General features: G+C 32.7%; 1 pseudogene; it reads right to left on the reverse strand.

Annotated features, from left to right (window-relative positions):
• Positions 1 to 6,665: 6,665 nt before the first annotated feature.
• LOC139902560 (rho GDP-dissociation inhibitor 1-like) lies at positions 6,666 to 10,031 on the reverse strand (annotated as a pseudogene).
• Between the last annotated feature and the right edge of the window lie 62,058 nt (positions 10,032 to 72,089).

Below are 72,089 nucleotides of genomic sequence, written 5' to 3' on the forward strand. Positions count from 1 at the left end.
TCGTAATTTACGAAGGAAATTTAGGAAAAGTGTTAGACAAAGTCTATTGGGATAGATATGATAAGATATGATTTGTCTATACTCCATTTATGCAATAATTGCAGTATGACGTGTCTAGATTAAAAATGATAAGTATGTAATCAGATAATGATTAAAGACTTTCAATTCGTAATGGCCTATTCAGGTCTAGGGCTTAAGCTATAGGATCCTTTAAATTGGTAATCCAAACCCTTCCATTCTAGAGTTTCGTAGACGCCATCCGTCAAGAAAATTCAATGATCAAAAATAACGAGAAAACAAAGATTTAAAAGTAATGAATATGAGTAGTGATGATATTATAATATCTTTGAGATTCTCGATAACTCAATGACATTTTTCGGTTTGCAAACCGATGCATAAAGGTATAAAGTATATAGGTACGTGATATAACAAGGAGGATATATACGTTCGAGTATGAATAGTAATAAATATAGGAGTTTCAAAAATCATGGATAATATTTCATGTAATACATATGTAATACACAAAACCATGATAGATGACATAGGAATGTCGAGAACGGTGTCGCATTTAAATGTGGTGGCGGAATTGAATAGTACTTAGGAGAATGAGCAGAGTTCTTAGATTGGCTCGGCATTCTAAGATAAGTAAAGTTTCTAAAGTATAGTGTAGCATTTAACAGTTAAAGGCAATAATTAAAGGCACTATAGTCAAAGGAAGTTGTAGTCCTATATTGCTAAGGCACCTAATTGTATAAGGCACACTTAAAATACAATCCTGGTTCTCTACAACAGCCTGCTCTGATACCAATCTGTCACACCTCCCAAAATGGACCAGGGGTAATTGTGACCAATCATATCATAACACAGTTGTATAAACGAGAACGACTCTATATGAGACTTTTTAAATAAAACCTTTGTTAATAAAACAGCAGAAGCAGTAATAAATGTTTACATTATTATTAAAACGTAAAATAAATGTTTATGAACTAAAATATAATATGCGATGTGGACTCCATGCAAGCATCAAATCTATCATCACAAAGTTGTAAACAGCTAGCTCAATCATCACCTGAGACAAAATATGCTTAAAATGTCAACCAAAAAGGTTGAGTGAAATTCACAGGTTTATAAATAATATCCAAAGTTTTAGACCACAAGATTTAGTTTAAAGTTGATTGATATAGAAATATCAATCTAAAAGTGTTGCTGCATTTTGTAATATCGCTACTAAACAAGTTTACCCTATGACACCTTGTACTGTCAGTGTCGTGGAATCATTATTATGTAACCAAAGACCAACGGTCGAATGGTTAGAGACGTTACTCTCAATAGGCCTACTCACAATAATTAAGTTTGCATTTAAACGTAGCAATTGACGATATTACGGTAGGGATTTAGCATGAATCAAAGCATGACAACATAGTTAACAATTTAGTACTTGTGTCTAAGTGTAAAACAGTTATAAAGCAAGCATGTGTCTCACCCCAAAAGTTGTAAAACAGTTATGAAACAGTAAAAAGTGGGGCTATGAAGTTCACCTTAGTAGCACAAAAGAGTATTCCACGAAAGAATTGAACGGAAGGACGTGACCGAGATCTCAACCTAGAGATAGAACGTATGATCAGACATTGCCTAACAGACAATAGTATATAGTACTATATTGATAGTAATGGTTCACTAAAGAATTTCCATTTTCGAAAAGTTACTATTTATGGAAAGTTTCCACTTATGGTAATTTTCCAATTTTAGAAAGTTCGGGTTAATCTTTAGCAAGACGTTGTATAACTTTACTCAAACTTTGTTGCTATCAAATAAGTCAGGAATGACCAGATGTAACCGGGGGCCCAGGACTCTTGACCAGAATCTAAGTCATGGCATTCGAGACCCACAAGCTTACCCATAAATGGCAACCTAGACATCATTCACTTATGACCGTGAGTAGCGATGAAGTTCACATGAATTGTACATTATCTTTGATTAACCTTCACTTTAGGTTTATATGTTATTATATATGTTATATTATATTTATTAATGTATTAACAATTTGATTATCTTATATTATATACTATAAGTTATTATTATTAAATTAGTATAGTTATAAAATAAGTGTTTATTAATAATGTATTGTTATTAACTTTCATTATAAGCATTATACTTTATTATATAGTATACTTAGTTATTAACCGTAAGTTATAATAATAATATTAATTTAGTATATGTAATATACTTATGTTAATCGAAAATCATACTAATATATGTTAATTCGAATATTAATTCATTAAATATTATATTTATAATTTTTATAAACTTAGTTAATTATACAATTCAGTAGGATATTTTATAAAAATAATTTTATCAAGTTTTTGTATTTATTTCCCACTTTTCTTTATATATATACTCGGTTTATATTAATCAAATTTAATTAGATAATAAATATTAAATCGACCTAAATAAATAATTTTATATTTTTTATAGGTTCTATATTATGTAAAAATGTTATAAAAATTATTAAATCAAATTTTATATCAAAATATTATTTATTTAATGTTTTCTAATTATTTAACCATTGTAATCGGCCTATAATTAAATAAATAGGAAAAATAATTTAAAATTAATTTTTATGTTTTTAAAGTATCTAGTGATGCTACTAATCATATAAAAATTTTATAAAAATATTTAATACACATTTGTATTTTCTTTATTATTTCTCTCGGTTTAGAATAATGCAAAAGTAAATTCTTTTTAAATACTAATCGTCCCATTTATTTAATTTTTATAATTTTCGCTTGTTTATAAAAGTATAATAATCTCAAAAAAAAAATTATAATTATTTTTATTACTATTTAATATTTTATTACGAATTTTATATTTTTTTATGTTTAAATACTACATAATTCATATTTAATTATAAATAATATTTCATAAATTATCAAAATTATTTTTATACATCATAATACTTATAATACTAATTATAACATGTAAAAATAATTTATATATATTAAATTCAAATTTTTAAAGAATATACAAAAAATAAAAGCAATTCGATAAAAAATATAGAAAATACCTCAAGTACTTTCCCAAGTTTGTGACAGAGTTTTTCCAAAGATTTGATATAAGTTTTTATGAAATGGAAGTGGGTATTTATAGGAAAAAAATGGTTGGTGAAAAGAAAAAATATAAATAAAATAAAGGTGCCAATTTTGACAAAAAATAAAAACATGTTAAAAATGTTTTTAATAAGTTTTTGTTTATGAAAATATTTAGTCAAAATTCATGGGCTCATTATTTAATTTATAAAAAAAATCTCTTTTTTTATAAGCTAAAAATATATATATAATGATTAAAATAACTTATCATTTAATTAATAATTATGTTTCATATAGTTTTAAATATAATACGCATTAATATTAATATTAACTAAAGTTATTTTATATAATTAGTGTAAACTTTAGTTAACAAAAAGTGTCGACTAAAAATAAATATTTGATCAATGTCAAATTTAATTATATATTACGTATGGATAATAACCCTATAGTCAAATTAGTCAATTCAGGTATGGAAATATGAGGGTTGTTATATTTGTTGTTGTTGTTGTTGTTGTTGTTGTTGTTGTTGTTGTTGTTGTTGTTGTTGTTGTTGTTGTTGTTGTTGTTGTTGCTGTTGTTGTTGTTGCTGTTGCTGTTGTTGTTGTTGTTGTTGTTGTTGTTGTCGTTGTCAGTTTATAAACACTCAATATTAACAATTAACCAAAGAAAAAGTAATGTCATGAGATTCAGAAATGGACAATACTAGTCAGCTAGTCCGGACCGGCCCGCGCGTTACGGCGGGGGCATTCGGCCTGCGTATTCATATTTAACGTAGCGTTTTGTATTTACAGATGGGAACACGGCCCATGTGTTAAGCGCCGTTTTGAATGTCGTTGTGTTAATCGTTTTTTAAAAAGTATCTGTTTCGAACGTAGTTAGTTTTGTTTTGTTCAATAAATTTTTTCAAGTGTAACGGTGCTGTCGGAAAAATTTAACTCGCGGCGAACAGAAAGATACATGCTGTCGTTGTGTTTAGCATTTTTTAAAAAGTGTCTGTTTCGCGTATAGTTAGTACCATTGGGTTCGTAAGATTTTTTCGAGTTGGACGGTGGTCTAGGAAAAATTTAACTCGCACCGAGCGAGAAGATAGGGCCTGTTATAAATTCGGGTGGAATTATTTTATTTTATTTTAATAAAATTATATATTTACACTTTTTACCCCTGAAAAAGTGTAAACTTCATGGGCCGTTGTGTAAATATAGCCGAAGTTGAGAGACCGTTTGTAATGTGAATACAAACTCAAAACGATAATTCGATATAACTGAAACGACGGAAACCGCAACCACTTTTAGTGTATAAGTATTAAATTAATATTAATTTCATTATGTAAAACAGATAAAGAGCTTCATTGCATGAAATTAAGTAGGGTGTTGGCGGCCCACTAATCATGGAATTATTCGGATAAACTTGTTGGCTTGATTTAAGCCTATTTTGATTACTACCCTTCACATAGGCCCATTTCTAATCTGCGACTACTTTTTTTTTCTTAACCTTTTTTATTTTTTCTTTTATGTGATATATAAATATAAATATAAATATAAATATAATATATGGATTTTTAACAAGAGCCACTAGAACCGTTGTTAAGGTGGTTAAAAATTTTGTTCAAGTCAATAACCACATTATACATATAATCAAGGTGAGAAGCTTTGGATAAAAGCTTGGATGTGATGTGGCATGCTCGGATTGGTTCCATAGCTCTGTTAACGTCAAACGTAAACTTTTATGTATAAATCTTTTATGCACCTTAGAACTGTCCTAAAAATTATAGTTAAAAAATTTATACATCATATATATATATATATATATATATATATATATATATATATATATATATATATATATATATATATATATATATATATATATATATATATATATATATTGGACCAATACATGGATAAGCACTAAATGGGGTACAAACGGGATAAGTAAAATTTCAAATTTTTTTTTTTTAAAAAACGATCCTTTAATATGCAAATAGAAGAAAACGAAAAAATTTTAAAAAGTTTTTTAACAAAATCGTTCGAAAATCGATGATGAATGGTAAACATCGATGATGAATGGTAAAAATTGATGATGAATGGTAAAATTAACCATTCATCTGGTTAATTTATCATTCATTTTGTTCGCGATAAATGATAAAATTAATCAATGCTAAAAAAAAGCAGATGAATGGTTAATTTAACCATTCATCTGTTTATAATGAATGATAAAAAAACAGATGAATGGTTAATTTAACCATTCATCTGGTTTTTTTTTTAACATTGATTAATTTTATCATTCATCGTAAACAAGATGAATGATAAATTAACCCGATGAATGGTTAATTTTACCATTCATCATCGATTTTTGAAAGATTTTGAACTTTTTTTTTTATGAAAAAAATTGATTCGAGGTGCATTTTAATGCAGATTTATGAATGTAAAAAAAAATTCAAAAATTTTTGATTTTTATTTTGCTTATCCCGTTTGTACTCCTTTTAAGCTTATCCATGGATCATGCACATATATATATATATATATATATATATATATATATATATATATATATATATACACACACACTAGTGAAGTGACCCGTGAATTCACGGGTTTGGTTAAAAACGATTGTGATAGATTGTTATGTTGGTACAAAAATATTAAGGTGAAATCACAGGTTTTGTAGAAAGATGATAGAAATAAAAGACTATAATTTCATTCAAACATGTGATCGAACATTTTTGCGTATATAAATACAGCCTCACATATGCATACACAAATTATAGAATAAAAAAGAAAAAATGTAACATAACTTTTCTTTCAAAACCGAAATCAAAGGTAGCCCTCAAATCATCTGCATCCAAAACTCAAGCCAAAATTATTCATGAATCAAAGCCAAATTTTAACTGTACATAACTCTTTGAAAAGCCAAAGGTAATTCCAAAAAAAAGTGTTACTTAAATTTTACCCGTACACACCAATAAACTCATTAAATCACCCGTCAATTCACAAGCTTGATTCCAGTGACTCCTGAAATGAGTTTCGTAAAGAATCAATTGGGGGCGTAAACCATTCCTACAAAACATGGATTATAATTGCAGAAATTGGCTCAAAAAATATGTTCCCTTTTTCTGCAAATAACAAACATGGATTATAATTGCATAAACAAAACTAAAAAATGAGATTAGATTAAAATAAAAAAAGAGTATAAGTGAAGTAATGACATTATTCTTCTTATAACCATAGCCATTAATAGAATATATTTAAGGCTTACATTACTACTCAACCAATATCAAAGTTTTGACCCAAAATTATATTTCACATAACATACAATCATTCATCACTAAATGTTATCATTAATAACAATAATTATAGATGTGTGTATAAACTATTGCAACATTATTATGAACCTGCAAATTTTTTTACTTCCAAATATGTAGTGCTTGTTTATATAAACCCTGCACAAATCATATAAATAAAAAATAGTGTAATTTGAAAGTGAAATCCTAAAATGCACAATAGGAAATATAAGTTTAATAGCTGTTGAAAAACAACAAATGTATCTACAAATCATAAAGTTTCAATAAATAGCATCGAATCACCAAATTTTTATGTATAAAAACTTAATTGATCTAGATTGTACCTGTGTATATTAGATATACTAATACAAATTCTTGTTTCTTTGATTCATTGTCTTAACATAGATCAAATGCATCCTCGTCATTTCTTTGAGCATATGGTGTGCAGCAGCAAAACTTACTCATTATCTCATTCAAGCCTTCAATACCATGAGCAGATAAACAACACCAGGACCACAATTAGCAAAAATATCTCTGCATATATAAAAAAATACATGAAAAACTTATAAGAGTGAGACTTTTAAGCATATGCGGACCGAAAGTGATCTGTTCTTGGATTAAGATTAACTATGCTTACTAACTAAATATAAGATCATTGATTGAAATCATTTCGATGGCACTGTCCATTATGGGTATGAGTTTTGTTCTTCTATATAATTAAACCACATGAAAAAGTAAGTATAAACTGAAATTGTAAGCATAAAGAATGTTTTCTTACTTGAATGTGTAATCGAATAGCAAAAATATTCTGTTCTACTTCCTTTAGTTTTACCATCAAGCCTTTTTGAATCATCTTCTTCGACTACACCATCATCCTCCCTGCATAACCAAAATAGTACTAAAATTCAACATAGCCTAATATTATATATTTCTCCATAGAAGTTGTCATATTCATGCTCTTGCATAATCACCATTAAACTTGCCAAACATGCATCAAATCACCATCTAACTTGCTAAACCTGAATCCAATCCAACTCTAAGACTTTATCCAATTAGTGTTAAAAATATTCTAAGAAACAAAATACTTGAGATTAAAGCCAAACCCAACTTTATTAATTGCTTTCAAATCAGTCACTTTATTCTTATTTGGAAATAATGTTTCTTCCATGGCTAACCACGATGAATCTGAAATCAACATACAGAGCACAATCATTCCATTTAAGCATTTTAATGTTTCTTCCATTCCATTTAAGCATAATTGTACAGATAGTGGTCAAAACTTATTCGTAAAAATTTATTAGATTACTGTAAAACTAAAAATTTATAACCTAAAATTCGTTATAAAGTTGTTCACCGAATTTGACGACGTCATCGTTCTAGCTTCCTTTTTGAACCGATGATGGTGGTGCTGAATCCAAACCCTAGAAAAAAAACCATTTCTAATAAAAGCATAAATAAAAAAGATTGATCGATTGATATATGTAAAAGAAAAAGAACCTGGGAGGTGGCGATGGTGGCGATGGCGGTGTGCGATGGTTGTGGTGTTGAATCCAAACCCTAGAAATAGCATATTAGTAATCATATAGCTTAATCCATGTTCATTGCATCGATATATCTCTAATATATTGATTAACTTGAACTTGTATTTGAATAAAGGGAAACAAAATATTACCACATGAATCAATAGTAATTTTTAATCCATTATTAGAACCATGACTTTACTCCTCTTCGATCCTGATTGAACCATTGTGACCACTGGTCTTAGTGTTTACATCATATGTTGCAGCATCATGCCACCTACAACAAAATAAGTAACATGACAAAATACATAGAAAAGACCACTTGAAATGCAATCAGACCATTGTATCTCCTAGTCATATAACTTATTTAATACACACATATGCTATTTACAAATTTGATGCATACATTGTGGACACTGATCTAAATTCCTTGATACCGATGTTTAGAAATGATGAGAGAAACACTATTTAACAGTAGGCATGTTTCTAAGAGATTTGAAGTTTCTTCTTCAGGTGGTCAATTACTCCTCCTTGGTGTGTACTTCATGATCTACATTTCTTTCTCATAGTCACTTACCTAAAGTACAAAAAATATGCAACATCAAACTTGATTAGTTCATGTCAACGTTTCCGTTTCAAATGTAACTATTTTTCTTGCGGACATTTCATCGAACACCTTCGATGCACTTGAATAACTATTTAATTAATTGACAATTGCATACCTACATCAAAAACTTTTATAAGGTTAGAAACTCATAAACGATTAGAAATTACCAAAATCATATTGCCAATAAATACAACTTTCTAACAAAGATGGCATCCCTCATATAACACAACAGTACGAAACGCATAAATCTGTTAAAAAACCTAATGTTGGAACAAAGAGTAACTTACCATATAAATCAAGATTCTTGTTGACCAAACGTGGCTAAAAATTGAAATTCGCTTGATTCAAGATGATTGCCAGTCTTTCCTGATATCAAAGGTGTAGTTCAACTCCAAGTAACACTTGTGATCATCATCAACAAACTGCAAAAGATGGAGATAACCAAACGGGATTTTATCAAAGTATTCTTAAAAAACACTAACCGTGCTAAATTATATGAGAACACTTAAAGTTCATAGTCAGAAACTAACCTTAGTTCTGGCTGAATATGATCCTCTAGCAAGTATCCCAGATGGGGTAGTTTCTTCTGGCAATTCATGGGTATAAACCTCTTGTTGAGGACTAAAAGTGCCAATCATTTCTTTCATTTTGTCAACTATAATAAAAATAATGTATATCAGTATATCACTTATTGGTGTATTTATGTGTATGCATTAAACATACATATTTTTTATTTGATTAGCGAGATGTATATATATATATATATATATATATATATATATATATATATATATATATATATATATATATATATATATATATATATATCATACCTTTAATACCAGTTTTCCAGACTGTGTTGTTGTATTTGAGACCGGACATAATGTTGTTACAAACTTGAAAAGTAAATTTGATGTTGTGACGACTTCCTTCTTTTAGCGTAAACCACGTCCCTTTGATCTTTTTGCTATCAGGAATCGGAAGAACCAAATCTTGTCTATCAGGAGATAAAGATCTTGACTTCCGGATCTAATGCTTCTGTAACAATTAATATAACAAAACATCAATTAACATTATAAAGATCTTGCATTAACGTCTCGTTACATTGAAGTGTATTTGAAAATTATTACTGAAAATGTACCTGCAACAGCATTAATATCCACAGATCCTAGAAATTGTTCTTTACATGTCATTAAGCTCTCATCATCCTAAACAGTAGTTATAAAAATTTTGATTACTAATTATATGAGGATTAAAACATAAATGTGTTAGAAATTGATGTTCAATGTGACAGCATATTAAAAAAAAAATAATAGTAAAACGGATCTGAAAAAAAAAAACAACGAACTGACCTCAATCGATTTATGTAATCCGGATCTGAAAAAAAAACAACGAACTGACCTCAATCGATATGTGCTGCAAACCCTAAAGCTTCTGATGTGAAGAAAAAAAACCCCTAAAGTTTGGTAAAGCTCGAGTGATTTGGGAGATTTTTTGGGAGAAGAAAGTGTATGGAAGAAGATAAACAAGCCAGTGATTTTTTTTTGTCAGGCAAGCATGCACGCGTGTGATGTTTTATCCGTATCTTAATATTTGTTTTTTATTTCTGTATCTTATTTATTTATTTTTATTAAATTTCTCAAATGATTAAATAAAATTGTAAAATAAAACTCTTTATAACATCAGCATCATGGCCACTCCTTTTTTTTTTTAATTTTTTTTTAAACAAGGGGAAGACTTTTTTATGACATCACACTTTTAGCCAAATATTAGAGTAGAATATATATATATATATATATATATATATATATATATATATATATATATATATATATATATATATATATATATAGTGGTAGGATCAAGAGTGAAGTAACCATTCGGGGGAAGCGGGGGGAAGCAAAAACTTTTTTTTTTCGTTTTTTGAAAAAACTTTGTTCACGAACATTATAGATGAGATGAAAATATGAACATTTAGTAGAGACACTTTGTGATAAATGTTTTTATTTTGGCGAAAAAACGCTCGAAGAAGTAATATATAACAATTATCGTGTTTTTCGAGCGTATTTTGAGGTTTTAGCTATTGGGGTTTAGATATTAGGGTTTAGATATTAGGGTTTATAGGGTTTAGATATTAGGGTTTAGAAATTTAGGGTTTATGGTTTAGATTTAGGGTTTAGATTTAGGATTTAGATTGAGTTTTTAACACGAACGGTTTAGAGTTTAGGGTTTAGGGTTTGGTGTTTTGGGTTTATGGAATAAACCCAAAACACCAAACCCTAAACCCTAAACCCTAAACTCTAAATTGGGCTAAATTTTACTTCACAAAACATGAAGAAAAAAAAAACGTTCATATTCTTCACGAACAATATTATCTTGAATGTTATTTTTGTCGATCGTTTTCCCGCCTAAATAATAACATTCATCACGAAGTGTCTCTTCTAAATGTTCATATTTTCGTGTGATCTTGATGCCGGAAAAAAAAAATTCAAAAAAACCGAAAAAAAAAAAATTTGCTTCCCCCCGCTTCCCCCCGATTGGTTACTTCCCCATTGATCCTGCCCCTATATATATATATATATATATATATATATATATATATATATATATATATATATATATATATATATATATATATATATATATATATATATATATATATATATATATATATATATATATATATATATATGAAAAAGTTAAGGGATAAGCACTAATTTTGAGATAGGGATAAGTGATTTTGTTTTTTTATATCTTTAGTTCTAGAGCTTTAATTCAAAAATAATAAAAAATTTTGAGAATAGCATTCATTGTGTAGATTCTGAAAATTTTTTTTTTTTTTTTTTTTTTTTTTTTAATTTTGACCGCAGCTTAACATAAACTCTAAACCCTAACCCCTAAACCCTAAACTCTAAATTGTTCGTATTAAAAACTCATTCTAAACCTCAAACCCTAATTTCTAAACCCTAATGTCTAAACCCTAATTACTAAACCCTAAACACCATTTTTCATTAATCAAAAGTCATTTTCTCTCTCTTTTTTTGTTAACATACATCTGGTGCATGAACAGCAGCTAACATGCAACAGATGTATGTTAACGAGCTTTTTTTCAAAAAAAAAAAATTATTTTTTTCTGAATGTACACAATGAAAATAGATACCATCAATTTTTTTTAAATCAAAGCTGTAGAACTAAAGATATAAATATCACAAAATCACTTATCTCCTTATCCCAAAAATGTTGCTTAGCTCTGAATCCTTTCCATATATATATATATATATATATATATATATATATATATATATATATATATATATATATATATATATATATATATATATAGGGGCAGGATCAATGGGGAAGTAACCAATCGGGGGGAAGCGGGGGGAAGCAAAAAAAAATTTTCGTTTTTTTTGATTTTTTTTTCCGGCATCAAGATCACACGAAAATATGAACATTTAGAAGAGACACTTCGTGATGAATGTTATTATTTAGGCGGAAAAACGATCGACAAAAATAACATTCAAGATAATATTGTTCGTCAAGAATATGAACGTTTTTTTTCTTCATGTTTTGTAAAGTAAAATTTAGCCCGATTTAGAGTTTAGGGTTTAGGGTTTGGTGTTTTGGGTTTATTCCATAAACCCAAAACACCAAACCCTAAACCCTAAACCCTAAACTCTAAACCGTTCGTGTTAAAAACTCAATCTAAATCCTAAATCTAAACCCTAAATCTAAACCCTAAACCCTAAATTTCTAAACCCTAATATCTAAACCCTATAAATCCTAATATCTAAACCCTAATATCTAAACCCCAATAGCTAAAACCTCAAAATACGCTCGAATAACACGATAATTGTTATATATTACTTCTTCGAGCGTTTTCCCGCCAAAATAAAAACATTTATCATAAAGTGTCTCTACTAAATGTTCATATTTTCATCTCATCTATAATGTTCGTGAACAAAGTTTTTTCAAAAAATGAAAAAAAAAGTTTTTGCTTCCCCCCGTTTCCCCCCGAATGGTTACTTCCCTCTTGATCCTACCACTATATATATATATATATATATATATATGGGCAAGTTCAAACGAAAACCATAAAAAGGGCGAGAACTGCGAGAACTTTTTAATTTCATAGTTTTTATGCATTTAAATGCAACAAATTACATGCAAATGTTAATTAATGCGCATATCACTAACAAACATATGTTCATTACCACTAATTACATGTTAAATTGTTAATTATATGAAGTGTTCATATGTTACACAAACAAATATGCACTTGTGAACGGAAAACTAAATATTTAATTATATATGTAAAATATAAGTTTTTTTCAAACTATTTGATGTTCATTCTTACTCTCCATCAACATTTATGGGTGATCGAATCTACTCGCATGTTAAAATGTTCGTAAATTATAAGTTCTCGTAGTTCTCGCCCTTTTTGTGGTTCTCGTTTGAACTTTTGACTATATATATATATATATATATATATATATATATATATATATATATATATATATATATATATATATATATATATATATATATATATATATATATATATATATATATATATATAGTTGATATCGGCTAAAAAGTCACATTTTTACCCCCGATATTAGCCCCGTTTATGATCAAGTAATTGACTTTATCATTCAAATAAGAATTTATTTGCTTCATTTGGTAGGTTATGTCATTACGAATGCTATGTTTCAAGAATCACTTAAAACGGATGAAAAACGAGGAAAAACGAGCAAAACCGGTTAAGACGATTAACTCGCGTTTAAATAACTTATTTTATAATTTTTGAAAAATTTTATTTACTTAATCTCATGTTTTAGGATATTTAATTACGAACGCGTGGGCACAAGAATCGCCAGAATCGGAGCTAAAACGAAGATTCTAGAGCGAAAACGGTGAAAGACCAGAAATCAAGTTAGGATCCAATGAATTCAGCAAACCAGGGCAGACCAAACAGCTTGCCAAACGGCCTCTAGTGATCTATAGGAGATTAGCTCTCTCTCTACTTTCTCTTTCTAGATTCTAGAGAGAGAAAAGTACAGAGATTAGGAAATGTAATTATCTCTCTATTGTCACTCTCTAGTGATCAATAGGAGATTAGTATGTAGTTAGTAGTAGAAGCTATCAAGCAATGTAACGCTATGGATATTATGAAGAAATACAAGTGTTAACGATATTATTCGGTAATATCTATCTTTTCTTTTATTAATTTATTATAATATTCTTGTTTGATGTTGTGATTTATTAATATTAGAAATGCTTATTGCCATGATGTGTGAGTAATTGCTTGATTGTTTGCCATGATTTAATAATGTTAGTTAAGGATGGTTATCGTTTCGTATTCGTTTTCTGTCTATGATATTAAACCTCGTTATTATCGTCCTTCCACCAATAAACGTGATTAAAACCTTTTATAAAGTCGACATTATAAAGGTAATTAATTATCTGGTTTATACATTGGTCAATGTATGAACCCATCGAAAATACTATAAAGTACATGGGGAATTACCATATGACCAGATCAAGACATTGATCAAGAGTATAAGACTCGAGGAAATATTGTTGCAACAGTAGAGTACAGTGTTGATGTACTATAGGACCACTTGAGCATGGTCAAGGTTAGAAGCTATGGAACCACTATAAGTCTAGTACATGGTGGATAACTAAGGAATTTATTGGGTAGATTTAAGGACTGGTTTAAATTATAAAAGGGAAATTAACGCACTACAATACAAACTATGCTTATAAATCTTTAAGGATGACGGAGAACCATCAGAGGTTCTAATTTGTCTACAAACCCTTTGATTTTACAAAACCATTGACAGAAAGGAATTCGAAACACAATCATAACCACTTACTTGGGTGATACACTAAGGTATTAAGAAAGGTTGGATATTATATGTATATGGCTATGCTACTTTATTCATGTGCCCAAGGTATGCATTGCATCCAAGATGGGCTGCTTATATCCATAAACCGGATAAAGCGTCGGGAGTTGAGCATTTTCCATCCGATCAGAATCTTCAAAGCCCTAGTTCCTCGTGACATGCTAATCGGGAAACCGCTTATTAGGGAATCTAGTGTTCACACCAAGGTATAGCTATCCAAGGGGTGTCTCATAATCATCCCGACACTATGTTATCTTAAATCATGGTGAACCACGTTGTGATGCCCCGTACAAAATTAACCTGTACGGATCATCAACAACAGGTCCATTACAAGGTTATAACACTATATGCTGTTTTAAAACAAGTTTGCATTCATGGAAAGATAATGTTTTACAGAAGATAGCGTGCTTCTACGAATAGAAAGCATTAATATAAGTACGTGACACGAAGGTCATTACAAAGCCACTGTTCAAATATAGCATAAGTTATGAATGCAAAGTAAAAGTTTCGTAACTGAGACATCTCTAAGCAATGCAGCGAAAGTCTAACACCGAGAGTCTAATACAGCGAAACCAACATACGTCTAAGCACCTGAGAAATAACATGCTTAAAAAGTCAACACGAATGTTGGTGAGCTATAGTTTGATTGTAACAATAATGTAACGTAGGCCACGAGATTTCGTATTCAAAACAGTATGAAAAGTATATGCTTAACCGTGGGCACTTGGTAACTAACTTAACGTATATATCACCCCCTAAAAGTACATTTGGCGAGTGCATAAGTTTACGAAGTATTAAACACCCGTTAAATGCTAGCGCGACTAGCCCGAGTGGGGATGTCAAACCCTATGGATCCATATCTAAGATTCGCGTTCATCGGTTCAAAAACCAATGACTAAACGTTACCGAGCTAAGGGGAAATTTTATGCCGTTATATCTGCCACACATATATAAAGTTTAAGTACTCGTGCCTAGTAAGTAAAACATAAAAAGCGCATGTATTCTCAGTCCCAAAAATAGTTAGGTAAAAAAGGAGCTATAACTCACAGTGAAAGTGCGGTAAAAGTCGATACGAGATAAGTAAGCAAGTAATTCGGTCCGAAAGGTCCTCAGCCTAAGTTAAAAGTTACTAAGTCAGTAAGTTGTCCCAAAAGGGTTTAAATGTACGTAAGTTAAGTCTTAAGTGTCATCATCATCAACATCATACGTAAAAAGTAAAGTAAGTTTTCAATCAAGAATAGAGATCGAAACAAAGGCTGACTTCGTTCAGCTGCTACGACCTCTATACAAACTGAAATGATGTGAGACCAGTGGCCAAGGCTCCGTATGTGAGTCCTCTAAGCGCTGACCAATTTTCAGAACCTAACTCGTCTTCTTTGACCATGGTGATGGTTTAAGTGCGAGTATGTCAGAATTTTTTCAGCACAACGTTACAAAGGCGTAGTAACTTTCGGAAGGCTACAAATCCTAAAACGTAAATCGGATTAAGACGAGTCTTAAACGAAAAGTCATCTACTCGAATCGAAATATCTGGAAATCAACTTTTCCAGAAGCCCAGGAGCCTGGTCAGACCCTGAAAAACAGAAAGTAAGCGCTCTGGTGGGTTTCTTGGTGTTTGATGCTCATCATTGTTCTCATCCTTGATGCGTATGAGCCTCAAGTATAAAACTCTTGATGTTTTAGCATTACTTTAACCAAGGTTTAACCGTCAACACACAAAGTTAGGACTAAGAAATAAAATACAACTCTTGTGAGAGTTTGAGCAAGGTGATGAACTAAAGTTACATCAATTTCTTAGTTCCAACACAAATACAAGTCCTATTAAGCTATAAACTTTAAATCCAACTAAATAAGAAAGACCTTAAGCTATAGAACTTAGATCTTAGCTAAGTATTAAAGACCTTAGACTAGAAAGTCTAGATCTCATGTTCTTGGTGAAACCCTAAGTCATAATACTTAGACTTTCAACTTTTACACAACCATGAGTTACAAAACTTAGATCTTGTAAAGTAAAGTGAACACAAGTTAATGAATTCTTGTTTTGACAAGCTAGAGGACCATAAGTTACTTAACTTAGGTCAACTTTAAATGAGTGAAAGTTATAAGCTAGGAAGCTTAAACTTTCTTGTTCTTGAACCTTCAAAGTTAGACTTTGGTTACAAGATTTATGAGATCAAAGTTAACAAGTAAATCTTTGACCAAGGAGCTTACATAAATCGAATTTCTCAAACATAAATGATAAATTTAAAATTAAAACTAAACAAGTTCAAGGTTGGATCCTTTATATAATGAGATGTCAAGTTACAAGCTTGAATCTTCATAAAATGAACTTTAAAGTTCCAATACTTGAACTTAAAGAGGATCTTAAAGTATTTGATCCTTTGATTATCACAAGTTTCATGTAGAACCAAAAGCTTTGCTATAAAGCTTTGATCCTTGTTCTTGCTTCTTTATCATACAAGTAATTATAGAATGCAAGATAACATAAGGATTTAAGTTGGAAGAACCAAAATCCAAAAATAATAAAAAGATGATGATGATTACGGTTTTAGGAGCAAAAAGAAGAAAGAAAAAGAGTTTAAACCTTCAAGTTCTTCAAGAAAAGTTAGAGAGAAACTTGAGAGAAAAAGAGTGTGTGTTTTTGTGAAATGAAATGAGAGAGTGAAGTGAAGTTTTTAAAAAAATAAAGTGGTGGTGAGGTGGTGTTGGTGGCCGATGGTTAAGGGAGCAAGGGGAGGGGACCCTTTGCTTGGCATGGGTGGTAGTACATGGTGGTGTGGGTACATGTTGGGTGGCATGGGGTGTAAGGTTAAAATGTGTAAGTATTAGTACCAAGCATGCTTAATACTTGTCTTATTTACTAATGGATTTTGTCTTATATTTCATGGGCTAACTAGTCTACTAAATAGTCCATTAAGTGAGCCCATTAAGTTAAGTAGGTTGGGCCTTTAATAAGCTAGGTCCATTAAGGTGTTAAGTCCATTAAAACTAACTAGTAAGCATTAGTAAACACTAAGCATAATTAAGGAATCATAAAGCTAAGTAATTGTCATAAATATATAACAATTATGTTTACATAGTCATAATATTCCAATTATGACAAAAGTTTATCGTGCAGTAAGTACGTAGCTCGTTTTAAACAATAAGTGGCACTAACGTTCGTAAATGTATTCAAGGATTATGTTAAGTAACTAAGTACTTAAAAATACGTTGTAAGGCATTAACGAAAGTAATTAACATAATTAATGATCCCAGCAGTTAATCTAACTCAGTACACACAAATACGCATTTTCGTAAAAGTAATAAATAAAATTAAAAGTCGAAAAAGTCGGGTCGTTACATTACCCACCTGTTAAAGAAAATTTTTTCCCGAAATTTAAGCTGAGGTAGATGGTGGAGTCAGGAAGAGGTGAGGATACTTTTTGTGATGACCCGTCCAAATCCATTTGGACGAATACATCATTCATTGATTTCATAGTGAGGTTTTGACCTCTATATGATACGTTTTGTAAACATTGCATTCTTTTGAAAAGGCACACCATAAATGAATATATAAATCTAAGGCTTTTGACATCTGATGATTTCTACGTATAGACAATCACCGTATATAATAGTTTTTAACAATACATCCGTTGACAGTACAGTCAAATAAGATACATGGTGATGATTTTGTGAATGCAAAGTTTTCTCGAATAAAGCATGTATGACTCCATGCACATAGCTTGTATAACGTATAAGCAAACAGCGAAAGACTTCTAGGAACCAGAGAATAAACATGCTTAAAAGTGTCAACACAATGGTTGGTGAGTTCATAGTTTTAATGTTGTGCATAATCTGTATATAAAGGTGGATCACAAGATTTCAGTTGTTTCATCCAGAAACGTTTATCAAAATATTCTACAAGATTGAGCACCCTGGTAACTAAACTTTAATGTATATATAATAAGTACCCCTGTTTTAACATACATGCAACCAACATGTACAATACACGCAATCCAACGTGTACTAAACTCAAATAGCATACGTCTGTTTTATAGTTCGGGCTAGGGTTTCTATACCTAGAACAGATGGGGATGTCAAGCCCTATGGATCCATATATAACAACTCGCGTCTACCAGTTCTTATAACCGGCAGTTACTAGTTACCAAAGCTAAGGGATTTTTGGTTGAAACTCGGTGTAGAATTTAGTATGTACTTGTATCCATTGCGTTTAAAATAAAGTGCATGTATTCTCAGTCCAAAAATATAAATTGCAAAGGCAATTAAAAAGGGAGCAAATGAAACTCACCTTAGCAGCACATAAGGTCATTCACCGAAATGTGAACGAAACTCAGAATGTAAAATAACCGTAGATCTCAACCTAGAGAACATATGTTGATCAATACATGTCTAACAATCTAGGTCGGGTCATAGTGTATCACAATTCTAATGCTCGAGATCGACATACAAAAGTTAACAAAAGTCATCTCAAAAGTCAATCTGACCCAATATGATCTTTAAATCTATACATGTTTATTGTATTAACATAGTATAAGTTTTGATAATTGAATGAATTTATAGTTTATCAAACTCATAATATTATTTATTTTAGGAGCTATATTTGAATTATCATGGCAATCGAAAATATTTTATTATTTCACATAGTTTTCCAATACTTGTAAAATCAGACTATAGTGTTTATAAAGTTTTAAAACCTGATAAGACAGTCAACTTTGACAATTGTTCAACAAAACGAGACGTGCCTTATATAGAAATTCATTTACTCGATTAGTAATATCTAAAAATCCAATTTATCAATCTCATAGACAAGTTGTTTAAATATTAATTTACAGTTTCAAACACAAATTCAATTAACGTCAAACATAATTTAGTTGACCATATCTTTTAATCCGTTCATCGAAATCACGCGATTTCTAAATGAAAAGTTAATAATTTTTCGCCAGCTTTCCAAAAACATGCATATTATATACTTTATATCAGTAGCATATGTATCAAATTCGTGATTCATCATAAACTGTTTAACGACAAAATTAAAGCATACAAGCATGCATAAACATATATACTCGAGCACTAGATATGGATACACTGTTATTATATAAAAGATAAGATATGAATGCTCACGTATCAATATTGTGATTTAATATTGTAGGAAAGTACGTAGACGCAACGGAGATAATAAACACTAGTTTGACTCACGAGCAATACCCTCGAACCATACCCATAATTTCTTTAGCTCTATTCCTCTCGCAAAACTCATTTTGAAAACATGCGAGCAGAACCTCGTCGTAGTATTTTATGTATAAATAATAATAATACTAATACTACTAATAATAATAAGATTAATAATAATATTAATCTTATCTTAATACTAATAATAATAGTAATAGTAATAATAATAATAATAATAATAATAATAATAATAATAATAATAATAATAATAATAATAATAATAATAATAATAATAATTATAATTTAAATATAAATATAGAGAGATATCGATATAGATTGAGAGAAGTGAATTCAGTGAATCAGAAATCGATCAATTTATAGGACCTGAATGTAGTGACCCGAACTTTTCCATGTTTATATATATTAATTGAGATTGATATTTACATGATTAAATGTTTCCAACATGTTAAGCAATCAAACTTGTTAAGACTTAATTAATTGAAATAGGTTTCATGTTGACAATTGACCACCCAAGTTGACCGGTGATTCACGAATGTTAAAACTTGTAAAAACTATATGATGACATATATATGGTTATATATATAGTTAACATGATATTATGATAAGTAAACATATCATTAAGTATATTAACAATGAACTACATATGTAAAAACAAGACTACTAACTTAATGATTTTGAAACGAGACATATATGTAACGATTATCGTTGTAACGACATTTAATGTATATATATCATATTAAGAGATATTTGTACATCATAATATCATGATAATATAATAATTTAAAATCTCTTTTGATATTATAAACATTGGGTTAACAACATTTAACAAGATCGTTAACCTAAAGGTTTCAAAACAACATTTACATGTAACGACTAACGATGACTTAACGACTCAGTTAAAATGTATATACATGTAGTGTTTTAATATGTATTCATACACTTTTTAAAGACTTCAAGAAACTTATCAAAATACTTCTACTTAACAAAAATGCTTACAATTACATCCTCGTTCAGTTTCATCAACAATTCTACTCGTATGCACCCGTATTCGTACTCGTACAATACACAGCTTTTAGATGTATGTACTATTGGTATATACACTCCAATGATCAGCTCTTAGCAGCCCATGTGAGTCACCTAACACATGTGGGAACCATCATTTGGCAACTAGCATGAAATATCTCATAAAATTACAAAAATATGAGTAATCATTCATGACTTATTTACATGAAAACAAAATTACATATCCTTTATATCTAATCCATACACCAATGACCAAAAACACCTACAAACACTTTCATTCTTCAATTTTCTTCATCTAATTGATCTCTCTCAAGTTCTATCTTCAAGTTCTAAGTGTTCTTCATAAATTCCAAAAGTTCTAGTTTCATAAAATCAAGAATACTTTCAAGTTTGCTAGCTCACTTCCAATCTTGTAAGGTGATCATCCAACCTCAAGAAATCTTTGTTTCTTACAGTAGGTTATCATTCTAATACAAGGTAATAATCATATTCAAACTTTGGTTCAATTTCTATAACTATAACAATCTTATTTCAAGTGATGATCTTACTTGAACTTGTTTTCGTGTCATGATTTTGCTTCAAGAACTTCGAGCCATCCAAGGATCCATTGAAGCTAGATCCATTTTTCTATTTTCCAGTAGGTTTATCCAAGGAACTTAAGGTAGTAATGATGTTCATAACATCATTCGATTCATACATATAAAGCTATCTTATTCGAAGGTTTAAACTTGTAATCACTAGAACATAGTTTAGTTAATTCTAAACTTGTTCGCAAACAAAAGTTAATCCTTCTAACTTGACTTTTAAAATCAACTAAACACATGTTCTATATCTATATGATATGCTAACTTAATGATTTAAAACCTGAAAACACGAAAAACACCGTAAAACCGGATTTACGCCGTCGTAGTAACACCGTGGGCTGTTTTGGGTTAGTTAATTAAAAACTATGATAAACTTTGATTTAAAAGTTGTTATTCTGAGAAAATGATTTTTATTATGAACATGAAACTATATCCAAAAATTATGGTTAAACTCAAAGTGGAAGTATGTTTTCTAAAATGGTCATCTAGACGTCGTTCTTTCGACTGAAATGACTACCTTTACAAAAACGACTTGTAACTTATTTTTCCGACTATAAACCTATACTTTTTCTGTTTATATTCATAAAATAGAGTTCAATATGAAACCATAGCAATTTGATTCACTCAAAACGGATTTAAAATGAAGAAGTTATGGGTAAAACAAGATTGGATAATTTTTCTCATTTTAGCTACGTGAAAATTGGTAACAAATCTATTCCAACCATAACTTAATCAACTTGTATTGTATATTATGTAATCTTGAGATACCATAGACACGTATACAATGTTTCGACCTATCATGTCGACACATCTATATATATTTCGGAACAACCATAGACACTCTATATGTGAATGTTGGAGTTAGCTATACAGGGTTGAGGTTGATTCCAAAATATATATAGTTTGAGTTGTGATCAATACTGAGATACGTATACACTGGGTCGTGGATTGATTCAAGATAATATTTATCGATTTATTTCTGTACATCTAACTGTGGACAACTAGTTGTAGATTACTAACGAGGACAGCTGACTTAATAAACTTAAAACATCAAAATATATTAAAAGTGTTGTAAATATATTTTGAACATACTTTGATATATATGTATATATTGTTATAGGTTCGTGAATCAACCAGTGGCAAAGTCTTACTTCCCGACGAAGTAAAAATCTGTGAAAGTGAGTTATAGTCCCACTTTTAAAATCTAATATTTTTGGGATGAGAATACATGCAGGTTTTATAAATGATTTACAAAATAGACACAAGTACGTGAAACTACATTCTATGGTTGAATTATCGAAATCGAATATGCCCCTTTTTATTAAGTCTGGTAATCTAAGAATTAGGGAACAGACACCCTAATTGACGCGAATCCTAAAGATAGATCTATCGGGCCTAACAAACCTCATCCAAAGTACCGGATGCTTTAGTACTTCGAAATTTATATCATATCCGAAGGGTGTCCCGGAATGATGGGGATATTCTTATATATGCATCTTGTTAATGTCGGTTACCAGGTGTTCACCATATGAATGATTTTTATCTCTATGTATGGGATGTGTATTGAAATATGAAATCTTGTGGTCTATTATTATGATTTGATATATATAGGTTAAACCTATAACTCACCAACATTTTTGTTGACGTTTTAAGCATGTTTATTCTCAGGTGATTATTAAGAGCTTCCGCTGTCGCATACTTAAATAAGGACGAGATTTGGAGTCCATGCTTGTATGATATTGTGTAAAAACTGCATTCAAGAAACTTATTTTGTTGTAACATATTTGTATTGTAAACCATTATGTAATGATCGTGTGTAAACAGGATATTTTAGATTATCATTATTTGATAATCTACGTAAAGCTTTTTAAACCTTTATTGATGAAATAAAGGTTATGGTTTGTTTTAAAATGAATGCAGTCTTTGAAAAACGTCTCATATAGAGGTCAAAACCTCGCAACGAAATCAATTAATATGGAACGTTTTTAATCAATAAGAACGGGACATTTCAGTTGGTATCCGAGCGTTGGTCTTAGAGAACCAGAATTTTGCATTAGTGTGTCTTATCGAGTTTGTTAGGATGCATTAGTGAGTCTGGACTTCGACCGTATTTACTTGAAAAATGATTGCTTAACAAATTTTGTTGGAAACTATATATTTTTAATATGTGAATATTATGTGATATATTAATCTCTTAACGCGTTTGATATTATGTGATAGATGTCTACCTCTAGAACAAGTCCCATTGACTCACCTAATAATAATGAAGAGTCAAATGTAAATTGGAATGATTCGTGGACTGATTCACAAGTTCCCGAAGAGGAACCGGAAGAAGAGTCGGAACCGGAAGAAGAATCGGAACCGGAAGAAGAATCGGAACCAGATGAAGAAATAGAACCGGTGGGGGAAATAATAAAACGGTTAAGTAAAAGAAAATCCTCAACCAACCGACCAAGGTTAATTATGGTCAATGGTGTTTCCGCCAAGGAAGCAAAATATTGGGAGGATTACCAATTCTCCGATGAATCGGATTCCGACGAGAATTCCGATGATGTTATAGAAATTACCCCAACTGAATTTAAAAAGGCAAAAGAAAATAATAAGGGAAAGGGCATAAAAATAGAGAAATCTAATTCCAACCCCGATGAACTTTATATGTATCGTCAACCCCCGAAGTCCTTAAGTTGTAACAATGACCCGGGAACCTCTAAACCACCAGGTTTTTCTAAACCAATGTGGATCACGACGGCTCGTATTAGGGGAACATCATATATCCCTAGAAACTTGGCAAAACGAACCAAAACCGAAGAAGAAGAAACAAGCGAGTCGGAATAAGATAGTTGTATTCGTGTGGTGTAATATATGTAATATAGTGTGCTTATGCTTTATGATATATGTAAAAATTGCTTGTATAAATAAGTATTTTTTTATGAATCTAACTCTTGTCTATTTTACAGTTTAAAAAAAAAAAACACAAAATGGATAGACAACCCAATATTTTAAGAGACCTACCCGGAGACATGATTGATGAAATCTTGTCTAGAGTTGGCCAGAATTCCTCAGCACAACTATTTAAGGCGAGATCAGTTTGTAAGACATTCGAAGAACGTTCCAAGAATGTCTTGGTTTATAAGAGACTTTCGTTTGAAAGATGGGGGATATCACATTGGGAAACCCATAAGTTACGATGTGTTTACTTTGACGCATATATTGCGGGGAACCCAAATGCTATTTTACGCAACGGGTTAAGAAATTATTTTGACTCAATATATCCGAATATTGGACTTCATGATTTAGAAAAAGCGGCTAACATGCAACATAAAGAAGCATGTTATGCTTACGGATTAGTAATGTTCGCTTCTCACCAAAGTGAGAACAAGAACATCGGGCTACAACTATTAAACAAAACGTTTCCACAAGTGACGGAGTCGGTAATTGGGGTAAGAAATGAGGTTTTTAGATTATTACGGGACTGTTGGACATTACGTAACCCTCGTCCCTTTGACGACGTTACAACACGCTGTCTTATCAACGACCATAACGGTTATGTTCCACAAGACCAAGGATGGGAAGTAGTCCTAGTAAAACCAGAATGCATGACTTGTTTCTGGACGTATGAATTACGTGTCTTTATTGCCTTTGCTGAACGACTTGTGTACTAGCTAGAATTATCTTCACAACTATATCTTGTATCAAAGTTATTGTGTGCTATATTTCATGCTTTATGTAAAATAAGCGGTATTGTAAGTTTGTAAAATATTGTATAAAAGTTTGAATTCGAAATATTATTATAATCAGTTTTTCATATAGAATTGTAGTAGTTGAATTGTATATTAGCTGTTAAGTATGAACTTAACGGGTAGGTACTACCCGAATTTAAACTTATAAAACGCTAATATGAAGAAAAAGCTTTTATAAATGAGTTCATATTATGCTACGAAATACTATTAACTACTCTTAATATTCTGTATGATTAACTTGTTCCATTTGACTATTTTGAAGGAAATGGCACCGACTACTCGACACACCGTGAATATGAATGAAGAGGAATTTCGTACTTTTCTAGCTTCAAACATAGCCGCAGTACAGGCTGCGCTACATACCAACAATAACCTTGGATCTAGCAGTACAGGAAATCGTGTAGGATGCACCTACAAAGAATTCACTGCCTGCAAACCTTTGGAATTTGATGGAACCGAAGGACCGATCGGATTGAAACGGTGGACCGAGAAGGTCGAATCGGTGTTTGCCATAAGTAAGTGTACTGAAGAGGACAAAGTGAAGTACGCTACGCATACCTTCACAGGTTCTGCGTTAACATGGTGGAATACCTATCTAGAGCAAGTGGGACAAGACGATGCGTACGCACTACCGTGGTCAGCATTCAAGCACTTGATGAACGAGAAGTACCGTCCCAGAACCGAGGTCAATAAGCTCAAGACAGAACTTAGAGGGTTACGAACCCAAGGATTTGATATTACCACGTATGAAAGACGATTCACAGAATTGTGCCTATTGTGTCCGGGAGCATTCGAAGATGAGGAAGAGAAGATCGACGCATTTGTGAAAGGATTACCGGAAAGAATCCAAGAAGATATAAGTTCACACGAGCCCGCCTCCATACAACAGGCATGTAGAATGGCTCACAAACTAGTGAACCAGATTGAAGAAAGAATTAAAGAACAGACTGCTGAAGAGGCCAATGTGAAGCAAGTCAAAAGAAAGTGGGAGGAAAATGGTGATAAGAATCACCAATACAACAACAACAGCAATCGCAACAATTATCCCAACAATCGCAACATCAATCGCAACTAGAACAAACGGCCCAACAACAACAACAACAACAACAACAACAACAACAACAACAGCAACTACAACAATCATTCCAACAACAATAATAACCGCAACAACAACAACAACAATCAGAAGCAGCTATGCCAAAGGTGTGAAAAGTATCACTCGGGGTTCTGCACCAAATTTTGCAACAAGTGTAAAAGAAATGGTCATAGCGCGGCGAAGTGTGAGGTCTACGGACCAGGGGTTAATAGAACGAAAGGAACAAATGGTGTCGAAACGAGTAATGGCGGAGCAAGTAGTGTCGGAGCAAGCTATGCCAATGTAGTTTGTTATAAATGTGGAAAACCGGGCCACATTATTAGAAATTGCCCGAACCAGGAGAACACGAATGGACAAGGCCGCGGAAGAGTTTTCAATATTAATGCGGCAGAGGCACAGGAAGACCCAGAGCTTGTTACGGGTACGTTTCTTATTGACAATAAATCTTCTTACGTTTTATTTGATTCGGGTGCGGATATAAGCTATATGAGTAGAGATTTTTGTGCTAAATTAAGTTGCCCATTGACGCCTTTGGATAGTAAATTTTTACTTGAATTAGCAAATGGTAAATTAATTTCAGCAGATAATATATGTCGGAATCGAGAAATTAAACTGGTTAGCGAAACATTTAAGATTGATTTGATACCAGTAGAGTTAGGGAGTTTTGATGTGATAATCGGTATGGACTGGTTGAAAGAAGTGAAAGCAGAGATCGTTTGTTACAAAAATGCAATTCGCATTATACGAGAAAAAGGAAAACCCTTAATGGTGTACGGAGAAAAGGGCAACACGAAGCTACATCTTATTAGTAATTTGAAGGCACAAAAACTAATAAGAAAAGGTTGCTATGCTGTTCTAGCACACGTCGAGAAAGTACAAACTGAAGAAAAGAGCATCAATGATGTTCCCATTGCAAAAGAATTTCCCGATGTATTTCTGAAAGAATTACCGGGATTACCCCCACATCGATCCGTTGAATTTCAAATAGATCTTGTACCAGGAGCTGCACCAATAGCTCGTGCTCCTTACAGACTCGCACCCAGCGAGATGAAAGAACTGCAAAGCCAATTACAAGAACTTTTAGAGCGTGGTTTCATTCGACCAAGCACATCACCGTGGGGAGCTCCTGTTTTGTTTGTCAAGAAGAAAGATGGTACATTCAGGTTGTGTATCGACTACCGAGAGTTGAACAAACTTACCATCAAGAACCGCTACCCACTACTGAGAATCGACGACTTATTTGATCAACTACAAGGCTCGTCTGTTTATTCAAAGATTGACTTACGTTCCGGGTATCATCAAATGCGGGTGAAAGAAGATGATATTCCAAAGACTGCTTTCAGAACACGTTACGGTCATTATGAGTTTATGGTCATGCCGTTTGGTTTAACTAATGCACCAGCTGTGTTCATGGACCTTATGAACCGAGTGTGTGGACCATACCTTGACAAGTTTGTCATTGTTTTCATTGATGACATACTTATTTACTCAAAGAATGACCAAGAACACGGTGAACATTTGAGAAAGGTGTTAGAAGTATTGAGGAAGGAAGAATTGTACGCTAAGTTTTCAAAGTGTGCATTTTGGTTGGAAGAAGTTCAATTCCTCGGTCACATAGTGAACAAAGAAGGTATTAAGGTGGATCCGGCAAAGATAGAAACTGTTGAAAAGTGGGAAACCCCGAAAACTCCGAAACACATACGCCAGTTTTTAGGACTAGCTGGTTACTACAGAAGGTTCATCCAAGATTTTTCCAGAATAGCAAAACCCTTGACTGCATTAACGCATAAAGGGAAGAAATTTGAATGGAATGATGAACAAGAGAAAGCGTTTCAGTTATTGAAGAAAAAGCTAACTACGGCACCTATATTGTCATTGCCTGAAGGGAATGATGATTTTGTGATTTATTGTGACGCATCAAAGCAAGGTCTCGGTTGTATATTAATGCAACGAACGAAGGTGATTGCTTATGCGTCTAGACAATTGAAGATTCACGAACAAAATTATACGACGCATGATTTGGAATTAGGCGCGGTTGTTTTTGCATTAAAGACTTGGAGGCACTACTTATATGGGGTCAAAAGTATTATATATACCGACCACAAAAGTCTTCAACACATATTTAATCAGAAACAACTGAATATGAGGCAGCGTAGGTGGATTGAATTATTGAATGATTACGACTTTGAGATTCGTTACCACCCGGGGAAGGCAAATGTGGTAGCCGATGCCTTGAGCAGGAAGGACAGAGAACCCATTCGAGTAAAATCTATGAATATAATGATTCATAATAACCTTACTACTCAAATAAAGGAGGCGCAACAAGGAGTTTTAAAAGAGGGAAATTTAAAAGATGAAATACCCAAAGGATCGGAGAAGCATCTTAATATTCGGGAAAACGGAACCCGGTATAGGGCTGAAAAGATTTGGGTACCAAAATTTGGAGATATGAGAGAAATGGTACTTAGAGAAGCTCATAAAACCAGATACTCAATACATCCTGGAACGGGGAAGATGTACAAGGATCTCAAGAAACATTTTTGGTGGCCGGGTATGAAAGCCGATGTTTCTAAATACGTAGGAGAATGTTTGACGTGTTCTAAGGTCAAAGCTGAGCATCAGAAACCATCAGGTCTACTTCAACAACCCGAAATCCCAGAATGGAAATGGGAAAACATTACCATGGATTTCATCACTAAATTGCCAAGGACTGCAAGTGGTTTTGATACTATTTGGGTAATAGTTGATCATCTCACCAAATCAGCACACTTCCTGCCAATAAGAGAAGATGACAAGATGGAGAAGTTAGCACGACTGTATTTGAAGGAAGTCGTCTCCAGACATGGAATACCAATCTCTATTATCTCTGATAGGGATGGCAGATTTATTTCAAGATTCTGGCAGACATTACAGCAAGCATTAGGAACTCGTCTAGACATGAGTACTGCCTATCATCCACAAACTGATGGGCAGAGCGAAAGGACGATACAAACGCTTGAAGACATGCTACGAGCATGTGTTATTGATTTCGGAAACAGTTGGGATCGACATCTACCGTTAGCAGAATTTTCCTACAACAACAGCTACCATTCAAGCATTGAGATGGCGCCGTTTGAAGCACTTTATGGTAGAAAGTGCAGGTCTCCGATTTGTTGGAGTGAAGTGGGGGATAGACAGATTACGGGTCCGGAGATTATACAAGAAACTACCGAGAAGATCATCCAAATTCAACAACGGTTGAAAACCGCCCAAAGTCGACAAAAGAGCTACGCTGACATTAAAAGAAAAGATATAGAATTTGAAATTGGAGAGATGGTCATGCTTAAAGTTGCACCTTGGAAAGGCGTTGTTCGATTTGGTAAACGAGGGAAATTAAATCCAAGGTATATTGGACCATTCAAGATTATTGATCGTGTCGGACCAGTAGCTTACCGACTTGAGTTACCTCAACAACTCGCGGCTGTACATAACACTTTCCACGTCTCGAATTTGAAGAAATGTTTTGCTAAAGAAGATGTCACTATTCCGTTAGATGAAATCCAAATCAACGAAAAAATTCAATTCATCGAAGAACCCGTCGAAATAATGGATCGTGAGGTTAAAAGACTTAAGCAAAACAAGATACCAATTGTTAAGGTTCGATGGAATGCTCGTAGAGGACCCGAGTACACCTGGGAGCGTGAAGATCAGATGAAGAAGAAATACCCGCATCTATTTCCAGAAGATTCGTCAACACCTTCAACAGCTTAAAATTTCGGGACGAAATTTATTTAACGGGTAGGTACTGTAGTGACCCGAACTTTTCCATGTTTATATATATTAATTGAGATTGATATTTACATGATTAAATGTTTCCAACATGTTAAGCAATCAAACTTGTTAAGACTTAATTAATTGAAATAGGTTTCATGTAGACAATTGACCACCCAAGTTGACCGGTGATTCACGAACGTTAAAACTTGTAAAAACTATATGATGACATATATATGGTTATATATATAGTTAACATGATATTATGATAAGTAAACATATCATTAAGTATATTAACAATGAACTACATATGTAAAAACAAGACTACTAACTTAATGATTTTGAAACGAGACATATATGTAACGATTATCGTTGTAACGACATTTAATGTATATATATCATATTAAGAGATATTCGTACATCATAATATCATGATAATATAATAATTTAAAATCTCTTTTGATATTATAAACATTGGGTTAACAACATTTAACAAGATCGTTAACCTAAAGGTTTCAAAACAACATTTACATGTAACGACTAACGATGACTTAACGACTCAGTTAAAATGTATATACATGTAGTGTTTTAATATGTATTCATACACTTTTTAAAGACTTCAAGACACTTATCAAAATACTTCTACTTAACAAAAATGCTTACAATTACATCCTCGTTCAGTTTCATCAACAATTCTACTCGTATGCACCCGTATTCGTACTCGTACAATACACAGCTTTTAGATGTATGTACTATTGGTATATACACTCCAATGATCAGCTCTTAGCAGCCCATGTGAGTCACCTAACACATGTGGGAACCATCATTTGGCAACTAGCATGAAATATCTCATAAAATTACAAAAATATGAGTAATCATTCATGACTTATTTACATGAAAACAAAATTACATATCCTTTATATCTAATCCATACACCAACGACCAAAAACACCTACAAACACTTTCATTCTTCAATTTTCTTCATCTAATTGATCTCTCTCAAGTTCTATCTTCAAGTTCTAAGTGTTCTTCATAAATTCCAAAAGTTCTAGTTTCATAAAATCAAGAATACTTTCAAGTTTGCTAGCTCACTTCCAATCTTGTAAGGTGATCATCCAACCTCAAGAAATCTTTGTTTCTTACAGTAGGTTATCATTCTAATACAAGGTAATAATCATATTCAAACTTTGGTTCAATTTCTATAACTATAACAATCTTATTTCAAGTGATGATCTTACTTGAACTTGTTTTCGTGTCATGATTTTGCTTCAAGAACTTCGAGCCATCCAAGGATCCATTGAAGCTAGATCCATTTTTCTATTTTCCAGTAGGTTTATCCAACGAACTTAAGGTAGTAATGATGTTCATAACATCATTCGATTCATACATATAAAACTATCTTATTCGAAGGTTTAAACTTGTAATCACTAGAACATAGTTTAGTTAATTCTAAACTTGTTCGCAAACAAAAGTTAATCCTTCTAACTTGACTTTTAAAATCAACTAAACACATGTTCTATATCTATATGATATGCTAACTTAATGATTTAAAACCTGGAAACACGAAAAACACCGTAAAACCGGATTTACGCCGTCGTAGTAACACCGTGGGCTGTTTTGGGTTAGTTAATTAAAAACTATGATAAACTTTGATTTAAAAGTTGTTATTCTGAGAAAATGATTTTTATTATGAACATGAAACTATATCCAAAAATTATGGTTAAGCTCAAAGTGGAAGTATGTTTTCTAAAATGGTCATCTAGACGTCGTTCTTTCGACTGAAATGACTACCTTTACAAAAACGACTTGTAACTTATTTTTCCGACTATAAACCTATACTTTTTCTATTTAGATTCATAAAATAGAGTTCAATATGAAACCATAGCAATTTGATTCACTCAAAACGGATTTAAAATGAAGAAGTTATGGGTAAAACAAGATTGGATAATTTTTCTCATTTTAGCTACGTGAAAATTGGTAACAAATCTATTCCAACCATAACTTAATCAACTTGTATTGTATATTATGTAATCTTGAGATACCATAGACACGTATACAATGTTTCGACCTATCATGTCGACACATCTATATATATTTCGGAACAACCATAGACACTCTATATGTGAATGTTGGAGTTAGCTATACAGGGTTGAGGTTGATTCCAAAATATATATAGTTTGAGTTGTGATCAATACTGAGATACGTATACACTGGGTCGTGGATTGATTCAAGATAATATTTATCGATTTATTTCTGTACATCTAACTGTGGACAACTAGTTGTAGATTACTAACGAGGACAGCTGACTTAATAAACTTAAAACATCAAAATATATTAAAAGTGTTGTAAATATATTTTGAACATACTTTGATATATATGTATATATTGTTATAGGTTCGTGAATCAACCAGTGGCCAAGTCTTACTTCCCGACGAAGTAAAAATCTGTGAAAGTGAGTTATAGTCCCACTTTTAAAATCTAATATTTTTGGGATGAGAATACATGCAGGTTTTATAAATGATTTACAAAATAGACACAAGTACGTGAAACTACATTCAATGGTTGAATTATTGAAATCGAATATGCCCCTTTTTATTAAGTCTGGTAATCTAAGAATTAGGGAACAGACACCCTAATTGACGCGAATCCTAAAGATAGATCTATCGGGCCTAACAAACCCCATCCAAAGTACCAGATGCTTTAGTACTTCGAAATTTATATCATATCCGAAGGGTGTCCCGGAATGATGGGGATATTTTTATATATGCATCTTGTTAATGTCGGTTACCAGGTGTTCACCATATGAATGATTTTTATCTCTATGTATGGGATGTGTATTGAAATATGAAATCTTGTGGTCTATTATTATGATTTGATATATATAGGTTAAACCTATAACTCACCAACATTTTTGTTGACGTTTTAAGCATGTTTATTCTCAGGTGATTATTAAGAGCTTCCGCTGTCGCATACTTAAATAAGGACGAGATTTGGAGTCCATGCTTGTATGATATTGTGTAAAAACTGCATTCAAGAAACTTATTTTGTTGTAACATATTTGTATTGTAAACCATTATGTAATGGTCGTGTGTAAACAGGATATTTTAGATTATCATTATTTGATAATCTACGTAAAGCTTTTTAAACCTTTATTGATGAAATAAAGGTTATGGTTTGTTTTAAAATGAATGCAGTCTTTGAAAAACGTCTCATATAGAGGTCAAAACCTCGCAACGAAATCAATTAATATGAAACGTTTTTAATCAATAAGAACGGGACATTTCACTGAACTTACCAGCCCTGCCATGCGATCGCATGGCTTGAAGGGGTAAATCCTATGCGATCGCATGGGTTCCTTTGATAGCTCACAATCATTTAACGTTTTGCTTGTCGACATGATTAAATATATATATAATATATATAATTTATATTAATTAATTATATATTATATTATATTCTCGTGCCTTGTTAACTTGTAATTTTGGTTCCGATGTCTTGTACGTTTAGGTTCGACTTATGTCACGGTTCCGGTTTTTCGAACGTCCATTCGTACACTTAGAAAACCTGTACTTTACGTTTCGTGACGTGTACATTTATTAATAATTAGACTTAATCAAAGATAAATTATATTACCCGAAGTATAACTTAATTATTTGAGTGTTTTGGTCATTTGCTTCCTTAAATCAACATCTCGTTATCAATTAAAATATAAATAATAATATCAAAACGTTTTATGACCAAGTTAATATTATATTTTATCACTTCGTAATATATATATATATTTTTTTTCATTTTGAAATAGTGTTGTACTGTAGCAAAATGATTTCTACTGTAGCAAATAGTGGTTTTTGAAAACACTGTAGCTTTTCGGGTACTGTAGCAATTCGAAAATACTATAGCAAATTAGTGTTTTACTTGTTCATCTTAAACGTTTTAGTTAACTTATCTAAATACCAATCGAATCAATAAACGAATGTTACTATCGTTTACTAAATAACTTGAAATTATATATATGTATATATCTTTATTTAATATACATAAATCAGTTTTTAAATACACATTGCAAGTTATTTATAATTAATTTTAATAATTAATATTCCAACTTATTGTATATATATATATATATATATATATATATATATATATATATATATATCTATTTACATATAGATGTTCGTGAATCGTCGGTCAATAGTCAAATGTTAACTGAATATATAACATTAGTTCAAAAGTCAAAGGTCAATCGTCGGTCAATAGTCAAAGTTATTTATAATTAATTTTAATAATTAATATTCCAACTTATTGTATATATATATATATATATATATATATATATATATATATATATATATATATATATATATATATATATATATATATATATATATATATATATTTACAAATAGATGTTCGAGAATTGTCGGTCTATAGTCAAAGGTTAACTGAATATATAACATTAGTTCAAAAATTTTGAGAATCAATATTACAGACTTTGCTTATCGTGTCGGAAATATATAAAGATCAAGTTTAAATTTGGTTGGAAATATCTGGGTTGTCACACTTTTGCAACATTTGATCCTCTCGTTCCCAAGTAAACTCAGGCCCTCGTTTTGCATTCCATCGAACTCGGACGATCGGAATCTTGTTGCGTTTCAAGGTCTTGACCTCGCGGTCTATAATTTCAATGGGTTCTTCCACGAAGTGGAATTTGTCATCAATCGTAAGCTCATCAAGAGGGATGACAAGTTCTGGTTCAGCAAGACATTTCTTCAGGTTCGATTCGTGAAAAGTAGGATGAACGGAGCTCAATTGTGTCGGAAGATCCAAACGGTAAGCAACGGGTCCAATACGCTCCAAGATTTCAAAAGGACCAATATATCGTGGGTTTAACTTCCCACGCTTTTCAAAACGGATTACACCTTTCCAAGGTGCGACTTTTAACATTACGTGGTCACCCACTTGGAATTCGAAATCTTTACGTTTAAGTTCGGCATAGCTCTTTTGACGATCACGGGCCGTCTTGAGCCTCGCTTAAATTTGAACAATCTTCTTGGTTGTTTCATGGATTAGCTCGGGTCCGGTGATTTGCTTCTCACCCACTTCGGCCCAACAAATAGGAGAAAGGTATGTGCGGCCATACAACGCTTCGAAAGGTGCGGCATTAATACTCGAATAATAACTATTGTTGTAAGAAAATTCGGCTAGCGGCAAATGCTTTTCCCAAGCTTTTCCGAAATCAATAACACAAGCACACAACATGTCCTCCAAAGTTTGAATCATGCGTTCGCTTTGTCCTTCGGTCTGCGGGTGATATGCGGTACTCATGTCGAGACGTGTTCCCAAGGCTTCTTGCAAGGAACACCAATATCTAGAAGCAAAACGGGCATCTCGGTCTGAAATAATCGATAAGGGCACACCATGACGAGATACAATTTCCTTTATGTATAGTTGAGCGAGTTTCTCCATCGTATCTTTTTCCTTCATGGCTAGGAAGTGTGCAGATTTGGTAAAATAATCAATGATAACCCAGATGGTATCGTATCCGCCCACCGTCTTTGGTAGTTTCATGATGAAGTCCATCGTTATCCCTTCCCACTTCCATTGCGGGATTTCTGGTTGCTGAAGTAACCCAAATGGCCTTTGATGATCGGCCTTAACCTTTGAACAAGTCAAACACTTCCCAACATAAGTAGCAATGTCTTTCTTAAGATTAGGCCACCAATACTGTTCCTTGAGATCGTGGTACATCTTACCGGCTCCTGGATTAATCGAATATCTTGACTTGTGGGCTTCGTCTAGAATAAGGCTTTGTAAATCCCCATAACTAGGCACCCAAATCCTTCCGGCGAAATATCGGAGTCCAGTCTCCTTAACTTCGAATCGAGAGACGAGAATGTTCAAGTGTTCATGAGAAATATTCTCCTCCTTGAGAGCCTCATCTTGAGCTACGTGGATCTCGCTATTGAGATTCTTGTGAATGGTGATGTTCAAGGCACGGACATGAAGAGGTACCATTCTCTCCTTTCGGCTCAAGGCATCGGCTACTACATTTGCCTTGCCAGGATGATAACGTAGTTCACAATCGTAATCGTTCAATGTTTCGATCCACCGTCGTTGTCTCATGTTCAGTTGTTTCTGATCGAATATGTGTTGGAGGCTTTTGTGGTCGGTGAAGATAGTACTTTTAGTTCCATAGAGGTAGTGTCTCCACAATTTTAGTGCAAAGACAACAGCACCAAGTTCGAGATCGTGCGTTGTGTAATTTCGCTCGTGAATCTTCAGTTGACGAGGGGCATAAGCAATAACCTTTGTTCGTTGCATCAATACTATAACAACCCTCACTTTTCGACTTCTAAATTTACTGAATTAACCCTAGGGTTATCGGCCTGACTATATGTATTAAGGGTTGTTATATACAATTAAATATTGACCGAATAGTAATTTTTAGTCAACAACGTACGCTTAAATAAATAATATATTATTAATTTATATAAATTGACATAATTTAACTAAGTATATAAACTTTGTATCACTTTTATTATTTAGTTAATATATTATATATTTAACTATATAATAAATCCAATTATATATAAATATAATAATATTTACAAACTTACTAAAACTATAGTTTAATAATTAAAATCATAATTATTATTAAAAATACAAAATACCAAATTATTTATTATTTTTATGCAAAATTCGTATTTATTAATTAAATAAAAATAAAAAAAAATATTGACAAATATTCTTGAAAAATTACTAAATCAATTTGTTTATTTAATATATATATATATATATATATATATATATATATATATATATATATATATATATATATATATATATGTATATATATAAATCCTTAAAATAAACGAATTTTAAAAAATAAATAAATAAATAAATTACTTTTTATTTAAAAAATCATAATGGAAAACTACTTTTATTATTTTATTTTGTGCATTATCCCATGACCTAACATTTAATACTTTTGAATTTTAAAATCCCATTAAAAATTAAAATATATCTTTGTCTTTTAATTATTTTATTCTTTTTACCTAATTTTTTCAAGTATAAATACTCCTCATTTCTCATTCAAACTCACACCAAAATTTCTCTCATTCTCTCTTTGAAGAATTACTACTAGTAAGTATTTTTTTCTTATTTTTTACTTTTTACTATTTATTTCGGTTTATTATTTTTTTTAATGTTATAAATTATATGCAATTAAAATTAAAATAAATAACATGTTATAATTAGTAATATATGTTACTAAAAATTATAAAAGTATTTTTATGAATTAATATATAGGAATTATAATTAAAATCGAATTAATGAATATATATGTATATACGTACCTAACGTGAAGGTTATAATTAAAGATAGCGTACAAAGACTACAAACATCACCGCTACTTGTGGCCTAAGGTGATCCTTGTTACCATTATGGGACGCTTGTGGATCTCGAATGCCAAGACTTAGATTCTGGTCAAGAGATCCTGGGCCGCTCGGTAACAATAGATCATTCGAGTGACTTGCATGTTAGCAATGAAGTTTGGGCGAGATTGTACAACATCTTTGTTAAGAATTATAACCCGAACATTCTTAAACTAGAAGCTTACTATAAGTGGAAGCTTTTCATAAATAGCAGGTTTCCAAAAATAGAAACTTTTGAGAAATAGGAACTTTTCTCGAAAACCGTCACTATCAATATAGTTGCTATATTAATAAACATACTTTATGTCAAGTTAGACATTAACTAATCAAACGTTATACCTCTAGGTTGATATCCAGATCACTTACTTGCTTTACTTTCTTTCTTGCATGGAATACTTCAACTGCTATTTAAGGTGAATTTCATAGCCCCGTTTTTACATTTTTATGTTTTTACATTGGGGTGAGACACATGCTTTATTTTAAATGCTTTGACATGCTAGACACAAGTACAAACTTATTATGCGCCCAACATGAGTATTTTATTATGTTCATTTGAAACATACAAATCCCTGCTTTGTAATATCATTAATTGCTAGATGAATTAAAGTGACAAACAGAATTATTATAGATAGCGCTATTGGGAGTAACGTCTCGCACTGTTGACCTCAGGTCAATTGGTGGTATAATAATGATCTCGACAATTACATATGTATTGTTACGGGGTAAAATCGTTGAGTTTTGATATTATACGCTCATGGCATACTTTTGATATACATGATATATCGACTTTATTTAAATCTTGTGGTCTAACAAACTTACTCAAAATTAAACCTACGTTATTCACTCAACCTCATGTTGACTTTTTAAGCATGTTTGTCTCAGGTAATTAGAAGCTGTTGATGTGCTGCTTTGATGATGATTGCTTGCTATGCTTGGAGTCTTCATGCATTACTTATCATTCCATTTAAAAACATTTAATGCTTTGTTCATTCAATAAAATTTAATGACTATTTATCTTCCGATGCAAAAACTCAATAAAAGTTATATAAAACGTCTCATATAGAGTCGTTCTTGTTATATAATTGCTTGATTTGATATAATTAGTCACAAATACCCCTCGCCCTATTTGGGGGTGTGACAGATTGGTATCAGAGCAGATTGTTATAGAGAACCAGGATTGCATTTTATGTGTGCCTTATGTGTTAGCTAGGGTTCCTTAGCAATCTTTAGGACTATAGCCTTTTCTGCTTTAGTTTTAATTGCCTCTTCCTTATTATCTTGCTATCTGTTATCCATACTTTTACTTCTTGCCCTACGTATTCTTTAGAACGCTAACCTTATTGTGTTTCGAAGAAACATGGTTCACAGTGAATCAAGCAACACAATTCCAAACGTCACCTTGACATCTCCCCAATTCCAACAACTGCTGGCTACGGCACGAAGCAATGGCAACAACAGCGCACCGCGAAATCTTCCGACTATTTATTCATATCAGAATTTCATGAACTACCAGCTCCCTACATACAAGGGTATTGAAAGATCTGAGTTTGGGAACATGGAAATAGTAGATGCTGATCTCATAAACTACACCAACCGATTCCAAGAATTTGTTTCCATGAATCCTCACATTACTACTCCCGAGTATCTAGGGATCCAACACTACATCAATGGGTTACCTTGTCATGACCCGAATTTTTCCATGGTTATATATTGAACGATATTAATATTTACATGATTAAATGTTTCCAACATGTTAAGAAATCAAACTTGTTAAGACTTGATTAATTGGAATGAATTTTATGTAAACGTGTGACAACCCAATTTGTCTGATGATTTACGAACGTTATAACTTGTAAATGACATGATAATATATATATGAACTTATATATATATTTAACATGATTAAATGATAATTAAGTATCTCATTAAGTATATTAACCATGAACTATATACATAAAATGAGACTACTAACTTAAGGATTTTGAAACGATATATATACGTAACGATTATTGTTGTAATAACGTCTTAATATTTATATATCGTATTAAGATATATTAACACACTATGTTATCATGATAATATAACAATTTAACATCTCATTAGATATAGTAACAATGGGATTAATTACATTTAAGAAGGACGTTAACTTAAAGGATTCGAAACAACACTTAGATGTAACAACTAACGATGATTTAACGACTCAGTTAATATGTATGTATATATATATATATATATATATATATAGTGTATTAAGATGTATTAATACACATTTGAAGGAGTTCAAGACATATATAAAAACACTCATAGTTAACAAAAATGGTTACAATTCCATTCTCATTCATTTTCATCAACAATTCTACTCGTATTCGCTCGGTATTTACACTTGTATTATACCCAGCTTCTAGATGTATTTACTATTGGTATTTACTATTTGTCAATTAGCATGAATTATTTAGCAAGAAAATAAAATTAGGAATCTTTTCTTTCTTTATAAACTAAAAACATTTTTATGCATGCACACCATTTCTTCATTCCATTTTCTCATAATTACACTCCCAATTCTCTCTCAAAATACGCCTAACTTCATACTTGATCATCTCCAAGCATTTTCCCCATCATTTAGCTTCAATTACAAGCTTTAATCATCATAAAAACAACCTAGAATCAAGATGTTGCAAGATTACTTCCAATCTTTTTAATCCAATCCAACAACTCATCAAAGATCAAGAACTTCCATCTAATCTCAGTAAATTTTCATTCTTAATCAAGGTAATAATCATATCCAAGTTTTGGTTTAATTCCTATAAACATAACTATCTTAAATCAAGTAGTGATCTTACTTGAACTTGTTTTCGTGTCATGATTATGCTTCAAGAACTTCCAAGCCATCAAAGATCCTTTGAAGCTCAAGTTATTTTCTCATCATTTCCAGTAGGTTTACCTACTATACTTGAGGTAGTAATGATGTTCATAACATCATTCGATTCATATATATATAACTATTTTATTCGAAGATTTAAACTTGTAATCACTAGAACATAGTTTAGTTAATTCTAAACTTGTTCGCAAACAAAGTTAATCCTTCTAACTTAACTTTTAAAATCAACTAAACACATTTTCTATATCTATATGATATGCTAACTTAATGATTTAAAACCTGTAAATACGAAGAACACCGTAAAATCGGACATACACCGTCGTTGTAAAACCGGGTGCTGTTTTGGGTTGGATAATTAAAAACTATGATAAACTTTGATTTAAAAGTTGTTCTTCTGAGAAAATTATATTTCTTATAAACATGAAACTATATCCAAAAATCATGGTTAAACTCAAAGTGGAAGTATGTTTTTCAAAATGGTCATCAAGATGTCGTTTTTCGACAGAAATGACTACCTCTTTCAAATATGACTTGTAACCTGTAACTCCGACTATAAACCACTACCTTTTCAGTTTAGTTCTAAATACTACAATTTATTATGAAACCATAGCAATTTGATTCACTTTAAACGGAGTTGTAATGAATATTTGGCGAGCAAAACAAAATCTACTAAAATTAACGTTGTATGGACGAAATTTATATTGTAAAAACTATATTAACCATATCCTTGCTAACTTTTCCTATATATATTTGGACATGTTGTCATTAGTATAACAAAATATTATAATCTTAGTTAATTCCAAGATTGCATATATATATATATATATATATAATAATAATCTTGGTACATTCCATGACAATAAGTATACAATACGTTTTGATAAATCCTAAGACAATACGTACACAATACGTCTTAGTTAATTCTAAGACAATACGTATACAATACATCTCTGGATTAATGCAAAGACAATACATATACAATACGTCGTGGGGTAATTCTAAGATTATATATATACCGATTATTGGACTGTCGGACATTTCGGACTATTTTGGACTACTAACAAAGGACTACTAACATAAAAATGTTAAAAATTAATTCTATGAACTTGTTTTATTTTATTTACATGTCGTATTATTATCTGAATCATTATTATTATAATAGGTTCGTGAATCCAAGGACGACGGCCATATTTTTAATAAGTTGAAAACTTATTATTAATATACTTTTACTACCGTGAGTATATAGTCCCACTTTTAAACTCTACAAATATTTTGGGATGAGAATACATGCATTTTATGTTTTACGTCATAGACACAAGTACTTAAAATATATTCTACGTTGAGTTGTACCACTTTGCATATCTTCCCTAATAGCTTGGTAACTAATATTTACATGTTGTAAGAACATGTAAGCGCAGATCCGATTGATAGATCTATCGGGTTTGACAACCCCAACCGGGCTAGTCGCTCTAGTGTCGTAAACGGTTGCATAGTACTTCATTTTTACTACACTTGGTACAGTGTAGGGATATTTCATAATAAAAGGAATATGCCACATTAATGGTTAAGTATGGTTACCGAAGCGTTCAACAACTTATAGAATATCTTTATTGAAATATTTGTAACTATGAAATCTTGTTGTCTATATTTCTATCGATGCTAGCTTTAAACCTATATATCTCACCAACCTTTGTGTTGACTGTTTAAGCATGTTTATTCTCAGGTCTTTAAGAATGTCTTCTGCTGTTGCATTATCTGAGCAAGCTGTGCATGGAGTCTCATGCTTTTGTTTAAATGAAGTGTTGCATTCAATAAAACCTTTGTCATGTATTATATTTGACTGTTATGTCACGTGTGTAGTATTTGGAAACCGATGTATCATGGGGATTATTTCTTAAATAATCGCCTACTTGTTTAAAACATGCATTATGTATAATAATAATAGTGTGCTTTTTATGAAACGAATGCAATATTTTTCTAAAACGTATCATATAGAGGTCAAATACCTCGCTATGGGACCAATGAATAACGTACTGCGTTTATAGTAATATGGACGTGTCGTTTCAGTTGGCATCAGAGCAGAGGTCTTATTGAACCAGAAATTGTATTAGTGTGTCTGACCGGTATTTGTTAGGATGCATTAGTGAGTCTGGACTTTGACTGAACTTGTTTTTGAAAACCATTACTTATCATTTTTGGTAAAAAAAAATTGAATATTTTAACATGAAATTATTATGTGATATATCACTAATGTGATAGTTAATGTGTGATAGATGTCTACTTCTAGCTCCAATCTCATTATCACATTCAGCGACTCTGAAGTTGAATCTCTAGCAAAAGTACCAATCATCGACTTATCTGATAACGATGAAGGCCCGAGGGAAGGTGTATTAATCATCTATATAACTGATGACGATGATTACCTGGAGTCGGATGCATTTTAGGAAGATTTACAATTTCTGGAAGAACCAGAAGTGAAAGAACCTGAAAACAATCCTGATGAGGAAGTAAAAGAGATTACTGAGAAAGAATTTAAAAAGGGAAAGGAACCTATAGTCACCAAACCAGAATTTCCAAATCCAGAAATTAATAAAACAATGATTGTACCAAGTGCTCCCGATACTACCACACCTAGTAAACCATGTCTTACCAATACTACAGAAATGTCATCTAATGAACCCCAACCAAAACCTAGACTTACCGCTGAAATACGCACTCTGACAGTAGGGAAGCGAAAATTCTATGATTTCCCAGATTTCTTTGAATTCCCAAGAAAGCCTAGTCGTTCCTAATCTGTTTTTGCAGATATTCGACTTCACACCTTATATAATAATAAATCGTGTTCTATATTTCATCTTACATATGTTTTATGTAAAATAGTGGTATTGAATTATTGTAGAATATTGTACCAAAATAATAAGCGTGAAGTATTAATGCATTAAGTTTTTCATGATAGAATATTATCATGATTGTAGTAGTTAATTTGTGTACTAGCTATTAAGTATGAACTTTAACGGGTAGGTACTACCCGAGCTACAATTATAAAACGCTAATAAGAAGAAAATACTTTTATAATAATTGGTTCATATTATTAATATGCCACGATGTACCATTAATTACTTGCTACATCTATAATATTCTATGTGATTAATTATCTTATATGTTTATTGAAGAAACATGGCTCGATTAAATCGAATGACGAAACAAGAAATTGAGGAGCTTATCAACCAACGCGTAAACGACCAAATGCTTTGGGTCGAAGCGGCAAGAGCAACAGCAAACAACACAAACCCTCGTGTTGGATGCTCATATAAAGTATTTCAAGGTTGCACACCTTCATCATTCAGTGGAACAGAAGGACCAGTCAGTTTAACCCGATTGTTCGAAAAACTGGAGTCCGTATTTAAAATCAGTGGTTGTGCGGAAGGGGATCGAATAAAGTATGCTTCATGCACATTACAGGATGGTTCACTTACATGGTGGAAAAACTATGCAAAAGCTGTAGGGGGCGATGAAGCATATGATACTCCGTGGGAGGAATTGAAAAATATGCTAATCAACGAATACTGCCCAAGGAACGAGGTTAGGAAGATGGAAGCCGAGTTACGAAATCTGAAAGTTTTCGGAACGGAACTTACCAACTATAATAGGTGATTCATGGAATTAGCCTTGTTATGTCCTGAATTGGTACCAACGGAAGAGCGAAAGATTGAATTGTACAAAGATGGTCTGCCAAAGAACGTCAAGGCCAATGTTACAGCATCCAAACCCAAGACAATTCATGAAGCTATCACCATGGCAAACGAGCTAATGGATCAGATCATCCTGGATAAGAACGCATCAAATACCAATGCCAAGGTATCAGATAACAAAAGAAAGTGGGATGGAAACCGTGATCGAGGTCACCAGCAACAATCTCTCAAGAAACAGGACACCACGCAAGGTGCGGGTAGTGGTTCAAGTGTAGCGACCCGACCAAATCGTCATTGATGGCGCCGTTAACTTAGGTCCCGTTACGTGGTCGTATTACCTAAATGAGACACGTTTGACCAAAATTATGTCGCCTTCATTTGAAACGTACAAGACTTACAAAGTTTAGTTTACCAAACGGATCGACAACAAGTTTAAATTTACAAAAGTAGTAAAGTATAAATGAAATAACTTGCGACATAATTAGTTTAAAATCACAGTTGCTATAAATAGCGTAAGTATGTAAACAACATGTTTGAATCCAAAGGTGCTATCACTAGCGTATGCATGTATGTATGCTTGACCCCAAGCAAGTATGAGTGTACGCGGAAGCATGTATCAAATAGCTATGTATGAACCTGAGAAACATATAGAAAACTATCAACAAAAAACGTTGGTGAAATCATAGGTGTATTAGTAAACGTTATATTTTGAACCACAAGATTTAGTATTTCCAATATGTTGATTATCCAAATCGTTTGCATTCCAAAAGTTTGTTCGCGAGCACCCAATTATCAAGACTTAACGTTTCCTTCCATAGAACCCCATCACAATAGTGTTAGAACATACACTGTTTCTCGAAAATATATTTCATCCGTAGACGGTGGCGAACCGTCCGAAATGAGGGTTTGTCAAACCCGTATAGCCACACAATATAAGTTCTCGCTTACACAATGCAAGTGTAACTAATGATAATCGAATTGAGGATTTTAATTCTAAACTCGCTGTAGAATGTTTGTTTACTCGTACTTGTGTTCAAAGTATAAAGGTAAGTAGTACAAAATGTAACAAAGTATATGTTTCTCAGCCCACAATTTAAAAGTATAAAAAGTTGTTGAAAAGGTGGGACTATGATCTCACCTCGAGTGCACGAGTATAAAAGTACTTCACAAAGTAAACATGTGCATGAAAGTTTCTTAGCCTTGACCTAAACAAGTAAGTTGTATCAATTAACCGGTTATGACACAAGGTCGGGTGAAATGTGTTCAATTAGTCCTATGGCTCGTTACGACTCGATTATGTAACATGTGAATCACGTTGTCAAGTTTCATGCAAGAATCACGTATAAAAGCATGTTAGAACGATTGCATAAAAGTTTGGTTAAGTTTGACTAAAAGTCAAACTTGGTCAAAGTCAAAGTCAAAGTCAACTGGGTCGGGTCGGGTATCCGACAATTTTCGTAAGCTTAGAATTCATATATAAACATGTTTGCCAAGTTTCATGTTAATCGGAGTTACGAGTAAGCGGGGGTGAAAATGTGAAAATCAAAAGAATTTGGGACAGACCCAAATGGCGCGCCGCGCGGATTTTGGCGCGCCGCTCCATATAACTGATCAGCAAGTCTGGCAGTTTTCACACTCAAGCACGAATCCAACTTCAAATACCCATAAATCCTAAACCGTAAACATCCAAAACAAGTATCTTATATCGTTGGAAAGGTATTTTGACAAGGAATACAACTAACCACTTTTCATCAAGCAAAAACATCATTTACAATAGCCGAAATCTCGTCAAGTGGTCATTAAATGTTCAAAACCATCGTTTCAAGTTTACAAAACGCATTTTAAGATTCGGGAATGCAATTCACACATATGATATGCCGTTTTGAAGGTAATAAAATATACAATACAACTAATCACTAACTAATAACATTTCACGGCATTCAAAGCATCAAAATTTCCTTTTAGAGTTCATCAAACCCTAATCAAGAATCACAAAACCAATAATCATGTTAATGATGTTTTTCAAATCAACCTACACATCAAATTGATGCTAAAGATGCTAGTAACACTTTTAATACATAAACTCTAACAATTTAATAACATTAACTCATCCAAAATCAAGGATTAAGCACACCCATTTCAAATGTTCAAACTAGTTACTCAAAACAACGAATCGAGCAAACAAAACATATATTCATGTTATACACGAGCCATAGACACTAACTAACATCATTTCAAGTCAAAAACATGAATTTAGAGAAATCTAGAGTTTTTAGAAACCTTACCCCAAGCTATGAAATTGGTACCAAATCGAAGAGGATGAAGAGAGGATTCCAAATATGTAATTTGTTTTGATGTTTGCTTGCTAAATCCGATTTAGATGATGAATGTGTGATGAAGATCAAAATGATTGAAGTTTGGGAGTAAAAATGGAGAGAAAAAGGAAAATGAAAAGAAAATAATAAATGGTGGGGAGGAGGTGGTTGACTAGTCAACCACTAGTTACTTCTTTGCCCACTTGACACCAATAGTCCCTCGAGTTTAAGAGCGGGTGCGGGAATTAACCGAACGAATATTTTAAAAACGCCCGAGTAAACAAGTGATGTTATAATTAAATAACGGAATTATTATGAACGTTAGTCAACGGAAACTATGAATTTAAATAACGAAAGATATTATTTAAATAAAAAAAAGACAGTGTTAAAAATAAATTTAACGAAAAAAAACGCGGGATGTTACATTACCTACACCTTAAAAGAAATTTCGTCCCGAAATTTAGTTGGAACTAGTAGTTGTTGTTTCTTCTTCGAAATCTTGTGTTGCAAATTCTACGGATATGTGAAGGTACTTTCTTGGGCATTTCAACGAACTTTGACAGTCGGAATTTTACGTTGGTTTAAAGTTTGTTTCACGATTCAATAATTTCAACCGGTTCTCTTAGGAGGGGAAGTTTGTCATCGATAGTAAGCTCATCGAAAAGGATAACAAGTTCTCGTTCGGCAAGACACTTATTTAAGTTAGGTACATGGAATGTAGGATGAACGGAGACTCAGATGAGTCGAAAAATCTAAACGACAAGCAACGGGTCTAAAACGCCCCAAGATTTTTAAAGGATTAAAATCTAGCGGATTTAGCTTTCTACGTTTCCCGAAACGGATTACACCTTTCTAAGGTGCGACTTTTAGTATTTCGCGGTCATTCACTTGGAATTCGAGAGGTTTTCGTCTAACATCGGCATAGCTCCTTTGGCGACTACGGTCGTTTTGAGTCTTTTTGGATTTGAACAATTTCTCGGTTGTTTCATGAATGAGTTCGAGTTTGGTGGTTTGCTTGTCACCTACTTCGGTCCAACAATTAAGAAAATGACAATTGCGGCTATATAAGTTTTCGAAAGGTGTGGCGTTAATATTCGTGTGGTAACTATCGTTGTAAGAGAATTCGGTTAAAGGCAAAGACTTTTCTCAAGTAATTTTGAAGTTGATAACGCAAATTCGTATTGTGGTTTCCGAGGTTTGAATCGTATGTTTGTTTGGTCCTTCGGGTTGTGGTTGATGTGTTGTACTCAGGTCTAAACGTGGTCCTAAGGCTTTTTGTAAGTCTAGAAGTGAAACGAGGATCTCGATCCAAAACGAAGTACATTTCTGTAAGGTATATTCGAACAAGTTTGTTAGGACTTGAAAATGTTTGTTGGGACAAGTTTCTTATCAGTTGCTGAAAAACGTTCATTAGGACTATTCACCCTCGTGGTGAATACTAGTATAACGTGAAGAGTCTATCCCTCCATTGAGAATTTAGATAAAAGATTTCCTTATACGGAAGTACGAGTGTAAGGCGAGGGAAGTTTCCGCCTTGATGTGAGCATACCAAGCATTTTGTAGTTCGTCGATAAAACTGCGCGAAAATTAGATAGTATACACGTGTAACATATGGTTGAAGTCGAAGGAATTTGTCATTCATTCGGAAGCATAAATATGATTCGATAATAATTGACGATGTGTCCCGGGTATGGTTGTTATCAGTGTTCTCGGATGTTCAAACAAGAAAAATGAAGTCATGTACATGGCCCATGTTGGTGATTAGGTTGATCGAGTCCAACCACCATCATGTGTCATTAGAACTTTGGTATGAATTACAGTAATATAACCACGTTGATCGAGTGTCGTTATATTACGCTAACTCATACCTCCATTCCCACATCACTCCATAGATTCGAGTTCGTGTAACCGTGAAGATCTATAATGAACAAAGTGTAACGACATCTCTAACGTGATTCGTATTTAATCGAAAGAATTAATGCAACTCTAAAGAAGAGTTCCCCAAGGGAAGTGTATAAATGATTGTTCACGTCAATGTGGTTCAAGTCAAACAATAATGTATTTCGGTACGAGAAGTGTAACGAATCATGATAACGAATAGTACGCAACCGTAGTGATAAGTGTTGATGACGATACTTACCTAGAGTAGTGATGGTAGTAACAAAAAGTGGTAGATAGTAAGAAACACCGGCGTGACACCGATAGTAAGTTGAGATGGTTGGCGAATAACAACGTGGGAGACAGAGTTCCCGAACTAGTGTGACTAATGAAGTCATCGTCATCCTTACGCGTATGAATCTTGAATTTACGTGTGTTACCAGAAAGTTATAGAATACAAGTTCGTATGATGAAAGCTTGGTACCATTAAGAAGTTTGCCTAAGAATGATTCAAGTATAATGTACAAGTAGTTAAGTAAGTGCTATCAATAGCAAATGTATGTCAGAATGCAATGGCTAACTATCCAGTTGTAGTCTAGACTCACTAATGCGTCCTAACAACTCTTTCAGACACACTAATGCACGTCCTAGATCCCTACAACCAACGCTCTGATACCATCTGTAGCGACCCGACCAAATCGTCATTGACGGCGCCGTTAACTTAGGTCCCGTTACGTGGTCGTATTCCCTAAATGAGACACGTTTGACCAAAATTATGTCGCCTTCATTTGAAACGTACAAGACTTACAAAGTTTAGTTTACCAAACGGATCGACAACAAGTTTAAATTTACAAAAGTAGTAAAGTATAAATGAAATAACTTGCGACATAATTAGTTTAAAATCACAGTTGCTATAAATAGCGTAAGTATGTAAACAACATGTTTGAATCCAAAGGTGCTATTACTAGCGTATGCATGTATGTATGCTTGACCCCAAGCAAGTATGAGTGTATGCGGAAGCATGTATCAAATAGCCATGTATGAACCTGAGAAACATATAGAAAACTGTCAACGAAAAACGTTGGTGAAATCATAGGTGTATTAGTAAACGTTATATTTTGAACCACAAGATTTAGTATTTCCAATATGTTGATTATCCAAATCGTTTGCATTCCAAAAGTTTGTTCGCGAGCACCCAATTATCAAGACTTAACGTTTCCTTCCATAGAACCCCATCACAATAGTGTTAGAACATACACTGTTTCTCGAAAATATATTTCATCCGTAGACGGTAGCGAACCATCCGAAATGAGGGTTTGCAAACCCGTATGGCCACACAATATAAGTTCTCGCTTACACCCTGCAAGTGTAACTAATGATAATCGAATTGAGGATTTTTGTTCTAAACTTGCTGTAGAATGTTTGTTTCCTCGTACTTGTGTTCAAAGTATAAAGGTAAGTAGTACAAAATGTAACAAAGTATATGTTTCTCAGCCCACAATTTAAAAGTATAAAAAGTTGTTGAAAAGGTGGGACTATGATCTCACCTCGAGTGCACGAGTATAAAAGTACTTCACAAAGTAAACGTGTGCATGAAAGTTGCTTAGCCTTGACCTAAACAAGTAAGTTGTATCAATTAACCGATTACGACACAAAGTCGGGTGAAATGTGTTCAATTAGTCCTATGGCTCGTTACGACTCGATTATGTAGCATGTGAATCACGCTGTCAAGTTTCATGCAAGAATCACGTATAAAAGCATGTCAGAACGATTGCATAAAAGTTTGGTTAAGTTTGACTAAAAGTCAAACTTGGTCAAAGTCAAAGTCAAAGTCAACGGGGTCGGGTTGGGTATCCGACAATTTTCCTAAGCTTAGAATTCATATATAAACATGTTTGCCAAGTTTCATGTTAATCGGAGTTACGAGTAAGTGGGGGTGAAAATGTGAAAATCAAAAGAATTTGGGACAGGCCCAAATGGCGCGCCGCGCGGATTTTGGCGCGCCGCTCCATATAACTGATCAGCAAGTCTGGCAGTTTTCACACTCAAGCACGAATCCAACTTCAAATACCCATAAATCCTAAACCGTAAACATCCAAAACAAGTATCTTATATCGTTGGAAAGGTATTTTGACAAGGAATACAACTAACCACTTTTCATCAAGCAAAAACATCATTTACAATAGCCAAAATCTCGTCAAGTGGTCATTAAATGTTCAAAACCATCGTTTCAAGTTTACAAAACGCATTTTAAGATTCGGGAATGCAATTCACACATATGATATGCCGTTTTGAAGGTAATGAAACATACAATGCAACTAATCACTAACTAATAACATTTCATGGCATTCAAAGCATCAAAATTTCCTTTTAGAGTTCATCAAACCCTAATCAAGAATCACAAAACCAATAATCATGTTAATGATGTTTTCCAAATCAACCTATACATCAAATTGATGCTAAAGATGCTAGTAACACTTTTAAAACATAAACTCTAACAATTTAACAACATTAACTCATCCAAAATCAAGGATTAAGCACACCCATTTCAAATGTTCAAACTAGTTACTCAAAACAACGAATCGAGCAAACAAAACATATATTCATGTTATACACGAGCCATAGACACTAACTAACACCATTTCAAGTCAAAAACATGAATTTAGAGAAATCTAGAGTTTTTAGAAACCTTACCCCAAGCTATGAAATTGGTACCAAATCGAAGAGGATGAAGAGAGGATTCCAAATATGTAATTTGTTTTGATGTTTGCTTGCTAAATCCGATTTAGATGATGAATGTGTGATGAAGATCAAAAGGATTGAAGTTTGGGAGTAAAAATGGAGAGAAAAAGGAAAATGAAAAGAAAATAATAAATGGCGGGGAGGAGGTGGTTGACTAGTCAACCACTAGTTACTTCTTTGCCCACTTGACACCAATAGTCCCTCGAGTTTAAGAGCGGGTGCGGGAATTAACCGAACGAATATTTTAAAAACGCCCGAGTAAACGATTGATGTTATAATTAAATAACGGAATTATTATGAACGTTAGTCAACGGAAACTATGAATTTAAATAATGAAAAGATATTATTTAAATAAAAAAATAGACAGTGTTAAAAATAAATTTAACGGAAAAAAACGCGGGATGTTACATCAAGCTCGGGTTACAAAGGGCGTAATCCCTTATGTAACAGATGCCACAAACATCACACTGGTTTTTGCAATGTGGGGTGCAACAAATGTAATCGAAGGGGTCATCTTGCTGAAGATTGTTGGGTTCCTTTTACAAATATAAATGGCACCAAGACTCCTGCCACTAATGCAAATAGAACTGCCCTGGCTACTATTAATTGTTACGGGTGTGGGAAATAGGGTCATATTAAGAGCCAGTGCCCGAATCCAGAGAAGAATAACGGACCTGCACGGGGAAGAGCATTTGTTATTAATGCTAGAGAGGCGTGTGAAGACCCGGAGCTTGTTACGGGTACGTTTACCATTAATGACTTATTAGCATCTATTATATTTGATACTGGTGCTGATAGAAGTTACATTTGTAGAGACTTTTACGCTAAATTGAATTGTTCATCATTACCTCTGGATGCTAAGTACATGATTGAGTTAGCTAATGGTAAGCTAATTAAAGCCGATAAAATTTGCCGTGATTGTAAAATAAAGTTAGCCGGAGAAATATTTAAAATTGATTTAATACCCGTAGAATTAGAAAGTTTTGATGTAATAGTCGGCATGGACTGGATGTCCAAAATAGGAGCTGAGGTTGTGTGTGCCAAGAAGGCAATTCGCATTCCTCGTAAGGATAAAACGGCAGTAATGATATATGAAGAGAAGGGTAACTCAAAGCTAAAACTCATTAGCTGCTTGAAAGTCCAAAAGTGCTTGAAGAAAGGGTGCTATGCTATCCTAGCACATGTTAATAAAGTCGAAACGAAGAAAAAAGAGAAGAGCATCAACGACGTGCCTGTGGCAAGAGCTTTTCCTGAAGTCTTTCCTGAAGAATTGCCGGGATTACGTCCATTTAGATCTGTAGAATTTCAAATAGATCTAGTACCAGGAGCTGCACCAGTGGCTCGTGCTCCATACAGACTTGCACTGTCTGAGATGAAAGAGTTACAAAGCCAGTTACAAGAATTACTGGACCATGGATTCATTCAACTGAGTACTTCACCGTGGGGAGCTCCAATTTTATTCGTCAATAAGAAAGATGGATCCTTCCGAATGTGTATAGATTACCGCGAATTAAACAAGTTAACTATCAAGAATCGGTACCCATTACCGAGAATTGATGACTTGTTTGATCAGCTGCAAGAATCACGTGTTTACTCCAAAATCGATCTAAGATCGGGATATCATCAGTTGCGTGTCAAAGAAGAAGATATTCGAAAACCGCATTTCGAACACGCTACGGTCATTATGAATTTTTAGTCATGCTGTTCGGGCTGACAAATGCACCAGCTGTATTCATGGACCTCATGAATTGGGTATGCAGTCCGTATTTGGATAAGTTTGTTATCGTCTTTATTGATGATATTCTTATTTATTCCAAAAATGAACAAGAACATGAGCAACATTTAAGGTTGGTACTGGAACTGTTGAAGAAAGAACAGTTATACGCAAAGTTTTCTAAGTGCGCCTTTTGGTTAAAGGAAGTACAATTCCTTGGTCACATCGTGAGCAGTCAAGGAATTCAAGTCGATCCCGTGAAGGTCGAAGCCATTGAAAAATGGGAAACCCCAAAGACTCTGACACAAATACGTCAATTTTTGGGTCTTGCTGGCTATTACAGAAGGTTTATTCAAGATTTTTCACAGATAGCCAAACAATTGACAACATTAACACACAAAGGGAAGAAGTACGAATGGACTTCTGAGCAGGAAGCCACATTTCAATTATTGAAGAAGAAGTTGACTACATCGCCTATTCTATCATTATCTGAAGGAAACGATGATTTTGTAATTTATTGTGACACTTCGCGACAAGGTTTTGGTTGTGTCCTCATGCAACGAAAGAAGGTTATTGCATATGCATCCAGACAACTGAAGATTCATGAACAAAATTATACGACTCATGATCTAGAATTGGGAGCAGTGGTGTTTGCATTAAAGATTTGGAGACACTACTTGTACGGGATTAAATTACTGTGTATACCGATCATAAAAGCCTTCAACATATCTTCAATCAAAAACAACTGAACATGAGACAACGTAGGTGGGTCGAGCTGATAAACGACTATGATTGTGAAATTCGCTATCATCCCGGGAAAGCAAATGTAGTAGCAGATGCTTTAAGCAGAAAGGAAAGAGAGCCGATTCGAGTACGAGCAATGAATATGAAGATTCGTACGAACCTCACTACCCAAATTAAGGAGGCTCAACAAGGAGCTCTTACTGAAGAAAACTTTAGAAATGAGATGCTCAAGGGTTTAGACAAGCAACTTGAGATACGAGAAGACGGAACTCGGTATTTTAATGAACGCATTTGGGTACCGAAGTTTAAAGGGTTAAGAAAGTTGGTTTTATATGAGGCAGATAAGATGAGATACTCGATACATCCCGGAGCTGGAAAGATGTATCAAGATCTTAAGGCACACTTTTGGTGGCCAAATTTTAAAGCTGATATTGCAATGTACATCGAAGAATGTTTGACTTGCTCCAAAGTCAAGGCGGAACATCAGAAACCGTCAGGTCTGCTTCAACAACCAGAAATCCCAGAATGGAAATGGGAATGTATTAGCATGGATTTCATCACGAAGCTACCAAAGACTGCATGAGGTTACGACACCATTTGGGTAATTGTCAATCGTCTCACCAAATCTGCACATTTCCTACCTATGAAGGAAATGGATAGGATGGAGAAATTGGTACGATTATACATGAAGGAATTTGTTTCAAGACATGGAGTACCTATCTCCATTATATCCGATCGCGACAGTAGGTGTACATCAAGGTTTTGGCAATCACTACATGAAGCTCTAGCGACTCGTCTGGATATGAGCACTGCATATCATCCTCAGACCGATGGGCAAAGTAAAAGGACAATTTAGACTCTTGAAGACATGCTTAGAGCATGTGTGATCGATTTCGGAAATGGATGGGATAAATATCTACCATTAGCAGAATTCTCGTATAACAATAGTTACCATACGAGTATTAACGCTGCACCATTTGAAGCACTTTACGGAAGGAAGTGTAGATCTCCTATCTGTTGGAATGAGGTAGGAGACCGACAATTAACTGGTCCCGAGATCATAAAGGAGACTACTGAAAAGATTGTGCAAATCAAGGAGAGATTGAAGACCGCCCAAAGTCGTCAAAAGAGCTATGCTGATGTTCGAAGGAAGTCGTTAGAATTTCAGGTTGATGACATGGTTATATTAAAGGTGTCACCTTGGAAAGGTGTGATACGCTTTGGTAAGAGGGGTAAATTGAACCCAAGATACGTAGGACCATTCAAGATCATCGAACGTATTGGACCGGTGGCTTATCGACTTAAGCTACCACAACAACTTGCTTGAGTACACAATACCTTTCACATCTCGAACCTAAGGAAATGCCTTGCAAAAGAATACCTCACTGTTCCTCTTGAAGAAATCCAAATCGACGAGAAACTGCATTTTATAGAAGAGCCCGTCGAAATCATGGATCGTGAAGTCAAACGGCTCAAGCAAAGCAACATACCTATAGTTAGGGTTCGTTGGAATGCTCGAAGAGGTCCTGAGTTCACTTGAGAAAGAGAGGACCTGATGAAACAGAAGTATCCACATCTGTTTACAAACACCGCCCATTGAATAGGTACTACTTCAAATTTCTGGACGAAATTTCTTTAACGGGTAGGTACTGTCATGACCCGGATTTTTCCATGGTTATATATTGAACGATATTAATATTTACATGATTAAATGTTTCCAATATGTTAAGAAATCAAACTTGTTAAGACTTGATTAATTGGAACGAATTTTATGTAAACGTGTGACAACCCAATTTGTCCGATGATTCACGGACGTTATAACTTGTAAATGACATGATAATATATATATGAACTTATATATATATATTTAACATGATTAAATTATAATTAAGTATCTCATTAAGTATATTAACCATGAACTATATACATAAAATGAGACTACTAACTTAAGGATTTTGAAACGATATATATACGTAACGATTATCGTTGTAATAACGTCTTAATATTTATATATCGTATTAAGATATATTAACACACTATGTTATCATGATAATATAACAATTTAACATCTCATTAGATATAGTAACAATGGGATTAATTACATTTAACAAGGTCGTTAACTTAAAGGATTCGAAACAACACTTAGATGTAACAACTAACGATGATTTAACGACTCAGTTAAAATGTATATATATATATATATATATATATATATATATATATATATATATATATATATATATATATATATATATATATATAGTGTATTAAGATGTATTAATACACATTTGAAGGAGTTCAAGACATATATAAAAACACTCATAGTTAACAAAAAGGGTTACAATTCCATTCCCATTCATTTTCATCAACAATTCTACTCGTATTCGCTCGGTATTTGCACTCGTATTATACCCAGCTTCTAGATGTATTTACTATTGGTATATACCAATAAAAATCTGCTCCTTAGCAGCCTTAAATGATTAAGGAACATGTGGAACCAACCATTTGTCAATTAGCATGAATTATTTAGCAAGAAAACAAAATTAGGAATCTTTTCTTTCTTTATAAACTAAAAACGTTTTTATGCATGTACACCATTTCTTCATTCCATTTTCTCATAATTACACTCCCAATTCTCTCTCAAGATACTCCTAACTTCATACTTGATCATCTCCAAGCATTTTCCCCATCATTTATCTTCAATTACAAGCTTTAATCATCATAAAAACAACCTAGAATCAAGATGTTGCAAGATTACTTCCAATCTTTTTAATCCAATCCAACAACTCATCAAAGATCAAGAACTTTCATCTAAACTCAGTAACTTTTCATTCTTAATCAAGGTAATAATCATATCCAAGCTTTGGTTTAATTCCTATAAACATAACTATCTTAAATTAAGTAGTGATCTTACTTGAACTTGTTTTCGTGTCATGATTCTGCTTCAAGAACTTTCAAGCCATCAAAGATCCTTTGAAGCTCAAGTTATTTTCTCATAATTTCCAGTAGGTTTACCTACTATACTTGAGATAGTAATGATGTTCATAACATCATTCGATTCATATATATATAACTATCTTATTCAAAGATTTAAACTTGTAATCACTAGAACATAGTTTAGTTAATTCTAAACTTGTTCGCAAAAAAAGTTAATCCTTCTAACTTAACTTTTAAAATCAACTAAACACATTTTTTATATCTATATGATATGCTAACTTAATGATTTAAAACCTGTAAACAAGAAGAACCATAAAATCGGACATACACCGTCGTTGTAAAACCGGGGGCTGTTTTGGGTTGGATAATTAAAAACTATGATAAACTTTGATTTAAAAGTTGTTCTTCTGAGAAAATGATATTTCTTATAAACATGAAACTATATCCAAAAATCATGGTTAAACTCAAAGTGGAAGTATGTTTTTCAAAATGGTCATCAAGATGTCGTTTTTCGACAGAAATGACTACCTCTTTCAAATATGACTTGTAACCTGTAAATCCGACTATAAACTACTACTTTTTCAGTTTAGTTCTAAATACTACAATTCATTATGAAACCATAGCAATTTGATTCACTTTAAACGGAGTTGTAATGAATATTTGGCGAGCAAAACAAAATCTGCTAAAATTAACGTTGTATGGACGAAATTTATATTGTAAAAACTATATTAACTTTTCCTATATATATTTAGACATGTTGTCATTAGTATAACAAAATATTATAATCTTAGTTAATTCCGAGATTGCATATATATATATATATATATATCTATATATATATATATATATATATATATATATATATATATATATATAATAATAATCTTGGTACATTCCATGACAATAAGTATACAATACGTTTTGATAAATCCTAAGACAATACGTACACAATACGTCTTAGTTAATTAAAAGACAATACGTATACAATACGTCTCTGGGTTGATGCAAAGACAATACGTATACAATACCTCGTGGGGTAATTCTAAGATTATATATATACCGATTATTGGACTGTCGGACATTTCGGACTATTTTTGGACTACTAACAAAGGACTACTAACATAAAAATGTTAAAAATTAATTCTATGAACTTGTTTTATTTTATTCACATGTCGTATTATTATCTGAATCATTATTATTATTATAGGTTCGTGAATCCAAGGACGACGGCCATATTTTTAATAAGTTGAAAACTTATTATTAATATACTTTTACTACCGTGAGTATATAGTCCCATTTTTAAACTCTACAAATATTTTGGGATGAGAATACATGCATTTTATGTTTTACGCCATAGACACAAGTACTTAAAATATATTCTACGTTGAGTTGGACCACTTTGCATATCTTCCCTAATAGCTTGGTAACTAATATTTACATGTTGTAATAACATGTAAGCACAGATCCTATTGATAGATCTATCGGGTTTGACAACCCCTACCGGGCTAGTCGCTCTAGTGTCGTAAACGGTTGCATAGTACTTCGTTTTTACTACACTTGGTACAGTGTAGGGAGATTTGATAATAAAGTGAATATGCCACATTAATGGTGAAGTATGATTACCGAAGCGCTCAACAACTTATAGAATATCTTTATTGAAATATTTGTAACTATGAAATCTTGTGGTCTATATTTCTATCGATGCTAGCTTTAAACCTATATATCTCACCAACCTTTGTGTTGACTGTTTAAGCATGTTTATTCTCAGGTCCTTAAGTAAGTCTTCCGCTATTGTATTATCTGAGCAAGTTGTGCATGGAGTCTCATGCTTTTGTTTAAATGAAGTGTTGCATTCAATAAAACCTTTGTCATGTATTATATTCGACTGTTATGTCACGTGTGTAGTATTTGGAAACCGATGTATCATGGGGATTATTTCTTAAATAATCGCCCACTTGTTTAAAACATGCATTATGTATAATAATAGTGTGCTTTTTATGAAACGAATGTAATATTTTTCTAAAACGTATCATATAGAGGTCAAATACCTCGCTATGGGACCAATGAATAACGTACTGTGTTTATAGTAATATGGGCGTCTCGTTTCATACCTGATGGCCTTCGAAGGGGCGTCGTCGTATTAAACCTAAGGACCATACAAGAAGCCATTTATATGGCAAACCAGCTAATTAACAAACCTGGGAGGAAAGGAGATTCTAATAGAAAGTGGGAAGAGATAGAGCAAAAAGACTCTAAGGGTGAACCCGACAAACGCTATAAAGGAACCATTCCTTGTTGCCAAAGGTGTGAGAAACATCACTTTGGGAGATGTAACGCTGTGTGCTCCAAATGTATGAAGGTGGGTCACATAGACAAAAATTGTAGAGTTACGATTCCCTCAACTCAAACTTCTGTAACCAAAGCTAATGCAACCATTCCTACTTGCCATATATGTGGAGGAGTAGGCCACCACAAGCATTAATAGCCGAATGGGAAAAAGGATCAACACGAACCCTCCATTTCAAAGAAGGACTGATAATCCTCAGGATTTTCATTTCGTCCATTATGTCTACTTCATTTATGTAAAGGCATTGCCTACCGTACTTCTCATTTCCTTTGTGTAATAAGGATGATTTATCCATTCGTTGTTAATAACAAGTTAAGTGGTTATATATCTTGACTTATCTTACCTTAGCCATATGTGTGTGATTATGTGATTATTATTACAAATTATATTTATTGCACCATAACTCTTCAACTAATACTGTAATTATGTATTGAAGAACAATGGCTGAAGGACGACAACCAAATGACAACACCAACACTCCTAACGTTACTCTCATAAATGAACAATTTCAACAACTCCTTACTGCCACTCAAGGCAGCAACAATAATCAAAACAACAACAACGGAAACTGAAACTCTCCGAACTCATGCTCACATAAAGAATTTATGAGTTGTAAGCCACCAAGCTATAAAGGAACCGAAGGACCAATTGAACTAAACCGTTGGTTTGAAAAGATGGAATCTGTGTTTCGTCTGTGTAACTGCGGTGAAGCTGACAAGGTCAAGTATGCTACTGAAACTCTATCTGGTGGAGCTTTAACTTGGTGGACTGCATATGCTGGTACAGTTGGATGGACTGCTGCTTTAGCCATACCCTGAGAAAAATTAAAAACCATGCTGGCTGGCAAGTATTGTCCTAGGAATCAAGTCCAAAAATTTGAAGTCGAATTCTGGGAGTTAAGAATGAAAAATCTTGAAGTTGAGGAATACAACAATTGATTTCTGGAGCTAGCTGCTTTATGCCCTAGTATGGTTACTCCTGAGAGCAAGAAGATTGAAAAATATATCATCGGTCTTCCTCCTCAGATTCAGGGGCATGTTATAGCTGCTGGTAAAGAAACCATTGAGGCTACGATGTTGATGACTCAAAATCTGGTTATGGCTGCTAGAAGAAATGCCAAGGAAAAACAAAACGAAGTGAAGACTACTGATAACAAAAGAAAGTTTGAGCCTACTCAAGGTTCAGGTCAGAATTCAAACAAGAAAGTTGGCGATACTACAACAGGTGGTTATGCTGGTAAACTTCCCTACTGCTCCAGATGTGAAAAACATCACAATGGGAAGTGTAATATTCAATGTGGAAACTGTAAGAAGATGGGTCACCTGAGCAAAAATTGTAGACTTCCTGCTGTTACAACATATACTCCTGCAACTAAAGACAAGCCCTTTGTTCCTACTTACTATTCTTGTGGTGAAATAGGACATACAAAACCCAATTGTCCTAAGAAGGAGAATATCACTAAGAATGCAGATGCTGGCAAGGCTAAAGGCCGAGCATTCGTCATGATTGCTGAAGAAGCTAGGGACGACGAGGACGTCATCACTGGTATGTTTCTTGTCAACAACGGCTATGCTTCTGTTTTATTCGATACTGGTGCTGATAGAAGTTATGTGTCTACTGAATTTTGTGCCTTATTTGACTAGGAACCCCAAACCTTAGACACTAAGTGTCTTGTAGAAATGGCCAACGGTAAATCTGTAAAAGTTGACCGGATCTACAAGAAATGTAATCTGACTCTAGCTAATAAAACCTTCAAGGTTGACTTATTTCCTATTGAACTAGGATGCTTTGATGTAGTCTTAGGGATGGATTGATTATCCCGATGAAAGTGGGTATCCAATGTTTTGATAAGACAATTAATATTTCTCTCAAAACTTGTGAAATTCTTGTTATCCAAGGAGATAAGAGTGGTTCCAAACTTAATCTTATCTCATGCATCAAAACCCGAAAGTACCTTATGAAAGGATGTCAAGTCATTTTGGCTCACATAAAGGAAGTCAAGCCAGATGAACGGCGTATTGAAGACGCTCCTGTTGTTAAAGACTTTCCTGAAGTTTTTATTGATGAACTCCCTGGTCTTCCACCACAAAGATAAGTTGAGTTTCAAATCGATTTGATCCCCGGTACTGCACCTATTGCAAAGGCACCATACCGGCTAGCTCCATCAGAAATGAAAGAGCTATCTATGCAACTACAAGAGCTTTTGAAGAAAGGATTCATTCGTCCTAGCTCATCACCGTGGGGAGCACCTATATTGTTCATCAAAAAGAAAGATGGTTCAATGAGGATGTGTATCGACTACCGCGAACTAAACAAGTTGACCGTCAAGAATCGTTATCCTCTTCCTAGAATCGATGACTTGTTTGATCAGTTACAAGGATCAAGCATCTATTCCAAGATCGACCTGAGATCTGGATATCATCAACTTAAAGTTAAGTAATCTGATGTTTCCAAGACTGCCTTCCGGACTCGTTACGAACATTACGAATTTTTGGTAATGCCATTTGGGTTAACTAACGCTCCTGCTGTGTTCATGGATCTCATGAACCGTGTATGCAAGCCTTATCTCGATAAGTTTGTGATTGTTTTCATCGACAATATTCTCATCTACTCTAAGAGTGAGAAAGAACACGAACAACACCTCCGACAAATTCTGGAGTTATTAAAGAAGGAACAGTTGTATGCTAAGTTCTCCAAGTGTGAGTTTTGGTTGAAGGCTGTTCAGTTTTTGGGGCATGTAGTTGACAGTAATGGAATACATGTCGACCCCGCGAAGATCTCGGCTATTTAGAACTGGGAAACACCTAAGAACGCGAAACACATTCGTCAGTTCCTAGGACTTGTCGGTTACTATCGGAGATTTATCAAAGATTTCTCCATTCTTGCCAAACCACTCACCAAGTTGACTCATAAGGATAAGAAGTTTGAGTGGTCTATTGAACAGGAATCTGCGTTTCAGACCCTGAAAGAAAAGTTGACTACCGCTCCAATCTTATTACTACCCGTCGGAACTGAAGACTTCGTATTCTATTGTGATGCTTCAAACCAAGGTTTTGGGTGTGTGTTAATGCAATGCCAGAAAGTCATTGCATATGCATCCAGACAATTAAAGAAGCATGAGAAGAACTATACTACCCACGACTTGGAACTAGGAGCTGTAGTATTCGCATTAAAGATATGGTGACACTATCTTTATGGAATAAAATTCACCATATTCACCGATCATAAGAGTCTCCAGCACATCTTTGATCAAAAGCAACTAAACATGAGACAAAGAGATTGGGTCGAATTACTAAATGACTACAACTGTGAACTCAAGTACCATCCTGGTAAGGCAAATGTTGTTACTGATGCAGTCAGTCAAAAGGATCGAGTCAAGCCTATCCGAGTGCGAGCTTTGAATATGATCATTCAAATAAATCTGACAGCTAAAATTCGGGAAGCACAACTAGAAGCTATAAAGCAAGAAAATATCAAACATGAAGGACCTTCAGGATTTGAAAACCAATTACAAATCAAGAAGAACGGAACACGGTACTACAACAACCGTATCTGGGTTCCTCAATTCAAAAATCTGCGAAAGCTAGTCTTGGATGAAGCACATAAGACTAGATATTCTATTCACCCAGGCTCCAATATGATGTATCACGATGTGAAAGAATTTTATTGGTGGCCTAATCTGAAATATGATATTGCTGAATATGTGAGCAAGTGTCTTACTTGTTTAAAAGTTAAGGGCGAGCATCAAAAGCCGTCTGGTTTACTGCAACAACTGGATATTCCGCAGTGGAAGTGAGAATGTATCGCTACGGACTTTATTACTAAATTGCCCAAGACTTCTAGTGGCAATGATACTATATGGGTCATAGTAGATCGTCTTACTAAATCTGCCCATTTCTTACCGATCAGGAGACCGACAAGATGGAGAGATTGTCACAACTGTATATCAAAGAAATTGTCTCTCGTCATGGTGTTCCTATATCAATCATATCCGATCGTGACAGTAAATTCACTTCCAGATTCTGGAAATCCTTACAAACTGCTCTTGGAACTCAACTCGATATGAGTACTGCTTATCATCCGCAAACCGATGGTTAAAGTGAACGAACCATTCAAAAGTTGGAAGATATGCTTCGCGCTTGTGTTATCGACTTCGGCAAAGGCTGGGATAGACATTTGCCTTTGGTTGAATTCTCTTAAAATAATAGTTACCACTCAAGTATTAAGGCTGCACCTTTTGATTCCTTATACGGACGAAAATGTAGATCCCCACTGTGCTGGGATGAATTAGAGGACAGACAGTTAACCGGTCCTGAAATCATACACGACACAACTGAAAAGATAGTTCAGATTAAGAAACGAATAGAAACTGCCCGCAGCCGACAGAAAAGCTATGCTAATAAAGGTCGGAAAGATTTGGAATTTCAAGTTGGTGACAAAATCATGTTGAAAGTATCCCCTTGGAAAGACGTCGTTCGTTTCGGTAAATGAAGCAAACTAAGTCCGCGTTTTGTTAGACCCTTCAAGATTACTGAAAGAATCGGACCCGTGTGTGACAACCCGAAAATTTCCGACCAAATTTAAACTTCATCTTTATATATATTTCCGACACGATAAGCAAAGTCTGTAATGTTGAGTCTCAAAATTTTTGAAACTATATTCATGAAATCAATTACCCTTTGACTGTGCTCGACGATTCACGAACATTTATGTGTATAGATATGTATATATAGCATATAGTTATATTAATCGAAAACGTTAACAAAGTATTAAATGTATAATACTTTACATGAACGTATTTATTACAATATACGTTTAATATATTTATCGACGAAATTAAAAGACAATATCAAATGATTGAAATATCAGATACATTATGATATTGTCACGGGTCTCTGTTGTAAGGTCCACTGTGATTTGAGAAATCTGTCCTTTTTAATGGTATTCGGAATAATTGGTAAAATGATCTACATATGAGAACAAAGTGTCACTTAACTAAGGTTAGACAAAAGTTAGTGGAGACTTGGATTTCATAGTATTCGATTGATCTATTTTCAAACGTGCGGAAACGCTTTCCGATTCAATAGAATTTGATCATTAAAATGTTTTGTTTAAATAACATAATTCGAATATATATAATAGGATATTAATTATTAAAAGTAAATATATACATTTAACTTGCAACGTGTATTTAAAACATATTCAAGATATGTTATTATAGAATATATTATATAATTAGTAAATATAACATAAATAACAATGTATAATATTAAGTACAAGTTAAAATATTGTTGTTATAATATTATTACACCACTCATTGTAGTATTGGGTTTATTGTTGTTGTTGTTATAATATTATTACTTTCAGTAATATTATTAAAATAAATATTAATATAAATATCAGTATTAACAATGGTATGATATAAATATGAAATTTGATATGTATAAATTATTAGATTATTATTATTACTAATATTATTATTATCATTTAATAATATTATTATTATTAAAATTAGTATTATTGGGGTTATTAGTAATATTATTATTATCATTTTTTTTTGAAATTATCATCATTCTTATTATTAATATCATTATATTGTTATTATATTTACTTTTGATTATTATTATAAGTATTTCTATTATTAATATTTCTATTTCTATAATTAATAATAAGTAAATAAGTGTTATTAATATAATTTTTATTAATTAGAATTACTATTATTACTTTTATATATATATATATATATATATATATATATATATATATATATATATATATATATATATATATATATATATACCTTATAAATATTGATATAAATATACTGGTATATATACAGATATATTTAGATACAAATACAGAATACATATACGAATGATTTATATCACAATCAACGTTCTTTCTTAAATTCATGTGTTCTGTTTAACTTGTGATTAATTGTCGAATAATCATAGATACAAACAACTACCTATCAATTCTTGTTACTGCATAAATCAAGTAAGCACACACTTATATGATCTGCTGAATTTAGTTTAAAAATAAAATAGAAAATAAACTGAACCCAATTACTTCCTCTGTTCGTGGGTTATTTTTCCAAAAGTTTCAATTGCGAATCAAATTCAAATTCTAGAAATGCAGTTCTGTTAGTAACGATCTAATCACACTATCTGTAAGTTTTCATGATGCAATTCTTTTTATTAATGTCGAATTTGGAAGTCAAATATTACATTCAAAAAGTCAAAGAACTAGTTCATCGAGAAATTAGAATTTATTGTGATGATTCTGAATCAATTGATGATTCAGAAAGCTTCCATGAATAATATAAGACACAATTCATATTATAATTTTAACCTAAAATGATTTAAAATGTGAAATTCGATTTAGGCTTTATAGTGTTCTTGACAGTGTTATGCAATAACTTGAATTCGAATATGATTTCAAAATCTAAAAATGCTGAGTTATTGGAGATCATATATTGAAGCTCTCTGTAAATTTTCAAGTCTCAATTTATGATATTGATTCTTAATTTTGAAGTTAAAACTAAAATTTCAAAAGTCAACCTATATTGTTCTTCACAAAATTTGAACTCGTTTTAAGGTATTTGTTGAAACTAATGATTCAGAAAGTTTATATTAAGGAATTAGAACTTATCTCATGAAGGAATTGAGGTCTAAAAACTGCCCAATCTTAAAAATCAAATTTTGTTCTTCGTTTATATTTTCAAACTTACAGTTCCTGTTTTTATTTTTTATTTTTATTTAACTGATCGAACATTCATAAAAGATGATTATGATTAGAGTTAAAAACCTAAAACTAAATGGATAAACTGTTGTGGTGATTTGGATTGGTCCTTGGTCGATTACAGTTAAGAAGAAGAAGATAGAGAATAAAATACTGGTTATAAATAAATGGGTTGAGTTTTAATCAGAAAGACAAAAGTGGAAGAGTGGTTTGGTGTGGTGTCGGGTTTTCGAGTGGTCTCAGGTTCGATTCCAGGCTGGGACATGTATTTTTTTAAGCTCCTTTCTAAGGTAGTCTAACATTTTATTTTTATTATTATTATTTTTATTATTATTATTATTATTATTATTATTATTATTATTATTATTATTATTATTATTATTATTATTATTATTATTATTATTATTATTATTATTATTATTATTGTTATTATTATTATTATTATTATTATTATTATTATTATTATTATTATTATTATTATTATTGTTATTATTATTATTAACTAGTATTATTATTCAATGTTATTATTATCATTATTCTAATTATTATCATTAACTTAATTATTATTAATAGAATAAGTATTAATATTATTATTATGATTATTATTAAGATTATTGTTATTATATATTTATTTTTATTATTATTATTATTATTATTATTATTATTATTATTATTATTATTATTATTATTATTATTATTATTATTATTATTGTTATCTATATCAAAAGTTAATAAATTTATTTTTTTAATATGTTATAATTATTAGTATTATCATTTTTTTATTTATTACTATTAATAATGTTATCAAATCATTAATATTATTAATAATATTATTATGAGTACTATTATTATATAATTATTAAAATTATTATCATAAATATCATTAACAGTAAAAATTAATATTTTATAGTTATTATTATAAATATCACCATTACTATCATTAATATAATTATTAACATTATTATGTTTACTAGTAATATTAAGTATTATAATTATTATCATTTTTAACAATATTGATGTAATTTTATTACTATTTTTAACAAACAAATGATATATGAGAAGTATATATATTATTAATATAAAAATGATATAATTAATAAATTATATATATAAACTTATTCGATTACGATTATGTGTAGTAATATATATATATATATATATATATATATATATATATATATATATATATATATATATATATATATATATATATATATATATATATATATATATATGATATAGGTTCGTGAATCCGAGGCCAACCCTGCACTTGTTCAGTGCCGTCATATGCATAATTGCTACGAAATACAGTATTGTGAGTTTCATTTGCTCTCTTTTTAAATGCTTTTGCAATATATATTTTTGGGACTGAGAATACATGCGCTGCTTTTATAAATGTTTTACAAAATAGACACAAGTAATCGAAACTACATTCTATGGCTGGATTATCGAATCGAATATCACCCTTTTTAGTCTGGTAATCTAAGATTTCGGGAACCGAAACCCTAATTGACGCGAATCCTAAAGATAGATCTATTGGGCCTAACAAACCCCATCCGAGTTACGGATGCTTTAGTACTTCGATTTTATCATGTCCGATGAGAGTTCTGGAATGATGGGGATATTCTAGACACGTTTTGTAAATGTCGATTACCAGGTGTTCAACATATGAATGATTTTTATCTCTATGCAGTTTGTGCAAAATGCCTGATATGAGATGATGTTTATGAAAAATGAAAATAGAAATCTTGTGGTCTATTAAAATTGTGAAAATGATTGATTACGATAAACTAATGAACTCACCAACCTTTTGTTTGACACTTCAAAGCATGTTTATTCTCAGGTATGAAAGAAATCTTCCGCTGTGCATTTGCTCATTTTAAAGATATTATCTAGAGTCATTCATGGCATATGTCAAAAGACGTTGCATTCGAGTAGTTGTGTCCAATAAAGATTATTATTAAGTAAATGGCAGATTAGGTCATTTATAGTTGAATATTATGAAATGGTATGCATACCTGTTAACTTTCAATGTAATGAAAGTTTGTCTTTCAAAAACGAATGCAATGTTTGTAAGATGTATCATATAGAGGTCAGAACCTCGCAATGTAACCGTATGTTATTGTATTCGTCCTTATGGATTAGGACGGGTTGCTTCATGTGGTATCAGAGCTGGTTTAAGCTGTGTCATTGGCTTATTCGTAGAGGGGGTTCTCACAGTGTTACCTGTGACGAAGTATTGGCTCTTACTCCTCGCGGTCCGGATATGGTTGGCTATCGTCGAGAGGCGGGCAGTAAAATCAGTGTCTGAGGTACGCTCAGTGGTCACCAGGCAGTTAGATGGGAAGGCACTGAGTGGGATGCGTCCCCACTGTAATGACATGTGGTATCAGAGTGGTGGTCTTAGCCAACCAGGTCTACATTAGTGTGTCTAACTGATAAGTCGTTAGGATGCATTATTGAGTCTGGACTTCGACCGTGTCTACATCTCAAAAGTTTTGCTTATCATTTTGTGTCACAAATCATCTGCTTATCATCCTTAGGAAATTACCTGCTTATCATTCTTAGTGTAGACACATCTTATTGCATTGATTGCATGAATAGTGTATAGACAAAATTTATATCTTAGCGTATCTGCTAATTCATATCTTATCGTATCTATTACTTTAGACTTTGCCTGACATATTTCGTAAATTCCTCCGTAATCTATGAAATCTTTTGATCTATATATAGATATTCTATGTAATTAGAATACCACCCGATAGCCGAAAAATCATTTCATATAAAAAAAATCCTTTATTCAATCATACGAAATGGAATTCGTCATTAGTTCAAGTCACTCGGATTTCGAAATGGAATCCCATTCAAGCTTCGAAAGCAGTGTGACCGGAATGGATCAACCAATTAGCCATTATCTATTCTGGATGAATTGGGGATGGGTTCGTAGCCTCCTCAATCATTGGAGACAAGAAGAAGGTGATCTTTTCCATCCACCACATTGCCCTCTTGGTGAAGAACTAGAAGCACTTACTGGCGAACCTGTCTGAAACACCATTTTCTCTCTCATTTCCAGAGTATCTCGTCACGATTATATACTACATCAAATTCTAGATCTTATTTATCCACTTATCCGAACCGGCAATCACCCCGGTGTAATAGAAGAAGTCAACGAACTTCGCTCTCGGGTAGTGGCTTTGGAGAATATGGTGCAAAGGTTACAAACACCAGCCGCAGCACCAGCAGCATAACCAGTACCACCATCAACAACACTAACAGTACCATCACCATCACCAACAACAACATCCACATTTTAGGCTTCAACATCATAAACTACCCCATGAACCTCAACGTCATACACACCATAAAGTACCAACATCAATGACCGATGAAGTATTGATTCATAACTTTATTGGAGAAACATTCTGCGACGATTATGTAGTCTCTAAAATCTTAGAGATTATCTATTCTAGCCCTAACCATAAAACAGTTGAGTGAACCAAAAAGATAGAAAGAAAAGTAGAAACCTTGACAAGAATGGTGTGTGATTTACAAGTTAGACTTGTTTTACCAACAGCATTAACAATACCGTAGCATCACCAGCACAGTCAGTGCCGTCAGCATCGTCAGAATATGCAGCACCTATAACATCACAAACACCATCAGTTCAAGAATCACTGTGGACATCATCACGAATCAACAACGAGTATATTGTATCAACTAGTAATGAAGTATTAACTCATTTCCACCGAAAGATTTATATGTATATCTTATATATATAAATTTTTAAACCATAATAAATCTTTCCGTACTAAGCTATTATGTGTAAATCTTAACTGCTCGGTTAATTCATATTACAAATATGCAATGACGTACGTCCTTCGTCCGCAACTTAACCATCGTTAAGTACAATCTCTGTCACAATTCAATAAATTCCACTTCATAATAAATCAAGTGTATTATTCAAATACACGTTTGATTTTACACTTTCATCCTCGATGTACTCGAAACTTTTCAAATAACATTATTCGTACCTTGTGAAGTTCACAAGAATTTCACAAAAACCATCATCATGCATCAACAAATAACGAAGTATTGATTCATAATGTTATTGAATAAATACTTATGCAATTTCTAAAGTTTTAGGGATTACTCAATTCTAGTTTTAACCATAAATAAGATGAATTTAATTTAATATTAGTTCATTAAATCTATGTTACATCTGAAGAAAATATACACATATATATTTTCATAAAGACTGTAATAGAATTCTTTATACAAAATATTAATTGTGAAATTTTTTTTTAACGGGTAGGTAATACCCGAGAGTTATATATAAATTCACAATTAATATGTTACATTCTTCTAATCTGATTAAGCAAATAATCAACTATACTCTCTACTTTCACAACAATAGACATTCTTGTATAGAAATCAAGACAACCATACTCATTCAAATCTAATTACATATTCTGATTTTTGACATCTCAGAATTCAATTCGAAATATAATCAAAATCATCACTCTTATATTCCTACAAAGCTATACTTTGACTTCAAAACCGTGTTAGAACATCATATGTATACTAACGATTACAATCGGTGTTCAAACCTTTCAAAATTCCCGAAGACACTTCAAATAATGAACAATCGAGATGATGATCCAACCACATGTTACCCACAGTTATGTGCTTGAAAAACTCCCGAAACCAAAGTCATAGTTTAACACGTATCCCTGTCAGACCTTTTGGCATTTATTAGCAAAAATAACTTTGCGATCCCTGTTCAAAGTAGCCAATTTTTATCACAGCTCCAGCAAGTCAACTTCGACTTTTCAGTTAGACTAACCTTATTATGACCGTGAGATATACGCCATTGTTACCGTGGAACCTTTTACATTCCACCACATTATCAACAGATGTACCAACAACTTCATTACCCTTTGACTTTAGCCTCTCCGAAAAGTCATTATATTTATTCATTAAAACCCTATCATATACTCATCCGCATCTTGTAAAAAGAATTACCATACCAATTATCGAGAATCAGCAATCAGTATTTTGAAATCTCACAGCATGTCTACAGATATATATATATATATATACATATAACGTCTATCTTCTAGACTTACATACTTCGAATGTTAAGTTTCTGAAAAACATCCCAATCTACGAATTAGTCCTCGAAATTTTGAAAAATGCTGATGAAGCAGCAAAAACAGTAAACGACCTTAACAGTAAAAAGTTTGATGATAAGGAATTAGTGTGTTGGCAAAGCTCAGAAAAAGAGAAGAATTGTTACTGAAAAACGGATTCAGCAAAGTATGAAGGAGGCTGTGGACAAATCACAAGGACAAAATTTGTCTTCAAAGAATCCAAATGATTCAGTGTCTGCTGAAGTCTTTAGCAAATATCTTACTCCTTACTTTAAAACTCTTGTGGACAATATTCTTCATCATCCTCTGATATTAGAAATTCTACGATATCATCGTATCTTTCATTATAAATATCCTTGATATTTCTGAAGATATTTTCATAACTATTCTTATCTGAAATCATTTATCTCTTCGCGATATCAGCGTTATATCAGAAAGGAAACTGTTTTAGATTCTAAATTCTGAAAAAAAATTAAAATTTTAAAATATGAGTGTTTTTGAAGTAGTGTTGGGAACTGAAGCATGAGTTAGTATAATATAATGACACTTGATCAACGTGATTATATTACAGTAAGTCATGCCGAGTTTCTAAATGGAACGTGATGATTCACAGGTCATAACGTCATCATGTGCCACGTTACACGACTCTGGTATTCTGTTTAACGTCAAAAAAAAAAAATATCAAGAAAATATTTTTCTTGATGATTCGGTATTTTCCAAGGTATTCTAGTAATTTGACAAATCAAAATCGTGCCATTACCATTTCCTTCTTAAGAACATTAACAATGTTCATTCCGAAATTCATATCTACGAATTCTGGACCATTACATACGGTGCTTAATCGCAAGAAGAGGAAACGAAAGAATGAAACTCTGAAATAGAAATAGGAGTATAAATCGTAGCAAATAGAAGGGAGCATTAACTATGGATGTCAATGATTATAGAAAAACAGAAGCAGAGACATCGAAATATAAGGGAAGATATAAAGCCCAACAATAACCCAGAAATTTACAAACCGTGTATATCAATGCGTATTGCAATATAAAGACACGGGAGAACTAAAAACACTATAAAACCAAGAGTATAGTAGAAGTGAATAGATTCTTTCGGCGGCAGATGAAAAAGGAGAATGACAGATATGAAGGTTAGGAGTATATCAAGAATCAGAACAGGATGGAGCATAGTGACGAATACTTTAAAGTATGAGTTGAGGGAGAAAGAATAGAAAGTATGGGTTGTGGAAATAACAGAATGAATGGGGTAGATATATAGTAAAATATCCGACAGAGCAATTAAAACAGATTATCGCATTTAATCAAAGCGGATCCTAATTTCCTTAATTATCGAAAAATCAAAATTACGAAGATTTTCTCCAAATCTCTTGAACTCTGGAAATCAACCCTATCTACGTCAAAAGATATGACGAAATTTTAACTTTCTCATTTCACTCTTTTGTGATAACTTCACTCGTACACTTCACTTAAACAAATTGTTTTATCCATATTACTCAATGATGATAAAACTCTATTTATCGACTCATATTTGTCATGAAAACATTTTTATGGTTAGCCATGACGACCACGATCAAATTTCGGGATGAAATTTCTTTAACGGGTAGGTACTGTGACAACCCGAAAATTTCCGACCAAATTTAAACTTAATCTTTATATATATTTCCGACACGATAAGCAAAGTCTGTAATGTTGAGTCTCAAAATTTTTGAAACTATA

The sequence above is a fragment of the Rutidosis leptorrhynchoides genome, chromosome 3 (genome assembly GCF_046630445.1).
Source record: "Rutidosis leptorrhynchoides isolate AG116_Rl617_1_P2 chromosome 3, CSIRO_AGI_Rlap_v1, whole genome shotgun sequence".
Lineage (NCBI taxonomy): Eukaryota > Viridiplantae > Streptophyta > Magnoliopsida > Asterales > Asteraceae > Rutidosis > Rutidosis leptorrhynchoides.